This window comes from Capra hircus, chromosome 12, assembly GCF_001704415.2.
Source record: "Capra hircus breed San Clemente chromosome 12, ASM170441v1, whole genome shotgun sequence".
Lineage (NCBI taxonomy): Eukaryota > Metazoa > Chordata > Mammalia > Artiodactyla > Bovidae > Capra > Capra hircus.
The window spans coordinates 74078775-74150863 of NC_030819.1; the positions used below are offsets into that span (position 1 = coordinate 74078775).

At 39.9% G+C, this 72089-nt stretch overlaps 1 protein-coding gene across 6 annotated transcripts; it reads right to left on the reverse strand.

The window, feature by feature from the left end:
* On the reverse strand, positions 9325-58652 carry AKAP11 (A-kinase anchoring protein 11). Of its 6 annotated transcripts, none has more exons than XM_018056787.1 (12): positions 58451-58652; positions 47060-47169; positions 41281-41397; positions 38451-38498; positions 36807-36941; positions 31750-32014; positions 26318-30821; positions 23262-23417; positions 20035-20118; positions 19202-19248; positions 15783-15943; positions 9325-13195 (listed from the first exon to the last, which is right to left on the reverse strand). In XM_018056787.1, the coding sequence occupies exons 2-12, from the start codon at positions 47117-47119 to the stop codon at positions 13055-13057; spliced, it is 5718 nt and encodes a 1905-aa protein (XP_017912276.1). In that variant the 5' UTR covers positions 47120-47169; positions 58451-58652; the 3' UTR covers positions 9325-13054. The 6 variants fall into 6 exon arrangements, with proteins under 6 accessions (XP_017912276.1, XP_017912274.1, XP_017912275.1 ...); XM_018056785.1 differs by lacking the exon at positions 58451-58652 and adding an exon at positions 57928-58035; XM_018056786.1 differs by lacking the exon at positions 58451-58652 and adding an exon at positions 57898-58034.

Below are 72089 nucleotides of genomic sequence, written 5' to 3' on the forward strand. Positions count from 1 at the left end.
TCGCAAAGAGTCGGATACGACTTAGTGACTGAACAACAAAGCGTTGTGCAAAGCTGTATTAATTCTTTTTGTTAAGCCGTAGGCTGGGCTGCTGTACCACCTAGCGGCTCAAAGTGAGACTGCAGCTTTAGGACAGCAGCCTCCCCGATGTCTCTCAGCTGGGCTTCTGCGGCCCCTTCCCAGAGACGGCCTCTTGTAATAAAGTGCCCTATGCCCCCGGGCTGGCTATGGGGTTTCCCTGCTGTGAACCCCGTGGGAGAGGCTGCAGGATACCTGCAGAAGGGCAGGGCCTCCAGCCCGCCTGTTCTATGGCGGGTCCAGCCTGGCTGCGGCGTGCAGAGTACCACTGTGGAGAGCAAGCTGCCAAAATGATCGCCTCAGCCCGGAGCTCAGGCATCTCAGGCTCCTGTTTCTGCAGGCTGGATCACGAGGCAGCTTCCCGGGCCGGGGGAGGCGGGGGTTGTTCAGCATTTCCCCACTCTTGGCCGGGGCGCTGCGCCCTTCTTCAACATCCCCTGGCTGAATGGTGTCCTTTCATCCGGCACTGCCGCCTGTTGACGGTGCTAGCTCTGGCTTAAAGCCTCCCCGTGTCCTTCCCTGCCTGACCCCACCGCCCTCCATCCTCTCCCTCAGATCTAGTCCCTTTGCAGGGCCACAGGCACTTCTTGCTACAACCTCAGAGGAAGAGTGGATAGGGCTTCCCGGGAGGCACAGTGGTGAAGAATCCACCCGCCAATGCAGGAGACACAGGTTTGATCCCTGGGTCAGGAAGATCCCCTGGAGGAGGCAAGGGCAACCCACTCCAGTATTCTTGCCCGGGGAATCCCATCGACAGAGGAGCCTGGTGGGCTACAGTCTCTGCTCAGTCCCTCAGACGTCCGACTATTTGTGACTTCATGGACTGTAGCCCAAGAATACAGGAGGGGGGTGCCATTGCCTCCTCCAGGGGATCTTCCTGACCCACGGATGGAACCCGCGTCATCTGCCTCTCCTGCATTGCAGGCGGCCACAAGGTAGTAAAAGAGTCGGACACAACTTAGTGGCTAAACAACAAGAGTGGATAAACCCAGCTTGTGTCAGGAGCTGGGGTGGAGTCCAGGTGTGGAATACAGACCAGGAAATGCAGGACAGACATAGAGAGGAGGCAGCCCCGGCTTCACTCCCATCCTCCCTCACTGCCACCCACTCCAACTCGAAGAGGCTGACAAGCAGAAAGCCTTGGTAATGTGTACCTTTTCAGGGCACAACTTGGGAAACAGAGAAGGTTTCAGCTTTTTTCCCTTAATCTTCAGTTGTGCTTAAAAAATGAATTTTTCTTCAAAGTTGTTTTTAGAAACATTTGAGAAAACGCCTAATTAATATGCCCCACAACCTCTTTGAACAAATTCTGTTGAGTAATCTGTTTTGAATGAATATTTTGGGTGTGAAATTTTAAGAGTGTTATATAAAGAATGTGTATAATTTGAAGAAAAATAATAAAGTGAACATCCAGGGATCTACCTCTCATAAACAGAACATCACTGGTACCTCAGAACTCTCTGTTACATCCTCTCCCTATCCGTCTCCCATCTCCACGGTAATTCACTACCCTAAGCTTTGTATTAATTATTCCCTTACAGTTTTGCACACATACACACATTTGACTATTAAGTGGTTGTATGGGACTTCCCTAGGAGTCCCTGGACTTCCCTGAACCCACCAATGCATCGAACACGGGTTCAGTCCCAGGTCTGGAAGATGCCACGTGTTGTGGAGCAACTAAGGCCTTGCACAGCTACTGAGTCCAAGAGCCTGAGAGCCGTGCTTAATGAGAGAAGCCGCTGCAGTGAGAAGCCTGCACCTCAACAGGGGAGTAGCCTCTACTAACCACAGAGAAAGCCGGCTTGCAGCGACGAAGACCCAGCATAGCTGAAAAGACAGTGAAATTTCTAATGAATGCATAGTATATATACATACATGTGTGCACGCATGCTCAGTTGCCATGTCAGACTCTTTGTGACAGGCTCCTCTGACCATGGGATTTCCCACGCAAAAATACCGGAGTGGGTTGCCATTTCCTCCTCCAGGGGATCTTCCTAACCCAGGGACCGAACCCATATGTCCTGCACCTCCCACATTGGCAGGTGGGTTCTACACCACTGAGCCACCTGGGAAGCCCATACATGTATGTGTAGATGTATATATTACAACATAATTCAGTCATCACAGAGGACTGATTCCATAACTCCCTTGTATGCCAAAATCTGCAGATGCTAACAGCCCTTATATAAAGTAGTGTAGCCTAATATTTGCACTTATCTATGCATGCCTTCCTGTATACTTTAAATCAACTCTAGATCACTTATAATACCTAATACAATATAAATACAAAGCAAATTGCTGTAAACACAATGTAAATACTATGTAAATTGTTGTAGACGTGCAGCAAATTTAAGTTTTGCTTTGGGGAACTTTTTGGGTTTTTGAAACGGTATTTTCAGTCTACAGTTGGTTGGAATCCAGGGGCACATAACCCACAGATATAGAGGGTCAACTGAACATAGTTTTGCCTGTTTTTGAGCCTTATCTAGATGGACTCACTCTTTTATATTCTTCTGTGACTTGCTTCTTTGGCTGTTTTTGCAGCGTGTCTATGTTGAAGCATGTATCTGTCATCCTTCTTTACCACTGTTGGCTACTCCATTGGATGAACATATCATAACTTACGCTATTGATAAACACTGTACACATCTCCTGGTCTTCATAAGCAAGATTTTCTCTAGAGTTTCCATCTAAGGGTAGACATGTCACAGGGCACACACGAGTCCACCTTAACTAAGTAATCATCCTTTTCCAGGGATTCCCTGGTAGCTCAGATGGTAAAGTGTCTGCCTGCAATGCGGGAGACCCAGGTTTGATCCCTGGGTCGGGAAGATCGATCCCCGGGTCGGGAAGATTCCCTGGAGAAGGAAATGGCAACCCACACCGGTACTCTTGCCTAGAAAATTCCATGGATAGAGGAGCCTGGTGGGCTACAGTCCATGGGGTCGCAGAGTCGAACACGACTGAGCGACTTCACTCACTCCCTCACCCTTTTCCAAAGCAGTTGTCCTCATTTCACAGATGAGGTTGCCCGGCAAACAGACCAGGATGTTCCTGGAAGGAAGTTTATTGGGAGGGGGTGCTCTCAGGAACATCTGCGAGGATGAGGGAAGTGAGATTTAGATCTGCCATCTTACTTTGTGCTTTTCACTTTTTGCCCCAGTTGTTTTTCTATTTTTTCTTGGCTTCTAATCTTTTTTCTCCACTAGTTTTAAATATATATAAAATTTATATTCTTTTACTGGCAAGCCTAGAAATTTTAGCTTGCTTATTGAATAATCTGAAAAAGTAGATAAGTATGTGTATAGCTTTTCCCGGGAAATCTAATATGTATATTGTTTTTACTTAAGAATTGTTAGGTTTTTTGAAGCTGTAAGTGGTTCATCCATCATTTCTAGGAAATTCCCAACAATCATCTTTTCAGCTATTGATCTTGTTCATGCCCTATTCTCCTTTTATTAGTTCTCCTTTCCCTCAAGTTCACCTAAACTTTAATATATCACATCTTTGTCTTTCTACATTGCATTCTGGATATTTTTTTTCAACTCAATATTCTAAGCCATAACTAATCTGCTATTAAACTCTTGTTTTTTGGCTCCATTATATTTTTTAATTTTAGAAGTTTTTACTTGTTTTTTAAAACTATTTCCTTGCTTTCTGCTGTTTTAAATTCAATTTACTGATATATAACTTTTATCACACAAAATTCATCCTTTTAAATATAAAATTCTTTATTCAGAGTGGTATAACCACTTATTATGGTTTTTCAGTTGCTAAGACCTGTCAGACTTTCAGTCACTAAGTCGCAAAAGTCCAACTCTTTGCGACCCCATGGACTGCAGCACACCAGGCTTCTCTGTCCTTCACTATCTCCCTGAGTTTTCACGAACTCATGTCCATTGAGCTGGTGATGCCATCCAACCATCTCATCCTCTGTTGTCCCCTTCTCCTCCTACCTTCAATCTTTCCAGCATCATGGTCTTTTCAAATGAGTCAGCTCTTCACATCAGGGGTCCAAACAAAGTATTGGACCTTCAGCTTCAACATCAGTCCTTCCAATGAATATTGATGATTGATTTCTTCAATCACTGCTGCTGCTGCTGCTGCTAAGTCGCTTCAGTCATGTCCAACTCTGTGCGACCCCATAGACAGCAGCCCACCAGGCTCCTCTATCCCTGGGATTCTCCAGGCAAGAACACTGGAGTGGGTCACCATTTCCTTCTCCAATGCATGGAAGTGAAAAGTGAAAGTGAAATCGCTCAGTCATGTCTCTTTGACTGCAGCCTACCAGGCTCCTCTGTTTGTGGGATTTTCCAGGCAAGAGTACTGGAGTGGGGTGCCATCGCCTTCTCAATCTATATAATTCCAGAACATTTTCATCACCCAAAGGAAACCCTGTACCCATTAACAGTCGTTCTACATTCCCTTCTTTCTCCAGACCCTGGAAACAATTAACTGTCACTATGGATTTGCTTATTCTGGACATTATATATAAATTGCATCACCCAACATGTGGCCACTTGTCTGCCTTCTTAGCATAGCATTTTTAAGCTTCATCCATGTTGTGATGTGTATCACTATTTTATTCCTTTTAATGACCGAATATTTTATGGATAAACACTTTGTTTATCTATTCATCAACTGATTGACAGTTAAGTTGTTTCTACTTTGGGACTGTTATGAATAGTTCTATAAATATTCATGCACAAGTTTTTATAGAAACCTGTATTTTCACTTCCCTTGAGAATCTCCTTAGGAATAGAATTGTTGAATTATATAACTTTTACTTTTTGAGGAACTGCTCACATGAGAGTTAGCCTATCAAGTCTCACGAAAGATTTTTAACTTGAGTCACTGCCAAAGTTTGAGAGAAGTTTTCTTCCAAGCCTCAGAGTGCGAAAGCTGTTCCCCCAACCCCAACTTCACTTTGATACTGTGGGTGTAGTCATCTGAGGTCTTCACTCTGGTCATGCCCCAAAGTTTGGTGTGATGGTTACGGAAAAATGCTTCAGTTTGGCTAGGCCACAGGGCCAGATACTTGGTCACACACATCTGGAGTGCAGATATATTTACCTGAAAAGGAATTCTTTTTAATGAGATGAACATTCAAATCAGTAGATTCTGAGTAAAGCAGATGACACTACATTGCGTGGGTGGGCTTCATCCAGCCAGTTGATCTTACAAGAAAACAGACTGAAGTCCCCTCCCCCTAAAAGAAGGAATTCTTCCAGCAGGCTGCCTCTGGACTAGGGCTACATCATCAACTCTTCCCTGGGTCTCCAGCCTGCTGCCTGCTCAGATTTTGGCCTTGCCAGCCTTCACAATCATGTGAATTAATGCTTTAAAATAAATCTTTCTCAATAGAAGATAAATAGGTATCGATAGATATCGACAAGTATCAATAGATATCAATAGATAATATGAGTTCAGTTCAGTTGCTCAGTCGTGTCCGACTCTTTGAGATCCCATGAATCACAGCACGCCAGGCCTCCCTGTCCAGCACCAACTCCTGGAGTTCACCCAAACTCATGTCCATCGAGTCAGTGATGCCATCCAGCCATCTCATCCTCTGTCGTCCCCTTCTCCTCCTGCCCCCAATCCCTCCCAGCATCAGGGTCTTTTCCAGTGAGTTAACTCTTCGCATGAGGTGGCCAAAGTACTGGAGTTTCAGCTTCAGCATCAGTCCTTCCAATGAACACCCAGGACTGGTCTCCTTTAGGATGGACTGGTTGGATCTCCTTGCAGTCCAAGGGACTCTCAAGTCTTCCCAAACACCACAGTTCAAAAGCATCAATTCTTCGGCACTCAGCTTTCGTCACAGTCCAACTCTCACATCCATACATGACCACAGGAAAAACCATAGCCTTGACTAGACGGACCTTTGTTGGCAAAGTAATATCTCTGCTTTTGAATATGCTGTCTAGGTTGGTCATAACTTTTCTTCCAAGGAGTAGCGTCTTTTAATTTCATGGCTGCAATCACCATCTGATTTTGGAGCCCTAAAAGATAAAGTCTGACACTGTTTCCACTGTTTCCCCATCTATTTCCCATAAAGTGATGGGACCGGATGCCATGATCTTAGTTTTCTGAATGTTGAGCTTTAAGCCAACTTTTTCACTCTCCTCTTGCACTTTCATCAAGAGGCTCTTTAGTTCCTCTTCACTTTCTGCCTTAAGGGTGGTGTCATCTGCATATCTGAGGTTATTGATATTTCTCCCGGCAATCTTGATTCCAGCTTGTGCTTCTTCCAGCCCAGCATTTCTCATGATGTACCCTGCATAGAAGTTAAATAAGCAGGGTGACAATATACAGCCTTGACGTACTCCTTTTCCGATTTGGAACCAGTCTGTTGTTCCATGTCCAGTTCTAACTGTTGCTTCCTGACCTGCATATAGGTTTTTCAAGAGGCAGGTCAGGTGGTCTGGTATTCCCATCTCTTTCAGAATTCTCCACAGTTTATTGTGATCCACACAAAGGCTTTGGCATAGTCAATGAAGCAGAAATAGATGTTTTTCCGGAACTAGATGTAAATGCACCTCATAGACAGAGAAGCCTGGTGAGCTAGTCTATGAGGTCGCAAAGGAGTCAGAGACAATTTAGCAACATGTATTCTTGCAGGTGGTTTCACCATGTTTTTGTATTTTGGGTTTTAGTTATGGTGAAACAATGTAGGGTGATGAGCAGAACTTAGGCTCTGGAGCCTGGGAGATCACGGCATCACCACTATGCCTGCTGTAAAAAATTTCAACCTGAGCCTGAGTTTTCTCACAGGAAAAATAGGAATCATAACAAGATTGATGTCTGGATTCAATAACATGGAATGCTTGCCATAATGGTAAATAGGATTATTGTGTGAACAAGTGTTGCATTTGGGTGGCTCCTTTCATTTTCTATCTTATTTTTTTTTTAATGCTGCTAATAACCCTGTGCCTTTAGAGTTCAATTTCCTTCTTAGAAAAATAGTATCCACTTCAGTAGTTTTTCTTCTCAGCAGAGGTAAACATAAACTCTTTCAGTCTATCAGAAATTACCTTAATTTTTATGATCACTCTTGAAAAATAGCTTAGAAAAATATGAATTTCTAGATTTGATAGTTAACCAGCACTTTGAAGCTATTCTCTTTCAGCACACTGTTGAGCAGACTGCTAATCGAACTGTTGTGCCTTCTCAAAAAGTCAGGAAGCCACAATTTGTCATTCCTTTATCCATATAAAATGCCTCATTAAAATAGATACTATATCTCTGGTATTCCTTCATGCCCGCTGGGTAGTTCTGTTGAAAAAGGAAATGTAAATTGAAGCTGCTCTTGGTAAACCCAGGCTGGCTTTCCCTTCTTTCATTTCTATATTGCTCTTTATAATTAGTATCTGTTCCCTGTTCAAGAGCAATAAACTCACCAAGTCTGTAATTTCTAGACTCTCCTTCCCAACTCTGCATAATCCTAGAGAAGCGAAGAGCTGCTAGAGAATCATTCAGATTTCCTAAACACATCATGTAACTCATCTGCTTTAAGTCAGTTTGCATCTCAAACACCTATAGGGCCCCAGCAGGCAACACAAGCGAGCAAAGTGAAGCATGTCAGGCCACGGGCCAAGAGAAACACAAGGCTGGACTACAGGAGCAACCATTATGCAGCTCCTGTCAAACTGCCGCTACATGGGAGTCCAATCAGTGCGTGTGTGCATGCAAAGTTGCTTCAGTCGACTGTTCCACCTCTCTGCGAGCCAATGGACTGCAGCCCACCAGATTCCTCTGTCCATGCAATTCTCCAGGCAGGAATACTGGAGTGGGTTGCCAAGCCCTCCTCCAGGGGACCTTCCTGACCCAGGGATCAAACCAGTGTTTCTCATGTCTTGTGCACTGGCAGGCGGGTTTCTTTACCACTAGCACCACCTGGGAAGCCCCCAATCAGTACTCCATGGCATCCAACGCTTCAAGAGATGCTGAAACACAAAACCTATTTAAATGTGAAATCTCCTCATATTTAAGTGTTGGCAATTATTTTAAAAATCAGATCTCACATTGGACCAAAGCAGAAGTTTAACAGTGGGCTGAATCCAGCACACAGGAGTCCAGTTTTAATCCCTTGCTCTAAACTAAAGAATTGAAGTGTCTGTTTAAAAGATGACATGGGGTGGGGGATGGGGAAAGGCAGGGAGGGAAAGACCTAAAATGTCAAATTTGAAGCTTCAATCCTCTTGAAATGTCTCTTTTCATCTCTTTCCAATCTAAAATATTACCCTTCTTGCTCCAGAGCACAAAAGTAAAATGAGGGTGAGGTGATTACAAAACTACAAAGGACAGAGAAAAAAACAACCACCACTCCACTCCCAAGGGGCAGCCTTCCTGAACTCGTTTCTGCTGTAAATGCTGCTGCTAAAGGTTCTGAGGTTTTCACTCCTACCCTTTGCATAATAGCACCAAGAGTATATTTACCCTGGGATATGTGGCTCTTCCATCTTTCACACTTAAAATGTGTGGTAATTCTTCAAGACTTGTCTCTCATCCTCCCTCCTTATCCCAGATGAAACACAGATCTCAAACGATAAGAGGAAAAAATGCAACCACCACTGCACTCCCAAAATGCAACTTCCTAAACTCTGCTTCTGCTGTAAATAAATGATGCTGCAAAGTTATTCCAATGTCATTTGTCACAAGGTCCCATTCCTTTTGAAATGTTTTTCCTCTTTGGAATTACAGTCAAAAGAATCTTATGGTTTCAGAGCATTTTGTTTTCTTGGTTCCTGAGATGTACTCATACCCAAGCCATTATATGTGATCATTATTTCCTAACATTTTGAAACATCCATGAAAAGCTAGAAAATCACTAATTCCAAGGCTGAAGACACTTAAAGTCAAATTCCATTAGTAATAAATAATCAAGCACCTAGCTTTGAAGTGCCTGATGCTATACAGCATGACAAAGGTCTGATCTGTATATCCTATGGAAGAAGTGCTCAGTCCAGGCTGGAGAATTCCCTAACACACTTATATTCAAAGGCAATCACAATATTCCACTTTGCACTAAAATCCAAAAGGCAAACAGCCTGTCAAGTCATCCTGTCAGCATTCAGAGGCACTCGAATAAGAACTTAGGATTCAGTGTCCAATTAAAATATTCTAGCTTCCGTTCTTCTTTAAAATAATGTGAGAAACATACAGGTTGTTTTATGTGCCTTCTATGCGTTTGTTTTAGTTCAATATTGAGTGTGTTAACAAGATACTACAGATTGAAAACCGAAGTCAGGCATCTCTTAAGTTTATTGGGAAATTCTTAATTGGGAGAGAAAGATCACAGACTTAAACAATTGGAAAAAATAAAAGAACAACTGATTGCAAATTATTACAAAAGTAATTTCTGAAATGTTTATTTTTGAGCCACTGCAAAAACAAAATTTTAGTGCATCCTGAAGTTCATATTTTGGTAAATGAACATATTAAATTACTGAAAAAGCAAAAGAAAAAAGTTACTGTTATACAAGATCTTAACGGAATAATTCAGCACAGTCAAATAAACAGCTATAATTATTCAAAGCTGCTTTTGCTCTACAGCTGGTATATTAAACAAGAATGTGAATTATTACTATTAACACTGCACAAGTAACAAAAGGTAGCAAATCCAGCAATATTAAAACCTGTATTAAATAGTGTTCAAACATTACAATAAAAAACAAAACAATGAACTTCTAGACCTATGATTCTACCCCTGTGAAAGGAATGTACACGGATGGTAGAAAAAAAATAAATAAATAAAGTGACAAGTGTGACCAACACTGCGTCTGCATCTCCAGAGCAGGAATACGGTGAGTGAGTCAACGTGTGCAGGGCCTCAAACAAGAGTGAGAAAAAAAGCATTTCACTTGAGCACAGCTTCATAATTCCCACGGAAGCTCTACTTTTCTTGTGCTGGTGACAGGTGGACAGAGTTCGAAATGGAAAGGATTTTCCCTACACCCTGAATATGGATGCATTATTATTTTTCTTAATTCTATGGAAAGTTTCTCTTGAAAAAACAAAATTTAAAGCTACAGACTGATGGGAAATTGACCATTTTAATTGTGAGAGAGTAGTATTTACTACTCTGAGTCTAGACCCTAGTGATGAGTTAAGGTTAAACACTGCATCTGGGGAATGTGCATCATATCAAAACCACATGGGTAAACCATCTTTTACCTTATAACTGGTGCATTTAATAAGTAACTAATTTCTCCTACCAGCAAAATAAAACCTTTAATTAAGCAAAATGAAAGTATTATGAGTTGAATTAATTCATATCAAATATCTAAAAGGATAAATAGAATGGTTGTCAAACTATGAAGATGTTATCACATATATTCACTGAGTAAATGTTCTCAAAGATTTTAAAACTCCATTAAACCATTAAACTGTGTTAAACCATCCCAGACATACTGTAATTTTCTTCTGTGATTTATAAATGAATCATTCCTTTTGTGAAAATCAGGAAATAAATCAAAATCAAAATGAGTTAATACCCCAAATATAAATGGAATTTTAAACTTGGCTTGGAAAAAGAAGTTCCGTCTGAAACAATGTTCTAAAAACCCCATCCAAGGCCTCCTTCACTTTTTTTTCACAGTTCTCCAATGGTTCTGAAACTGATAAAACAGAAAATTCAACCCAAAGCACATCACAACTTTAACAGTTCTGAATAAGACATGATATTTCATAAGGGCCAAAGTATGCAGAATAGCAATATTACAGTATCATAATAAAATTACATCAAATAGATTTTTAACAAAATAAGACAGAGTCTTCCTCAACAAACAGATCTGTTCTGAAGGCTAAGCAACCAAATAGATTCTACATCTTTGGAAAAATCACAAAGTGCCTTTAAACAAAGTAAGTTTAGACTGTTCTTGATTAAAAGATACTGTTCTAAACTCCAATGTTCTCTCTCTATATAAGGAAGCTTAACTCCCACTTCTTTTCACATTTGCCAACGTTTAACATTTTCTCTACATCCCTGCACTGAACCGCTGTGTGTGGAGCTCCACTGTGATCAGTACTATACATGCTAGTGTCCAAGGACTGGTCTGCTGGGCCACAGTGGCTGAATAGGGAACTCGGAATCCAGCACAGCTCCAGAAAACGAACAAAAACAAAGACAGGAGGAAAACCTTACCATACAGGAAATCAACATTTTCAAGTACAGAGTTTTACAGAACTAACATATTGTCACTTTAGCTTAAAAGAAATTCAGAACTCAGTTTTGCTGTTAATAACACCCGTACATACACTGAAAATACCAAATACAATTTGATAGCTATACACTTGTAAAAATTCAACCTAAGCTTAATAATCAATTAATCTATGTTAAACAACCTGCTTCCTAACAATTAAGAACCTAGTCCAGTGCTGCTGCAGATCAAATTCTAAGAAGCTAAAGACAGAATCAATTCCGCTTACATACATTTCCTACATCTCTCCAACCTTAAAAAACACCCGAAGAAACTTTCGCAAAATTTATCTTTAAGGCCTGCTCAATTTCTTCATCTTAAATTGGGAAAAATAGAAGCTTCTGTAAGTGTAACCTCAAAACATTTAAATAGATTTTGGCATTTTTCTTAAGAAGCAATGATTTCCCTGCCATAACTGTAATTCAAATCAATGCAAGTGCCCTGTTCCTTGTCCCCGGCAGATGCTACTATCCTCGATACTTTGTGCAGCTTCCAGAAGAGTCAGTTCTCAGGAAGAAAAGTGAGAGCAAAACCAAAACCCTCCAACAAAAAATGATTTCCTCATTTAAAAATCTGCTAATGGAAGAATCAAAAATTCACACGCATATACCCTCATACAAAACACAATCCTGGTCCTCTATTCAAGTCAACTCGCAGTTACTAAAGACGAGTGGAACAAAATGCAGAGCCCAGAAAGACTGTATCAGAGGACTTTACAAAACAGTACTGGGGAAGGTCCCGATTTTTCTAGAAAAAGCTAAAGTGGAGTTTTAATTTAAAAATCCTTGCTAAAGGATTTTTTCAAAATCCCAACAGAGAAAACAATTATTCGGCTTCTCTAAATACATTTCCAAATGAACATTAAGTTTTAAAATTTCAATATGTTTTGCACCTTTATTTTCATTTAAAGAATAAGTTGGGGACTCAAAATAGTCAAAAAAGAAAAATTCTTACTGCACAATCTTTATAGACATTTTATTTTAAAGCACCTTTTTAATGTTAACAGTGGGTTTGTAACCAGAAAAGAGTAAAATAAAAGAGGGTACCCACCACTAGCAAGGTTAAAGTTCTCCTTTACATACACACACACACACACACTCTCTCACTCACTCACTCACTCTCATGCCAGAACAATTGGAAACATTAGCAAATAAGATCATTTAATGAAAGGCTGGGGAAACTATCATTTATAGTATTTATAGAAACCTAAACTACTGTTTATAAGAAATTAAATAACTTGGGGGATTCAAAAAAATACCAATAGCTGAACCATGAAAATAAAACTGACCCTTAAAAATAGAAAAAGATGTCAGAAAAATAAATTAGCCTCAATGCTGTTTTTTTGATGTCAGATTTGTTATTAACAGGAAACCGTTTGCTTGAAAAGGAGCAAAATTATAACTCTTTATCCCTGGAACCCCCCTTCAGCCACCTCAGTGCAATTTCTAGCAGCACTATTTGGATGCGAAAAGAACGCCATCAGTCAATGTTCCTGAAAGCCTCATAGTCAGACCTTTCTTCAAATACATGTTCTTAGGGTCTTACGTAACACACTGCACATGTATACAGAAGAATAAGTAAAGCTAATATTTGACAGATGACGAAAGTATGAACTATATACACCATATGATGACACAACACATTAATAGCTATTTACTTTCCCCCCAATTCACTTTAAATGTTAATATTCACTACTCAAATTTTACCCTATGCATCTTTATCTGTTTCTTCCTCTCCCAAAACAAATAATAAAATACACTGGTTTGGAGTTTGTTCTATGCATTTTCCAAGAGCCAGTCAAACAGGGACTTGCATCTCTCCTCACTGGACGTCTTCTCCATCACCTCATAGTATTTAAGCACAGCCTGCAGGAGGTCTCCCACTTTCCAGCCTTTTTCCTGTAGCCGTTTTGAAAGCTAGTAAAAAAGGAAAATAAGCCAAACATTAACCGAAAGCAATTTTTTAACAATAAAGTTTTCATTTTTATTTATAACCCTGGATGAAACTGCTGTTTGCAGCAAAATACTGTTTCCCAGTTATAACAAGGTATTCTCCCCTAAACCACCACTCTTTACACAAATTAAACATTTTTCCTTCCTGGCTTTTATAAATACTCTCCTCCACAGAGTGACACTTTGGGATTGCGGGAGCCAGAACCCCACAAACCTCGCCCAGCATAGTGTCTGTGTGGGCGTGGAGAGACTCCATCTCTACAGGAAACTCTGAACTGAACTAAATACATCTGCCACACCCTCAACCGGGAACATAAAATAATAAAGACAATGTCAAGCTTAATAAAAGGATGTGGATTTTCCTTCTACAACGTACAGTGTGGCTTTCTCCCCTGGAATACGCACTCCAGGCTCAACAAAAACATACAAGAAATGTTCATATTTCAGAAAAAAGTAAATAAATATTAAACACTGTGGCAATCATTTTGTAGTATGTACAAATATCATTATGTTGTTCACCTGAAACTAATATGGTATTATGTATCAATTATACCTTTTTTTAAGTATAAAAATACAGGTTTAAGTAAACTATCATCACCAATCTGAACATGTCTTCAACTCAGACTTTTTCCTATTTAGTTCTATAAAAACTGTTTGTAATATAAATATACTTAACCTTTTCAAAAATAGTTTTACTGTGATATAATTCACATACCACACAATTCACCCATTTAAAATAGACCAGCCAATGGTTTTTAGTGTATTCAGAGAGTTGAATGCAACATCACCACAAACAACATTAGGATACCTTTATTACCAAAGAAAAGTCTACCTGTTAATCACTGCCCATTCCTCCCAACCCCGTCAACTCGAGGCAATCACTAAGCTACTTTCAGTTTACAGATCTGCCTATTTTGGCCATTTCATTTTAATGGAATCACAAAATATATGGCCTTCTGTGACCTGGCTCCTTTCACTTAGCATAATGACTTCAAGGGTCCTCCACCTCCAGGGTGTAGCATGTCTACTTCATTCCTTTTTACTGACAGCCAATATTCCACTGCATGGACAGACCACGTTTTATTCATCAGTTAATGGACATTTAGGATGTTTCCACTTTTGGCCTATTATGAATAACACTGCCTTGGACATATGTTTTCACTCCTCTTGGGTACAGACCTAGGTGGAGAATTGCTGGGTTATATAATAATGCTGTGTTTGACTTTTTGAGGAACTGCAAGAATGTTTTCTTAGGTTATGTGGGGATGCGGTTCCCTTACCTCAGCACCGTTACACTCAGCTCTGCCTAAGGCCTTCCTTAGCCCTCAATTTATCCAAGACTAAATGACTTGAAAACGCTTGCTTCCATAGTCAGTTCTAATACTTTCCCTACCCATTCTTTCCCCTTGACAATTCATTTCCTGAACATCCCCTTTCTGTCTTATTTCCTCCCTCTGCCTCTAAACAGAAATCTATGCTGGAAAAATTCAAGAAGTCTAAATAAAAACAACAAAATACAAAAAACAATTGTTTTATATCTTTTTCACATACTTCTTTCAATAATATTTTTGTAAATTCTGAACCAGAAATCAAGACAATTCCTTTTTTGTCATTATTAATCATTTTATACTGGTTATTCTTTGAACTATTCTACATTATACAGTAAGATTAAATGAAAGTTCTGATAAACAAACGTCCTAGGCAAAAACCTTAAGGCTGCAATCTAAAAATTCTGATAATATAACTGGCTAATAACATAACTGGTACACAGTAAATTATCAATAAAAATATTTTATTAATGCACCTAAACTGAATGCTTTAGTATTAGAACCCTACTAAATGCTCAAAGTGAATTACTGTCCCTTATTAAATGTTTATAAACTTTTACTGGCTTTTGCTTATGCTAGCTTCTCATACTAATGACACTGGATTAACAGAAGAGACATACTCATTACTAGGCATAATTATGCATCAATTAAGGACAAAGAATGGACTTCCCTGGTGGCTCAGACGGTAAAGCGTCTGTCTACAATGCGGGAGACCCAGGTTCGAGCACTGGGTTGGGAAGATCTCCTAGAGAAGGAAATGGCAATCCACTCCAGTACTACTGCCTGGAAAATCCCATGGACAGAGGAGCCTGGTAGGCTACAGTCTATGGGGTCGCAAAGAGTTGGACACGACTGACTTCACTTCCCAAGTACAGAGAATAACTCGATCTTTTTGCTTATTAAAGACACCCAGCTTTGAGAATTTAGGATGTGCCAGGCACTGAATTAAGCAACTTTTAACAGTGTTATAGTTAATCCTCACAAATCTCTGCCAGGTAAATTCTATGCTCATTTCCACAGCCCAGATAAAAAGCCTGCGACTAGTGAACCTGCCCAAGGTCACACTGCAAGAGTGCAGCAGAGCTGATATCTGAGCCCAAGCACTGGACTCTAACGCCCGGGCATCTGCCCATTTGCTATCAGTGGGCATCTTATCAGATCAACTGTGACACAGAGCAGCACACACTGTGCCCTCACACCCACCCTACAAGGCAGGTACTTACTTGCATAAACTCCTTCTTTGCAGAGTCATGAAAATAAAGTTCTGCAACTTCTGCCTCAGAAGCAACAAGCCACTGAAGAATAATTCTTAGCTGGGGGTCTACTGTGCATGGCTCCATGTCAATATTTGTAATTAGCAGAGTCTTTCCATCTTGCTCCAAACCTAAAATTTAAATTTTTAAGCAATATGCAAAGAAATCCATCAATTCAATTCTCAGTACTCTGGTTTCTAAGGATATATAAGCATTTTCCATTTCTTAAGATTCCAAGGAATTTTCCAAAAAATAATCTTTTCTTAACTGCACCATAACACCAACTAAAGCATTACTTTGAAAGAGCAAAATAATGCTAAAATAAAAAAATAGTTTGATCATCTGTGACAACACAATGCAAAACTCTATTCTGAGGCACTGAATTCAACTGGCAATTCACAAATGCCATACTTTATGTCAAAGTATAATCCACAGGTATAGCAAATAAAACTAAAATGCTACAATTACAATCAAAACACAAATAAATATATTAAATGGACTTTCAGAAAGCTTTCTGAACTAAGAGAAACAGCAGCAGGAGTGAATACTTGGATCACACATATTATAGCCTAAGTGCTGATCTAAGCTCTTTAGACACACTAACTCCCTCACCCCTCACAAACACCCTAGGAGGAGGGAACCACGACCATCCCATTTTACAGGTTAGGGATCAGGGGTAGAGACAGACCAAGAGTCTCACAGCTGGGACACAGCTGAGTCAGGATATTAACATTGGCAATCTGGTTCCATGCTCTTAATCACTTCACTTTTCAGGCAAAATATGGGGGGGGGGGAGTCATATACAACCACTTACATCCACAAAACCAAACCAGGGACAGTGGTAGAAGACACTGTTCTCAAGTTTTGTTTTGTTTTTAATAAAAACTATGTTTTCAACATTAAAAAAGATGAATCTCTGTTGACTATAAAACTAAACCAATATCCTGTGTTGAATACCGCTGCTTAGTGGTGGCTGAGCAACCAGTAGTGCTGAGGCCCGGGCCTCCCCCACAAGACGCAGGCAGGGGGGCATGCAGGCATACACTGCACCAATTTGCACCAGTAATGGACATTTGCTGGTGAATGTCCCTATTTTTTTTTTTTTACAGTTGGCAGGGCATTTTAGACCACTACTAATTTTTAGGGTTCCTACTGACCTGTAAGATCTTTCATTTAAAAAAATTGGTTCCTGCTATTCTCTTAAAATAAATGTATTATCATTTCCTTCCTTTCCGCACTCTGATTCTCAATCAAAAATGGGTCTGGCACCCAACAGTATCACAGTCTTTGGACCATTCTATAAACTCTGCAGAGGTCATGGAGTTGAAAGGTTCTCTGTACCACTTGATTTTCCAGTTCAGGGTGTCTGGCTGCCTAAGAGTGATCTCTAAGAGAGGTCATTCAACTCTAGTGAAAAGAGAGAGAACTGACATCCTGCAACTACAAACAAAAACAAATAAATAAAGCAAGCTTGCTGCCTTAGGCTTTCCATAATTCTGAACTATTTTCACTCAGCAAAAATAAAGCAAATATTCTTCCCTGGCTGGTTCAGATGGTAAAGGATCTGCCTGCAATGTGGGAAACTCGGGTTCGATCCCTGGGTTGAGAAGATCCCCAGAGGAGGGCATGGAACCCACTCCACTATTGTTGCCTGGAGAACCCCACGGACAGAGGAGCCTAGTGTGCAACAGTTCATGGGGTCGCAAAGAGCTGGGCATGACTGAGCAACTAAGTATAAACAAACAAATACTCTAACAAAAACTAAAAATACTGCCCAATCCCCCTGGAGAAGAAAGGCTACCCACTTCAGTATTCGAGCCTGGAGAATTCCGTGGACTGTATAATCCATGCGGTCTCAAACAGTCGGACTCGACTGAGTGACTTTCACTGTTACTTTCCCTTTGCACACCTACTTTTTATCAGAAGTAAAACTCATCAGAAAAAAAAAAAACTTACTTCCAGAAACCCTGTATGAAAAATGGCTACTAAGGAGTGGTTTTAGAACTAAAATAATAATAATCTTAGGTTTGAGGATTTGGACTCAAAATTGATACATGACCTTTCTAAATTAAAAAAATACAATTGGTAATAAAACTTACTGGAAACCCAGGTGGAAAGTACATTTTAAGAAATTTGTTCCTACAATTTTCTGTTTGCCTATTTCTGAAGAGATGATTAAAGAATCACTGGTTCAAAAACTAATGTCTAAACATGAATATTCTTACATGCCACTCTATAGAAGACATTATTGGTATTTTCAGAAATAAAGGAAAATTAAGATTTTTGGAAAAAAACTCAACACCCATCTAAATATAATGAAAAAATTTCAACGTGAGAAGTTTTTGAGATTCGCTTAAGACATTCTAATATATTTAATTAAGAATTACAAATCACATTCCAGAACTCTAGTATTTACACATTTGGAACCATGATCATCAAAGGAAGGAATGAGTATTTTCTTCAAATATATGTGTGAGTGTAAGACTGGAATTAATGAAATGGAGAACTGGTTTAAAAATTTCTATTTATTGATTTTTATAAGACTGACATCAAGCACTAATTCTAGAAATAACTAGTTTGAAAGGAAAACAAACTGACGTGATAATTATAATTATATCTCATAACATTAAGAATTTTATATTTTAAACAAAATAATTATATGAAGAGACTATTATAAATTTTTCCCTCAAATAACTGAATACTTCTTTTAAAGTAGTTTGGTCTTTATACTGATGAGTACCCTTCCTTTTAGTTTAACAATCAAATAACACAAGCTGCTCAGCAAAAGATCTGACACTGGATAGATTAGTTCAAGAATACTCTGATTTGGAATATTTCTTCAGTTCCTTTATTATCCATGTAATAAGAAATGTAGACAAGAACTTCTCCTGGGTCTACTCTAATTGCAAACTTCTGTAATTTTAATAGAAAACAATTTAAAAATAAATCAACGTTTGTCCTAATAAATAATTTCAAGTTACACTGAATAGTTTAAATGAGTAATAATGTGTTGAAGGGATCTCAAAAGACATTAATAACCAAAAGGGAAGGGGAAAAAACACCATTATGGAATTATAAAATGATTTTTTTCTGTTATTATTAACAGTCTTCAGTTAGTATTTCCTATCTGATAGGGCTCCATAAAGATTCCTATAAATGTCTTTTTTTTGGTATGTTTGTATTGTTTGAATGTTCCAAGTCTAGTAAAATGGCAAATAAATTAATGAATTTAAACAAAAAAGAATGTTTTGTAATGTAAAACCCTGATAACTCAGCAATAATACAGTGCCTATTTGATGAAAATGCACAAACATTAAAGACTTTCCTAAAGAACTTTATACCTTATACAAAAAACAGGCAAACACTTTAAAAAACAAACAGCCAGTTACCTTCTTCATCAGTCTGATGCTCCTCTTCTTCATCATCTGGCCCATCACTTACCAAATGAAGCAAAAGCAGTTAAAAAAAAAAAAAAGCTTTAATTAATAATGGTATTAAAGCCAATTTTTAAAATGTGACCAAAAAAATGAATGTTACAATATGACATATGACATTTAAAAGGGGGAGAAATGACAAAAAAAAAAAGGAAGCTTTGCTTCTCACACCATTTCATGTTAAAATCTCAAGTGCCAATGATGCCTAAAAGGAAGTTATCAGTAACAGAATTTCCACCTGACCATGATATACAGAGTGTCAAGTAATTACATAATAAAATTTAAAATAATTTAAAGCCAAAATATGCTAATTTGGTTTTAGATAACACAGCATTTGAATATCACAGAATGCCATGAATAATTATTTATTAGTACTTCAGTTGATGCCATTTGTATATTTTTAACAGTTAAAAACACATTTTTTCCTATACTTTTCTTATAAATGGAATGAAACTATATACAGAAACAAACAAACAAAAAAAACAAAGCAACAGAAATCCTGTAGGAAGCAAGCTCTTTTTAATGAAACAGTAATTGGCAGAATGAAAAATAGCAAGCAGTGCACCACATGCATAAAAGTAACACATTTTGCAATTAGGTGTCAGTCGTATCTTAGCAGAGTTGAATTTTTTCATTAGATGTAAATTTATCAAGCAGAATCATGTCAAATACAGGAGAAAAGCAGGTTGATACATGTTGGCACTTTAACCCACATTCTTTTAAGAATATGATATCATGCATTAGTGGTGAAAGACTCATCAGTGTTTAGATTTCTGGACTGGACCAACCTGTCTGATGTTGGAAAGGATAAATTGTCCTCACACAAATCTCCTTCTAAACCAAGACTGCTCCAGCTACTGCTGTTACCATTACTGCCAGAGGAAGAAAAGAACAGAGCTGAACTAGAAAATGAATGGTAAAAACAACCCTGGTTTTCTTTGGAACGGCGTCTATCACTGATAACTGAGGATGTTCTGAAGCTGCCTCAGTGGGCACAGCATCCGTGGAGTTATGTGAAGACCATCGTTGCTACTACATGAGGTGTTCGACAGCTTCAGAGATTAGGGAGTTTTCTTACTTGTCCTCAGCAGTTCATGAAAATTATCCTAAATTTATATTTATTTTACAGATTCAGACAGTGACTTTTAGGACAGTAAATGAATGGAAGAACAAAAAAGTTTCACAATGAAATTAATGTCTATGGCAAAACTTAGGACATAATTTGTAAAAATCCAATGGTATCCAGTTTGGATAAAGTTTATACAGGTTAACATTCTCCCGAGTCTTTTTCCCTGAGTGTTTAGAGACTGCACACAGTTGACAGCCAGGGCAGGGAAGGAGGATGGGGAAAGGATGAGAAGGAAAACACTGAAACATAGTCCCAAAAGACCTCGTCTAACTACGGGGAGAAAACACATCTTCTGATTTTAAGATACTCACTATTATGTCAATTATCTTTATTTCATACATTATGTATAATTCAGCAGGTGGCAAATAATATACATTTTCTTCAGAATATTGCATAGCCAAGGTCTAATCAAGCATTACACTTGACAGATCAGCCGGTCACTAACACCTCACCGATACCTTCTTACACTGCCTAATCAAAAGAAGAAAGCAACTACGTTCTACAAGTGCAGCAAAGCGACACGACACAAAAAGCAACTGTGTTCGGAAACAAAACTAAATTCAGTTTTTCAGATTAAAATCTAAACATGCAATTTTTAAAAATTCTATCATTAAAATAATTAGTAAGCACATTAGTTTGCAGTGATAAGCAGCTGTATTTTCCCATAGTAGGCTAGACAATTATAAAAATATTTACACAATATAAAATTTGGGTTCTAAAAATGAATGAACATAAAATCATCTTTTATGCATCAGTAAATGTTGATATGGTTATCGAAAAGGGGCTGATTATTTAAAAGTTCTAAAGAGTTTCCAGGCTATTTCAATAATTAACAGGTACATATTAGCACTATTCAACTGTCACAAACCGTAATGCATTACATAAAAATTAAACTGATCAGTGTCTTTTCAACATTACATTCAAACAAATATAGCCCTAGTGTAAAGCCATGAAACCAGCCAGTTTTGCCTACATAGTCTGGTGACAGACAAACCAAAAACGAGAAAATATGGAAATACAGAATGGTTAGACAGCTGTGAGCCAAAGAGAGAGAAAATAAATGATCTCAAACACCATAATTTACTTCTATTAATAGAATGGTTAACTAAGCACAGAAAAAAATTACAAAATTAAAAGTTTTACCCATTTCTACACTAAAGTCATGTATCTTAAGTGTGGTCTCTGATACACCTGCTTTAAAATCATCTGAGGCACTTATCAAGCATGCAGCATCTTGGGACTGCCAATGACCCAGCAAATCTTAATCTCTAGGAGGCAAGCACACCACCAACCCTGGATGAGCCCCACTAAGTTGTTCTTTGTGCTGGAAACTTAAATTCACACAGTACTGTTAGTTCTTATTAATTCTATGGTCAATTAAACCACAGGTGTTTTTTTTTTTCCCCCCTGGACAAAATGCTATCAGGTCAGGTTTTTCCCATTCAAGTAATTAATTTTCTGAACCTAAAGATATTTACTCATGTTAAACACAACTGGTTTAGCCTCAGCCTGATTTGGTCTTTCTGAACTCTGGTTCTGTTAACAGGATTACCTTTTGATCTCTGTTTTGAGTCACTCACAAATAATGAGTGTTCTACACCACTGATAAAATAATGCTAAAGAGGAAGAACCAACGGCTGACCCTGGTAGGCACTTCCCTTCTTTTCATCATACTGGACAGCATTCCATATTGAGTCATTCAACCAGCTACAGCCCTTTTATGGCCACTAGCCTCTAAGTTCTCCCATTTTAACACCAGGATTTCATAAGCAACAATGTTAACTCCACTGAAATTCTAGAAGCCTGTTTCTCAAAGTGAGACAAGAATTTAAGTGTAAACATTCTAAAGGTATGGAGAGGGGCAAATGATAATCTGTGATATTACCCCACTTCCTACTACTAGTTTTAAAGACTGCCTTTTCTGGATTCAAATTTTGTAAAATATTGGTGGCTTGTGTCACGTTTTAAAACTATGACAATAAAAATATAAAAATATTAACACTCACTGGTTAATCCAACCATCAAACCAAGTACTTTGAGATGATGTGTTCTAACAGTTGAAAAGCCATTTCCTTTCCTTCTGCTTCGTCATCCCTTCTTCCCTCCTTCTCCTGGTAAGTCCATTCCAAGGGCCTGTTCTGCAGAAGCTTCACAGGGTCCTTTCTACAAGTGCCCAAAACCCCTTCCTCTCCCTAGGCTCAGCTATGGTCAGTGTTTACTATTTCCAAGTATCACTTAATGTGAATAAAGATTTTGTAACATTTTATAGGTTACTCAGGAAGGCCTGTACAGCATTAGGAATAAAAGAAATAATTCTATTATAATTAATAAAATATTCTAAAACTGGTTTTAGGAACAAGGTTAACTGAGAGAATGATACACGAAGTGCCTTCTGTTTTATCATACTGTATTTTTGTAATGAGTTTACATATTTTCAGTCATTCAAGTATAACTGCTCAAGTTACAGTGATCCTGAATGGACAAATAAGGAATCCCTCCCCTAGAAAAATACTACTATAATATCAAAAAAATTACAGGACCATTTTGATGCCTTTTACAGATAATTATTCTTTTTCCTGTCCTTTAAAGTAAGAAAGAAAATTTTTTTCTCAAAGTTCATGAGAAAGTCAAGTACAGCATGAAGCATGTAAAATCAAATGTATGACATATTTTTCAATTATTGGCACAAAGAAATTAGTCCAGCTAATTACTGTATTTAATAAATGTCAAACCATTAGAAATAATGTTGGAACAAAATACACTTTGATAATAATGGTTAGGTTTACAAATTCAGAATTTTAAAATCAAATTCAGTATAAATTTGGAACTTATTTCTGAGGAGTCTGAGTACCTAAACTATGCAATTACATTCAAAATCACAGTTACCTTTCACTTAGATGGTGAAAACTACTGCTTTCATCCTGGTGTTCATCTTCAAAACTTAAGTTGGACCAGCTTCCAGTACTGTCCTCACCAATACTGAGATGCATCTGCTGGCTACCAAGAGACTCAGCCGACTGAAAGTCTTCTGTTTCTTTTGGACTAGAAAAAAGAAAGAAAATAAGTCCAAAAGCATCAGGTTCTGAATTGTATTATTAATAGGAATATCCATTTGATGATAACGATGACAAAAACAAGAAATGGGACCTTCAGAGTTAGACCAGTGGTCGATCTAACCCTTTGTTTGGGTCTGCTAATAAAGAGACTTGGCAGGAGAGCTTATTAATTTCAAAATTAACTGAGATACCCACTGATATCCCTAACCTACTCTGTTCATCTATTATGGGGCCATCCCAAGCACAGCACTTATTTAGATTCTCTTCAAAGCAGTTCATATTTTCAGCTGGGACACTATGACAGAGCACAAGTTCCTAAGTCTGCCACATCTGCTTTGTAAACAGTATTTTTATTTGTACCAAAAATTACCCCTTTTCTGGCTTTAAGAACAACAACAAAAAAGTAGTTCAAGGAATTCTGGACTATCAATCGAGGCTACAGTCAGACTAGCCAAATCTCTTCAAGATTCTGAGCACGGATCATAATCCCTCTCATTTTTTTTCCTCAATGAAAAAACACTTAAAGTTTTATTCTATCTTCACAAGAAATTCCATTTTCTGTTCAATTACTGTGTATGCCCCTTCTACATTTTATTCTTGACTCACAGTTTAAAGTGATGTTTTAACTTTTTGTTGAAGTACAGTTGATTTACAGAAATGCAGATAACACCACCCTTATGGCAGAAAGTGAAGAACTAAAAAGCCTCTTGATGAAAGTGAGAGAGTGAAAAAGTTGGCTTAAAGCTCAACATTCAGAAAACAAAGATCATGGCATCTGGTCCCATGACTTCATGGCAAATAGATGGGGAAACAGTGGAAACAGTGTCAGACTTTATTTTGGGGGGCTCCAAAATCACTGCAGATGGTAACTGCAGCCATGAAATTAAAAGATGCTTACTCCTTGGAAGGAAAGTTATGACCAACCTAGACAGCATATTCAAAAGAAGAGATATTTCTTTGCCAACAAAGGTCCGTCTAGTCAAGGCTATGGTTTTTCCAGTGGTCATGTAATGGCTGTGAGAGTTGGACTGTGAAGAAAGCTGAGTGCCGAAGAATTGATGCTTTTGAAGTGTGGTGTTGGAGAAGACTCTTGAGAGTCCCTTGGACTGCAAGGAGATCCAACCAGTCCATCCTCAAGGAGACCAGCCCTGGGTGTTCATTGGAAGGAATGATGCTAAAGTTGAAACCCCAGTACTTTGGCCACCTGATGTGAAGAGGTGACTCATTGGAAAAGACTCTGATGCTGGGAAGGATTGGGGGCAGAAGGAGAAGGGGACGACAGAGGATGAGATGGCTGGATGGTATCACCAATTCAATGGACGTGAGTTTGAGTGAACTCCAGGAGTTGGTGATGGACAGGGAGGCCTGGCGTGCTGCAATTCATGAGTTGAGCAACTGAACTGAACTGATTTACATTACTTTATTAGTTTCAGGTGTACAACACAGTAAGTATGTTTAAGGATTATATTCCATTTAAAGTTACTAAAAAATAATGGCTTATATTTATTTCCCAATGCTATAAAATTTACCCTTGTTGCTTATTTTACACATAGTAGTTTGTGCCTCTTAACCCTATACCCCAATCTTGCCCCATATTTTCAAACATGAAGAGGGGAAGTGTTAGTCTTCGAATCAAAACCTTCCAGTGGCTTCTCATCAATCAGAATAAGAGTCCAAACCCTTTTAACATGCATCTGGTATGATGACCTCTCATGACCTCCACCGGGCTCCTGCTCTCCCTGGCTCACCCACCTTAGCCACACAAGCCTCTCTGCTGTTTCCCCAATACACAGTCCCACTAACCTTGGCTGGGAACTCCATTTCCCTGATTTCCACTTAGCTATTGTCTCTTCACCTTTGGCTCGCTGCTCCAATGTCACTTTGTCAGAGTTGCTTCCTGCTACCTCCTCGAAACTGCACACCACCCCCAGCACTAGCTCCCTGCATATCCCTATCTTAAGATGGCCAAGAAAAGAGGCAGCACATGTCACGGCACTGACAAAAGATACTAAAATATCCTGGGTTACCACGTGGCTCAATGAAATTCCTCCTCAACTCAAGAAATTTTCTCTTTCCATGAGACTAACAAAAATAATCCTACAAACTAATAACACCAGTCAGTCCTGATGTTTTCCCAGGGAGAGAGAAGGCTAAAAGTGAACATCTGAACTAAGCTGTTAGGACCACTGAGCACAAGTCACAGCCTCTAAAACACAGAACACTGTAGGACTATCACAGAGAGCTGTCCCTTAGACGGCGGCTTATCCAGAGGAGTGGTGGCAGGAGGGGGCTAGTTAGAGAATGCTTGCTTTCTTCACGGGGCTTCCTTGGTGGCTCAACTGGTCAAGAATCCACCTGCAACACAGAACCCTAGGTGGGTAAGACCCTCTGGAGAAAAAAATGGCAACCCACTTCAGTATTCTTACCTGGGACATCCCACGGACAGAGATGCCTGGCACGTTCAATTATGCTCTTTGTAAGGAAACTTACCTTTGTGAACAGAAGTAAAAACATAATCTCAGAGTGGTACATTAATATGGTGGTACTCAGTATTTGCTGTATGAACTTCTCCAGCTGTTTCCTTGATTCAACCTTACCTACTCTACAGCTGTGTAAACTTGGGCAAGGTGACTATCTACTCTAAGCCTCACCTTCCAATTGAGGAAATGGCTCATACCTTCCTTCCCCCAAAGGGCTGCTGGGGGATAATGAGACAGTGTCTATGAAAAGTAACAGGAAGGATAGCAACGATATGCAAATATAATAGGGAGTATTTCTTTTTGTTCATTTAGGATTAAAAAGAATCACATCTTTCTGAACATCTTTCTAAGACATAAATAATCAAGTTAACTCTACTGCAAAACCCAAAAGAAATCAGAAGCTTACCTGCTGACGGCCTGTCCAGCACTGACCACTGCTGACGCCAGTATCTCTGTGCTGAGGCTCTCGGCAAAGCTGGCGCCTTCCTGTCCGATCCCACTGTCGGCCGCCTGGCTGGTACTACTCAGCTCTCTCTCTGCCTTTTCAATCGCTTCAGCAACTATCTTCTCAGCAAGCACTGTCTTCTTATCGAGATTAACGTGAATTTGAGGGACATCAAGATGAAAAATCCTAGATTTCTGATAGAAGCTGCTAAGCTGTGAATGAGAAACTGGCTTACTACCAGCAAGTGAATCCGGTCTGGGAAAGCAAGGAGACGAATTTCCAGTGCAGTCATGGAGCTCTTTACGGTCACAGTATCGGCAAGCCTGACCCACCAGATGCGACAGCTTTTCTGTGTAAGTGATCCTATCAACTGCTTTTGTGGCTTCAGACACATGGAGGACGGCAGATCCTAAACCCACCTCTAAAGTGTCTCCCACGACTTTGTTAGCATACTGCTCTATAGCTTGAACGACAGTCTCTCCATAGCCACACCCACTCAAGCTGCCTGTACTCTGAGAAAATCTGTGATTCTGTGAAGAAGGCTGAAGAGACTTGGGAAACTCTGGCCCGACATGAGTCTCAGTATCTTCATCACATGCATTTTTTCCATAAAGGCAAGAATCTGTTAACGATTTTGGCAAGCCACCTGTTGATGCCATCAGCTCTTTTGTAACATCTCTTGTGATGCTGTGAGCAAGACAGGTTGAAAAACTATGTAGTTCTGAGCACTCATTTCTGCACGTGTCCCGTGTCCACTCACAAGTCTGGTTTTTATGAAGGTAACTTCCACCACCTCTGCTTTGTCTTTTTTTATCTGCTTCTTGCTGGTGTTCTTTATTTAAAAACAGTAACAGCTCATCATTGGTTTTCATCTGTGAGCTCTGCACAGGGAATATTTTGGAGCTGCACTTCACTTTGGCTGTTTTAGCTGCTTCTTGCAATCCTGACTTAACGGACCGATAGGCAAGTCTGTTGGCGTACTGGTCCATTATTAAGTCACTATTACCACCTTCCTGTTTTAGTATTTGGATAATGTGACCTGCATACTCATCTGTCACACTTTCACAGCTGGGATACTTGTACGTTAGACCTGACAGACAAGAACTTGGTGGTAAAGGAAGAACAGACGGATCTACTCCTCCCAGGTGTGCCACAGCCTCTACATCCAACTTCTCTTCTGATCTATAATCTTGGTCACCATCAACACAACTGTTCCTCTTCCTCCTGAAAAACATACAGCTCCTAACTTTTGCTATTTTTTCAGCTTCCGTAATGACTTCTGCTGCCATATCCCCTGCAAAACTACATAATGCTTGTAAGCTTTCATCTGAGCAATTTAAAAGAGCAGGTGACAGGCTTCTTTGACTCTGCACATTTAAGCAAGGGCTTTTCACCCTGGCTTCTTGAATCACTTTATTATCCAAATGGGAAGCCGCCATTTCGGTTGCAAGAGAAACGATGTGTGTCGCTAACGTGTCTGCAAACTGAACTTTCTTCCCTGCTGGCTCCAACTTCACGTCCACCTCTGGCTGCTCTTCGCCTTCACTACTTTCAACTTCTTCTGAGAGAGACCGCATGAGCTTCAACATGAACTCTTCTTTTTCTATTGCATTTTGTTCATTTTCAGACAAACTGCTTACAGACGAGTTGTGAGGTGTGGACGGTGGTGTGGCCGGTGCAAACTCTTTTGCTAACTCCCCCTTAAGCTTTTTGGTTAACTTCTTGATATCCCACTCAGGAGGAGCCTGGGATGGAACCAGAGGAGTTGATGGAGGGGTGTCAGGTATTACGTTCCCATCTCTCATTTTCTGTTTCTCTTCCACGTGCAAACCATCTGCACAGGTGAGCACTGTGGATGAGAAAGCATGTGAATGGGGAAAAGAGTTTTCCTGCCCAAAAGCCAAGGGTTCAAGGGCTGAATTATGCAAATTCTGCTTTTTCACAGATCTGTCCTTAGCAATTTCCTTCAGGTTGGCTTTCTGGCCTGCTGCTGCTAGACAAGGTGGTAGTGTCTCCAAAGAAAATCCAGGAGCCACAGAACCTTTACCTTCTGGAACACAATCCTTTCCTTCTGAAAGTGAACAGTGAGTTAAATGATCTTGAGCTTCAAGAAACTTGGGGAACTCTTCCAAGGTCTGTGACTCGTCTCCAGGAACAGGCAAGTCTTTCTTGTGGAGGACATTTTTATCTACATTTAGGATCACTAACTTGCTTTCATCTATGGAATGTTTGATAATAGATTTAGATAACTGATCGGCAAACATGTCCTTGCTAGCCTCACTCTGTGGCAGTGTTGCTTGATCCCAGTTGGGGATCGAAGAAGGGGTTTTTCCCTTTCCTGTCTGAGTTAAACAATCTGTGTGTTCTTCTGTTTTTGCAACTTTGGAAGATGTCACTGAATCTATAGTTTCATTTACTATCGTATGCACCATTGCAGCAGAAAAATCGCTAATAATGACAGGATCATTTGTTAACTTTGAAGAGCTTTTTGTTTCAACAACATCACTAGTTGGTTTCACCTCATTCTGGCTACCGGAGTTGTGGTCTGAAGGTAAACAAATATTCCTGAGACAAGCTAGCTCCTCTTCTTTGCTTTTTGTGGCAACACCTGCTAGGGTAGGATCACCATTCAAATGACTATCATCACATGATGGATAAGACTTTGTCTGATACCTATTAGAAGAAATACGGTATGGGAGAAGGGCACTTCCTGCCAAGGGCACTGGGATTGAAGTAACAATTCCTGAAGTACAGAACAAGGCCTGCTGCACCGTGTATTCCTTTTTATACTCCTGCACTGGTTTTGTTACCACAACTGTTTGACTGTTAGAAGTAGGGGAACACACAGAAGTCTGTGTCGCCGACACTACATCTTCTGTGCTCACGAACTTGATGTTTTCTGGGGAAACGCTAACTGCTGCCTTTGTGGTGAAGGTAACATCAACCTGAGACAGCTCAATGAACGCTTCCTGTATTACAGATTCAGACAGATCTCTTGCATAGGACTTCACCACTCTGTCTTCATAGTGAAACGACCGACCCTGCAGAGATGCAGGTGTTGGAGGATAGGAGAACTGACACACTTCCATGATGCCTTCAAAAATAAGCTCTTCGGCGAGATCTGCAGCAAATCTAGTGACGGTGTTAGTGAAGATCTGTTTCTTTACATATTGTAGATCTTTTAAAGCATTTGAGAATGCCTCACTCACCAAAAAACTAGCCAGGCCACCAATGGCTTGTTCTTTCAGTGAAAAAGCACGCTGCCTTCTCAGTTCGTTAAATGCCATTTGAAAAACGGATGACGTCAACTTGATGGCTAACTGGCATAAGGCATTGGTACATGAAGAGACCCCCTTCTCTAAGTCTTTAAATGCACTGCCAAAACTTCTTTCCACGAGATCTGCTGCAAACTTCTGAATGCTATCAATCATTAAGGGTTTATTTTTAGATTTACTTTTTTGATCAAGGCTTCCATGCTGAAGAGCTACCATTTTATTTTCTCCCTTTTTAATACTATTAGTGTTGGATGTTGCATTTGTATGTTGGCTATGGAGAACTGAGCCCAGAACTTCACAGGAAATGCTATTTGCATAATCTTCATAGGTGTAATAAAGAGAATCAGGATTTTCATGACTCCTATCTCCACCAGTATCTGTTTGGCAAACGCATTCAGCTGGAGTACAGCCTCCAAGAGGACTGAAAGCAGAGGATCGAATAGGACTAAACAAACCACTGTCTTCCCCTGAGGCCTTCACCGGGCGGGGGGAATCTGGGGTGTCACACAGGTTACTATAAGGGGATTCTGGTTTACGAGGTGTTGGCTTCCTAATGTTAGCTGGGAGAGCTGGCCGATCAAACTTGAATTTTTGAGGATTCATAGTAGTGGTTACAGAGCACAATTTTTCATGTTTGTGCCCTTTCTTTTGCGATGACTTCCCTATAGCAAGATCTTTCAGAAACGGACAAGCAGTCTCTAAAGTTTGTTCTAGTTCATCAAACTGATCAAAACTATCAAAAAATTCACTCACTTCTGAGTCTGAATCCTCAATATCATCTTTCGTCACAGGAATTTTAGGTAACTCAAGTTTTGCTTTCAAACTTTTTTGATAACCTTCTTCATCCAAGAAAATAACAGGACTTGGACTTGAGCACTCTGATTCAGACGAGTAGGCAGGAGAAGAGGAGAACAACGGTTTCTGGGCATCACTACCTTTCTCTGAAGCAGCAAAGGACCTATAGAAACTCCTCTGGACCCACGGTTCAGAGACTGATGTCGTGACAGAAGTTCTCACTGGAGGCAGTTTTTTATGTCCCAGAATGTTTATTAAAGAAGCTGAAGGTTTAGCCAATGACTTCTGCTGCTCAGAGCCAACCAGAACCCTGAAATCATGGGTATCCAAATGGTGACCAGAAATAGTCTGTGAAGCAGCATCACACTGGCTCCTTGGTGCAATTATGTTTAATCCTAGAGGAAAAGAAAACAATTATTCTTGAAAAGAATTTTTTAATTGATTTAAATAAATGGGAATAAGTAGACTTGAAGCATGAAATACTCATTTGTATTATAAGTATCGTCTATACTATTTCGTTTTAACACAGGGATCCCCAACCTCCTGGATGTGATGCCTGATGACCTGAGGTGGAGCTGATGTAATACTACTAGAAATAATGTGTATAATAAATATAATGCACTTGAATCATCCCGAAACCATCCCCTTCCTGCCCTAGTTCCATGGGAAAATTATTTTTCATGAAACCAGCCCCTGGTGCCAAAAAGGATGGGGACCACTGAATTAACAGATTTATCTCAAGTTGTACTTAAGAACAAGTATTCAGTTCAAGTCAGTCACTCAGTCGTGTCTAACTTTTTGTGACCCCATGAACCGTAGCATGCCAGGCCTCCCTGTTCATCACCAACTCCCAGAGTCCTCCCAAACCCATGTCCATTGCGTCGGTGATGCCATCTAACCATCTCATCCTCTGTCGTCCCCTTCTCCTCCTGCCCTCAACCTTTCCCAGCATCAGGGTCTTTTCTAATGAGTCAACTCTTTGCATCCGGTGGCCAAAGTATTGGAGTTTACCCATTACTAAAATATTCTCATTCTACCCCACATCTAGAAATACCTGGTCTAAGGAATATCTAGCATGCTGCCACATGTTAGAAACACTAATATTTAGGTGACCCTGCCAGCTAGCAATAGATGTGGGTAACAATGATCTTAAAAGACATGAGAAAGTTAATTCCTCAATCAGAAAAAAAAAGGTATCAATACTTAAATTTGATCAAATTTCAAAATAAATTTCAACTGAACAAGTCTGTCTTAAAACTTTTAAAACTGAACTTTAAACGTTAATTCTCTATTTCAAGAAAAAAAATCTAGTGAAGAACAAACCATCATTATATGGCTTTGAAGTCTCTTCCTCCTCTAAGTGCTCAAAAGCAGTGACAAAGTCATCTTCGATGGAAGATACAGACTGGTTAGTATCATCATCATCTTCATTGGTGGCCTCAAGTTGGTGCTTGTGATGCAAATATGTGTCCAGGGTGTACCTTATGCCAGTAGCGTATTTACTTAGGAGACTAAAGATAAAATCAATTTTAAGTCTTGGTAATGTAGGTGACACTCTCATGACACAGAGCATTCCAGGATGTTGACTCTGGGAAAAGATAAAAGATGGTAACAATTTTAATTTCAAAATATACTACACTTACAAGACATATTACCTGGAAATGAAGTCCAGAAATAACACGATGCCATTTTAAAGGAAGAAAAAGAAACACATGCATCCTAAAAGGCTGCCTGATTTTGTAATGTTTAATTATTTTCTTCATTCTTTCTCCACAACACTTCTCACTTTCCAGTATCTTCTCTCACCTTTCTCTTATCCAGGTATTCAAATTCTACCTATTACGTCTCCTTAAATGTCAAAAGAACTTGCCATCCATTTCTGTGGCAATGATGCTTTCCTGTATTACTATACAGCCCTGTGCTTTTTCTTAATCATTCACCTGGTTCACCAACTATATTATTAACTGCTTAAGGACAGGAACCAGGTCTTAGTCTTCCTGTATCCCATTTTCCTGCAGCTTTCAGCATAATACATTCTCTTCTATTATAAAAGAACTGTCCCTTCCTTTCTCCTAAATTCTCCTAGTATTTCAATTTCCAAGATTTATAGCTTTGATTAAAAATAAAAAGTCAACTGAATTTTCCCATACATATTATTTTAAAAGACAAATGTTGACAAATGACTTGTTCAAAAGACTAGAAATGAGATAAAATAGCTGATCACTTCTTCTAGTAAATAAAACAAAGTAAATATAAATGAACAATCTAAAGAAGGAAATGAGTACAGTTCTACTTTTATCTGTAAAGCTCATAAAAAACACAGTAGTCTATAACACTTGAAGGAATAAGTAACCTAAATTTAAACCTACTGATTCAAGTTTTAGGAGGGAAAATACGCAATGCATTTTTGTTTGATGCATTATCAAGAAATTAACACTTAGTAAAGAACTAAATGTTCAATGTTAATGAAACTAATGACCTCACTGAAATGGTGACACTTTTGCTTATAAATAAATAAAGAACACATCTTCAGGTATTGATTTAACATGAAATTTTTTAAACCAGAAAATGAGTTAAAGTATATTCTTTAAAAGATACAGCTCAATGTTTACATAAATTTGGAGGTGGAAAGAAAAGGGAAAATTTTGTATGACTTACACATAGGTAAAAATTCAAGAAATCCAGAAATAATCAATTTTCAGAAAAAAATTAATATGTCTTACATACCATTTATGGAGCTTCACACATGGAAAATCTAATTTAAAGCTACGACCAAAATTATTTTATCCTTCAGTGAGTTCAAGGATTTATGAGTTAGATTTCTTATGAACTATATTTCCTTGAGATGGTATTAAACAAAAAGAAACTTTACCCAAGCATTTAAAGTTTAATGCTCTAAATTAATCTCTTCATGGACTGCAGCCTGTTGTGGCAAAGTGGCTTATGTAACTCAATGAAGCTATGAGCCATGCCATGCTGGGCCACCCAAGACAGGTCATAGTTGAAAGTTCTGACAAAACGTGGTCCACTGGAGGAGGGAATGGCAAGCTACTCCAATAATCTTGCCTAGAGAACCCAGCAACACTATAAAAAAGGAAAAAGTTATGACACCAGAAGATGAGCTTGCCCAGGTCGGAAGGTGTCCAATATGTTACTGGGGTACAGGAGCAGGCAATTACAAATAGCTCCAGAAAGAATGAAGACCAGGGGCCAAAGTGGAAACGTGCTCAGTTTTGGATGTGTCTAGTGGTGAAAGTGAAGTCAGATATATAAAGAACAATACTGCATAGGAACCTGAAATGTAGGTGTATGAATCAAGGTAAATTGGATGTGGTCAAACAGGAGATGGCAAGATTGAACATCAACATCTTAGGAATCAGTGAACTGAAATAGCAATTGGCGAATTTAATTCAGATGACCACTGTATCTACTACTATGGGAAAGAATTCCTTAAAAGAAATGGAGTAACCCTCATAGTCAATGAAAGAGTTCAAAACACAGTAACTGGGTGCAACTTCAAAGATGATCGAATGACTCTGGTTCGCTTCCAAGGCAAACCATTCAACATCACAGTAATCCAAGTCTATGCCCCAACCATTAATGCCAAAGAAGCTGAAATTCACTGGTTCTATGAAGACCTACAAGACCTTCTAGAACTATCACCAAAAAAGAGATGTCCTTTTCATCATAGGGGTTGGAATACAGAAGTAGGAAGTCAAGAGATAACCAGAGTAGAGTAACAGGCAAGTTTGGCCTTGGGAGTACAAAACGAAGCAGGGCAAAGGTTAACAGAGCTCTGTTCAGAGAACATGCTGGTCACAGCAAGCACCCTTTTCCAACAACCCAAGAGAGAACTCTACACATGGACATCACCAAATGGTCAATACCGAAATTAGACTGCTTATGTTCTCTGCAGCCAAAGATGGAGAAGCTCTATAGTCAGCAAAAGCAAAACATGGAGCTGACTGTGGCTCAATCATCAGCTCCTTACTGAAAAATTCAGGCTTAAACTGAAGAAAATAAGGAAAACCACTAGACCATTAAGGTATGACCTGAATCGAATCCCTTATGATTAAACAGTAGAGGTGATCAATAGATTCAAGGGATTAGCTCTGGTAGAGAAAGTGCCTGAAGAACTATAGAAGGAGGTTTTTAACACTCTATACAGGAGGCAGTAACAAAAACCATCCCAAAGAAAAAGAAATGCAAGAAGGCACAGTGGTTGTCTGATGAGGCTTTACAAATAGTTGAGCAAGGAAGAGAAGCAAAAAGCAAAGAAGAAAGGGAAATACATACCCAACTGAAACCAGAGTTCCAGAGCATAGCAAGAGAGATAAGAAGGCCTTAAATGAACAATGCAAAGAAACAGAGGAAAATAACAGAACCGGAAAGATTAAAGATCTCTTCAAGAAAATTGAAGATACTAAGCAAACATTTCAAAAGCGCACAAAAAAGGACAGAAATGGTATGGACTTAATAGCAGCAGAAGATATTAAGAGGTGGCAAGAACACACAGAAGAACTATACAAAAGAGATCTTAATGACCGAGATAACCACAATGGTGTGATCACTCACCTAGAGTCAGATATCCTGGAGTGTGAAGTCAAGTGGGCCTTAGGTAGCATTTCTATGAATAAAACTGGTGGAAGTGATGGAATTCCAGCTGAACTGTTTCAAATCTGAAAGATGATGCTATAGAAGTGCTATACTCAATATGCCAGCAAATTTGGAAAATGCAGCAGTGGCCGTAAGACTGGAAAAGGTCAGTTTTCATTCCAATTCCAAAGAAGGGCAATGCCAAAGAATGTTCAAACACCAGATAATTGTACTAATTTCACATGCTAGTAAGGTTATGCTCAAAGTCCTTCAAGCTAGGCCTCAGCAACACATGAACTGAGAATTTCCAGATGTACAAGCTGGATTTAGAAAAGGCAGAGGAACATGAGATCAAACTGCCAACATTTGTTGGATCATGGAAAAAACCAAGGAAATTCCAGAAAAATATCTACTTCTGCTTCACTGACTACGCTAAAGCCTTTGACTGTGTGGATCACAACAAACTGTGGAAAGTTCTTAAAGAGATGGGAGCACCAGACCACCTTACTTGTCTCCTGAGAAACCTGTATGCAGGTCAAGAAGCAAAAGAACCAGATAAGGAATAAGTGATTGGTTCAAAACTGAGAAAGGAATACATCAAGGCTGCACATTGACACCCTGCTTATTTAACTTATATGCATAGTACATTATGCCAAATTCCAGGCTGGATGAACCACAAGCTGGAATTAAGATTGTTAGGAGAAATAGCAACAACCTCAATGTGCAGATGATACCACTTAAATGGCAGAAAGTGAAGAGCACCTAAAGAAAAGCGTCTCTTGCGTGGGTGCTAAGTCTCAGTTGTATCCAACTCTTTGCAACTATGGACTGTAGCCCGCCAGGCTCCTCTGTCCATGGGATTCTCCAGGCAAGAACATTGGAGTGGACTGCTATGCCCTCCTCCACGGGAGCTTCCCATCCGGGGTTGAACCGGAGTCTCTTGCCTCTTGTGTTGACAGGAGGGTTCTTTACCACTATCACCACCTGGCAAACCCAGAAGATGGTCAAAGTAGAGAGTGAAAAAGCTGGCTTAAAACTCAACAATGGAAAAAGAAACTCATGGCATCTGGTCCCATCACTTGATGGCAAATAGAAAGGGAAAAGGTGGAAGTAGTGACAGATTTTATTTTCTTGGGTCCAAAATCACTGTAGACAGTGACTGCAGGCATCAAACTAAAAGACGCTTGCTCCTTGGAAGGAAAGCAATGACCAACCTAAACAGCATATTAAAAAGCAGAGATAGTACTTGGCTGACAAAGGCCTATATAGTTAAAGCTATGGTTTTTCCAGTAGTCATATACAGGTGTGACAGCTGGACCAAAAAGAAAGCTGAGCACCAAAGAACTGATGCTTTCTAATTTGGCGCTGGAGTAGATTCTTAAGAGTCTCTCACACAGCAAGGAGATCAAACCAGTCAGTCCTAAAGGAAATCAACCCTGAATATTCACTGGAAGGACTGATGCTAAGGCTGAAGCTCTAATACTCTGGCCACGTGATGTGAAGAGCGGACTCACTGGAAAAGACCCTGATGCTGGGAAAGACTTGAGGCAAAAGGAGAAGTGGGAGGCAGAGGACTAGATGGTTAGATGGCATCACCAACTCAATGGACATGAATATGAGCAAACTCCAGGAGATCATGCAGGACAGGGGAGTCTGACATGCTGCAATCCATGGGGTTGCAAAGATTCAGACAGGACTGAGTGAGTGAACTACAACAACGCTCAATTAAGTCGTTTATAAAATGTGCCAACAAAAACTCATTAGAAATAATATATAAAAGTTACCTGGTTTAGAGGATCACTGTTTATATCTGATGATTTATTTATATCCTTCATACAAATAATTTCATTTTCATTTAGACTGCAGAAGTGCAGTGAATTCAGAAGATCTGGGAGTTCCAAAGAAACTGCAGCCAAATCCTAATGTAAAGCAATAACACAATAAATAACACTGTAGCATAACACTTTAAGTCCCTTATATTGTGGCCCTGAACTAAAATCATAAAGTCTACTTGTCATTGTTGTTCACTGCTCAATCACGTCCGACCCTTTGCAGCCCCGTGGACTGCAGCACACTAAAGTCTACTAGTTAGTAAACTTTCCAGTTCATAACAGCTAACACTTGCAGTTTACTGACCACCATCGATTGTTTGGAAACTCAAAAATAAAACGTACTAAAATATTTTAAAATTGACAATTTTTGTAGCATTTTAAACATAATGATACCAACTGTAACAAGATTTTACATGGTACCTAACACATCAACAACAACGAGGCATTTAATAGTTTTCAGCAGCAAATGTCAAACCTGGAGTCCTCAAGTTTAACCATGAAATTTCTCAAATGGGATTCTTGCTTTTACACTTCTTTGATGGTTAAGCTACATGTTTGTATAATCCAAGTCTATTTTTCTGCCTTTCCTCCCTTTAGTGAAAATTTTATGAAGATGTAAAGAAAAATGCCTGTTTTTCTTTCCATTTGCCCCTTTTATGCAACTGTTTTGCTCAGTGCAAGAATTATTACCATCTCTGACCATTCATACAGTACTTTCCTTCGTAAACTTGGTTTTATCAGTCATCCTTAAAGAGGAAGTGGAGTATGAAAGAAATAACTTTGGATACGTCTTTTCAGCCTTACGTTCTCGCAACTATCTCTTCTCCTGTGCCCTTTGTCTAGACTATTTCCTGCAGGCAAGGGCACGATCAAGACACACAGCAAAGTTTTCTTTTCTCATCACCAGACACGCATTATCTTTACAAACAATGCAGTGCTAGTGCTGCTGCTTCTGCTAGATGTTTTACTGACACAAAAGGAAACAAGACAAGCACCAGTTTTAAGAAGCAGTACAAGGTGAAAAAAAGTACCCCTATCACATCTACCCGAGCTTCAACTCCTCTTCACGTAAGTGTGCAGCTTTCCTTTGCTGATCCTAATCTCAACTGTCAGTCCCTCTATAAATACCTGCCTAAATCAAACAGGCTAAAATTTTTACATTGGTTCTTCATTATTTTTTACAAATTTATTCTTACTTTAACAATTTTAACTCTTTTCTCAATTAAAAACATAATATGACTGCTGAAGTTAGATTATAAAAACCATCGAAATAAAAAATAAATCTTCCATTCTACATTATGACAGATGCAGAAAAAGTTAGCCTGTGGTTTGCAACTTTCTCAGATAAATGACTTTTGTGGTCCCCTAACCTAAAACTGCTTTCCATAACAGAAACACTCAGTGAAAACACTAAAAGTGAAAATGTCGAGGACACACTCAAAATGACCTCAAAATGTCATCTTTTAACTTTAAATAGGAATGATAACAGAAGAGTTTAATGTAACTTTGGGGCTAATGAGGCAAATTTTCCATGCTCTCAAAATTTGTTTCAAATAATCTCTCATGTCCCTTTCCAGCTCAATAAGTCGACCATACCTGTATATGAGCAGCATCTGTTTCTTCATTAAAACCTAGAAATGTGACCTGAATAAAAAAGGAATAAAGGTCCATTAAAATTTTTAAGTCTTATCTCAATTAGATTGTTGACAGAGCTGAGAAACAGAAAGCAAAGCACACAATGCATTAAAATGCTGCTGCAAGATGATTAATTTTTTCAAAGATGATCACAAAGGTTTTTCACCAAAGGTCTGGCTCCATAATTGGGGTTCCCGAACCTCTCCCACACCCACTCATTATCAAGTTCAATCCTCACCCTCAAACATAAAGCACACGACTCCTCTCCACAGCCTCTGCAGCCACTTCTCCCCCACACGACCCCAGTCCTCTCCTACCTACCTCGGGAATCATCCTGTCATTTCCCTGTCAAAACTTTTCCAAGCTTCTCAATGCAGAGTCCTAATGGAGGTCCCAAGGCTCTGGCTTAGCTGGTGGCTTCAACTTTCCCTCACCTTCATTCAAACACATGGGCCCCCTCTCTGGGTCCAGGAAACTCCTGATTGTTCCTGCCTAAGGGCTTCAGAGTGGTGCCTTCAACCTGGACCCCTATTCCTTGCCATGTTTACCTGTCTAGCTGCTTTGTGTTCTTCTAGTTCCAACCTAAACGTCACCTCCTCAGAGAGGCTTTCCCTGGGAACCTCTCAAGCTACCTCCTGACTGACTCTCTGTGGTATCACATTTATTTCCTTCAATACCTTTACCTGGAGATTTCTCTACAAAAGTTTATAGAAATTAAATTTTTAAAGACAATCTAATGGTCTGAGGAAATGTCACATTATTAAGCAAAAAGGACAAGTTACAGAAAAATGATATAGACTCATACACACCATTTCAACCTTATTTTTAAAAATATACACCAGGAAAATAATTCTGGAAGTTAATATACCAAATTATAAGGAGGGATTAACTTTCAATGATGGAATTATAAGTGATCTTATTTTTCTCTACTTTTATCCCCCCTATGGTTTTTTCTTTCCTCACTTATAGGATTAATGACTTTTTAAAAAAATACTTTCAGTATTTTTTATTTTGCTATATGGAATATGTAGTTTTATAACCTGAATAGTATTAATTAAAAATTTTGTATTTCCTTGTCTTTGACATCATAACAAGAAATTGTGACTGCTTGAAAAGAGACTAGTAAACTGTCTACCAAGTAAGTTTTGTGACTAAAAATATGAAATAAGTGGCAACAATATAGATAATCAATTCTCAAGAATTAATAGAAAACAGCATAGTTAAAATACAAAGCAACATTCAATATACTTTTGACATCTTTCTGATGACTCACAAGCAAGTCAGAATCTTAAGGTTGTTGTAGAATCTTTACTCTCGTTAATTATGAGTACTACCTTCACAGAAATGTTACAGTAAACTTCGAGGTGTCCAGGTAAGTCATTAACCTGTAGGAACCTGTCTCCCTACATATAAATCTTAAGGCAACACAACTCCTCTCCCACAGTTGTGAGGATTAATATGAGAATGTGGAGGAAAGTGCCCAGCATATCACAGGCACTCAATAACAAAGAGATACTCAAATAACAAGCTTCCTTTCTTCAACAAAGATACCCGGGAAATATATACGCCCTAACATGAGACAGAAATTCCTTCTTTCAAGCTTCCTTGTACTGAATACAAGAGAGAAGGTGAGCTGGCATGGAGGTCTGAAGTTGCCAGCAGAGTACTGCGTTTCACAGTGCCTAAGGAATGTGGGCTCAGAGGGCACTGCGTAAACGGGACACCGGCTGGGGGCAGAGGACACAGAAGCCCTACCATGCCTGGCAGCAGCCGAGATCAGGAGTGGCTCAGCTCGACTAAAGCAGAAAGGGATAACAAACAGGAAAGCAGCCCAGAGCCAGACAACCGAGCTCACACAAAAAGAAGAGGCTCAGGTCGGAAGCCACTGCAGGCCTGAAAGCTGTGCTCGCCATCCTATGCAGCTACTTCAAAAACAGTTCCTCAAGGAATACGAAAGAAAACCATATACAAAATAACCCATATTTTTATTAGAACCCTGATTTCAAAAAAGAATCTTTAATCAACATATTTATCAGTTTTGAGCTTCAATGACCCCAATACCCTGTCTCTCTTCTTTGGTAAATAAATGTATAGATGGACTATGGTTATATATTGTAGGAAAAAACTTTACCCCTTTTTTATAGTAATAAATTCAAACAAAGATTGGAAACACTGATGCAACAGAGAAAAAGGTGAGCAAGTAGTATATCATATCCTTAAGCGGCAAATATCTTACTTCAAAATAAATACATCACTACTATTTCATTTTTGAATCAAAGCACTGAATTTAAACAACCAATAAATGAGTATTAGAAATAAGAATATATTTTGTTTCAGAGTAGAAAATTTCAGAAGTCCCAATTACTGAATATAGTAGAAATCATCTAATACAGAGCTGTGTGTCTGATGAGTGGTCAGTAATGACTATTGCTGTGTGTGGTGCTAAATTGCTTCAGGTGTGTGGGATTCTTTGCGACCCCATGGACTATAGCCCGCCAGGCTCCTCTGGGATTTTCCAGGCAAGAATACTGGAGTGGGTTGCCAAGCCCTCCTCCAGAGATCTTCCTGACCCAGGGACTGAACTCACATCTCTTACGTCTCTTGAATTGGCAGGCAGGTTCTTTACCACTAGTGCCACCATATTAGCAGGTACTTAAAACAGGTACTGCTCACACATGAATTAATGTGCAGAGATTTTAGGCATTTACAAACAGACCACGCAGTTCTACAAAGATACTTGAAAATACACTGTGCTGTATTAGGAAAGGGTACACAGAGTAATCCGTCAAACCTCAGTCAAATTGGCATGTTCATCCTGCTTCAAACAGTCCTCGGCTGATACACTGCACAGTTCCTTCTCGCTCTGCAATAAAGACTTCACAGACTGGAACACGTCTTCATTGAAGCTCTGAAAACACAAGATATTCTTAATTTACTTAATTCTAAGACAATGTAAAAGATCCTGATGATGGATTAAAAGGAGAGTCAAACTTTCCAAAGAGTATTCACTGGGCACCTTTTGAGGTAACAGAACTCAATCAACTGAGAGAAAGAAAGAACAAAAGGCTGAAGCAGAACTCCACATGCTCAACACTCAATAACCCCAGGCTCTCAACCTGGAGAGACGTGAGGCCCTCAGCCAGGTCCTCTCCCTTTCACCCTGCACTGACACCTAGCAGATCGCACACCTGATTTCCAAGCCACTGGCAGAACAGAAGCAACAATTCATAAGATGATGATGGGGAGCTTACAATAAGGTATGCTAACAATGTGATTAATTTCATAGCAAAGTTGGAGATGGAAAAATCAAAGCGGTAATAACCCAAAATAAGGCTTTTCAGGGTTCTTAAAGCAGCAATATGATGAAAGAGGGAAGGCACTCCAGAGTTGAAAGAAAAAGATGTCATAAGTGCAAAGAAACAGAGGAGGAGGAAAATTTCATAAAGAAATGAGTATTATAGTTAAATATAAAGAGAACATTAATCTCTCTCTACCTTATTCCCCCCTTCTGATTTGATCGTTATTCTAGCAAAAATGTCCTTATTCCCTAATGTTCCCCTGTAGAAATCCTACATATTCCAAGACCTGTGAAGATTTCCCATCCCTTAGTCGTAATACAGGTCTCCCAAACTTCCTACTGTATTGTTTGCACATTAAGATCATTTAATCTAAACCACAATGTATTATAATTACTGCTTTTGTATGTATGTCTTTCCTACCTGTTAACCCAAATTACTGAGGTAATTGTCATTTACTCAATCTATTACCCCAGATTTCAGTACCTCACATACAATATGAACTCAACAAAGAGAAAAGATGCAAATATGAAATCAAGGCAATTTTTAAAAAATATAATGTTAAATCTGAACTTTCAATATGAACTCAGGACTCTTTAAACGTATGTACTACATTTTTTCCATTGATAGATCATAGAATCAATGACCCTTAAGAGCAATGAGCATATCCAGCACACAAATTTTGGTTTCTAAATACCATTCACCAATTAAAAGAACTAGAAGTTCCCTGAGTGGAGGAATTCCAGGTCTGAGGCAGAAACTTATGAAGTGCAGCTGAACATCTTACTGTGACACAACGAAAGAAAGTGTCTCAAAAGAACACAGAAGCTTGAACAACACTTGAAGGAATTCCAATTGGCCAAATATGGGATGATCTAAGCATCAGAAGAATACAGATGGTAATGGAGTACAACAGCTGAGTTTTAAAAGAAACTACAAGTCCATTAAGAGAGACAGATAAAAGGGTAAGGGTTGGAGGACTGTGCTACCTTACCTTAGAACACTGGCTAACAAATATGAACAGAATGACAAAATTTAAAAATTCATTTGTAACTCCCAATATAACTACTGATTCAGGAAAGGACTATCAATGTATCCTCATCCACCAGATTAAAAGCTACTGGGGAACAAGATACAGTGTTTTGCCACATCATCCTATGGATTACTTATTAACAGTATTAATTATAAAGGGGTTATGTGTCTTTATGCTGGAGATAACTGGTGGTTTATCAGAGTTAAGGTAGTTAAGGGAAACTAACTATCCAGTCAAGCCTGGCCTTAACAAGATGCACCTTTTAATCCGACACACGAGAATGAGCACGACATCATCCTGAGGTGTGCCCCCTGAACCTAACCCCAGGGAAAAACAAGTGAACTAGGAATATGAAGATGTTCTACAAGATAAGTGGTACAAACTCTTCCAAAGATTTGCCATCAGGAGAAAAGAATTTAGACCAGAGATGGAGCCGACGGGGGTGGGGAGATCAAAAAGATACAATACCCAAGTAGACAATGTCAACCTTGCTTGACTCCTAGATGAGAGGCAAGGGGAAAATCATCACAAGGACACTGAGACAACTGGGGAAATTTATGCATGGATTACACGTTAAGACTGTGCTACTGAATTAATGATTTTCTAAAGGACGGTAATAATGCTGATGTTCCTAAGAGAAGCATGCTATCATATGAAGACAAGAAGTAAAATAATGTCTGTAGCCTACTCTCATTTGGTTTCAAAAGGGAAGTGTGTATGTACGTATATACACACAGAATGGGTTTGGTAAAATGTTAACAGGGTGAATCTAAGTGAAGAGTGTATGCGGTGTTCATTGTACTGCTTTTCCCCCCCATATTTGAATATTCGAAATTTTAAATGATTCTCTTCACTAATGAGTGGAAATTTTCAGGCTAAATTATGAACACGAACTTAAAATAGAGAAAAATATGAAATGTGGTATCTGAACGTAAGCAATCAACATAAACTCATGACAGTAAAAGAGCAAGAGTCACAGTTAGTGCCCAGATCTTGATTTCTAAATCAAAGGTTCTGTGGAGAAAGAGTCCATTCCAGGTCTGAGGACGGTAAAGCAGAAACAGGGTCAGTCTTATACTAGAAAGCAAGGAAGCAATTAAAGAATTATAAGCCTGAGAAAAGGACTTTGGCATTGCCTGAAAAGGCTTATAGGGACCAAGTCTGGGGCAATCTGAGCAACTTAAATAAACGAGTGAATAAATAAATAAATGACTGCAAATAAATAAAAGATGATTTTAAAATCAATGCTTCCAGAGCAACACAAATAAATTTAAACCACTTGCATCCATTTAAGGTGACTATTCCACCAAGTCATTCATCTGAAAATTGATAATCACCATTTTGCAACTTTCAAGAATTAGCTGCAGGAAAGGACCATCAAGGCATGCCAAAAGTGTTAATGAAAGTTGAAAAAACAAGATGCTTGCACACCACCAAGTGTCATCCCATAGATTATTTGCTAACTAAAAAACAGAATATACACTTTTAAAATGGACAAGTTACTACCCTAATCAACTGATCGATTCTAGCATCACTAATCATTAGGAAAACCTGCAATTTTGTCTTCTCACTATCCTTTAGTATCCTGGCTAAAAATTTTTAACTTGAATCTAAGTTAAGCCTTTACACCTAACTTCTAGTTTATATGAAACATATAGAGAGGGGAGAAGAATAAAGTTAAACAGCACTGTGAGAAAACCACCAGACAAATGCAGAATGTGGAACACTATACAAGGGCCTGGCCCATTCAACCAGTCAGTCTTGAATTTAAAAACAAAGCAAAAGAGGAGAAGCTCTTTCAGAACCACTCCTCAAAAATATGAGTCATGACCATCAAATGCAATTAGCTCAAAAGCAATAGGAGCCTACACTGAACCCAAAATGGAAGTGGGGTGGATGAGGGCCTATAAAATCATTTTCAGAGTAATAAGGGAATCTGAGTATGGCTGCGTGTTAGATACAAGGGGATGTATTTAATTTTCTTGAATGTGATCATGTCTGAAGTGAAAAGACATCAAGAATGTTAACTTTTACAAGGATTTACTGTATAGCATAAGGAACTATATTCAACATCTTGTGATAACCTATAATGAAAAAGATTCTGAATCTCTACACCTCAAATTAACACAATATTATAAATTAATTATAGTTAAAAAAAATAAAGACCATTAATTTTCAAATGGTTCTGCCAAAAATTAAATACACACACAGAAATAAAACAAAAATATTAACTGCTGAATAGGGGTGGTTGGTATGTAGGTGTACATGTGGGTGTACTATAGTTTCTCTATAGGCTTGATATTGTCATAATAAAATGTTAGAAAAAATTAATGGAATAGAAAGTACAATTCTTTATGGTTCTCATAGTCCCTGATTCCCAATAATATTCAAAGTATCTCTTTATCTTTAATGCAAAGTAAGGTGAAATCTATAAAATCTGAGTATACATTTCCAATCTCCACATTAGCCAACAGGGAAGTTTTTGTCAGCTAATATGTATAAATATATATATATACACACACACACACACCTTTTGAAATAAAGATGTCAAAGTTGTACTGTGCATGCAAAACACACATACATACAAAGAGTATATAATATTTAGATTCATATACTTCTATCTAAAAGGGTTTCCAAATAGTCAAGAGAATTCAAACCAGAACTTTATCATGTGCCTAATATAAACAATGGGCTAAATAACAATATTAAATTAACAGTATGACGTTTCGGCTGTGGCTGAATACACTGGTGAATTCAAATTAAACAGGTAGGTAGTACAATGCCTGGAGTACAGGGTCACTAGCTCACTATTATATTTTCTGTATATGTGCATTTTCTTAGTTCTAATATTAATTTAAAGCAATCAGTACAGTTTAATTACTAATTTAAAGCTATGGATCCAATGGCTAATCTGAAAAAACTATAATATACCTATAGTTTACAAAAAGTAAAAACACAGAGAAAATAGTTTTTACTGTGAAGTGAAGTGAAGTGAAGTCGCTCAGTTGTGTCCAAACCTTTGCGACCCCATGAACTGTAGCCCACCACCCTCCTCCATCCATGGAATTTTCCAGGCAAGAGTACTGGAGTGAGTTTGCCATTTCCTTCTCCAGGGGATCTTCCTGACCCAGGGATCGAACCCAGGTCTCTTTCTTCAAATTAAAAAGGGGACCTACCAAGGTTAAAGGTCCCTGAAAACACAAAGGGCATATTACTTAAAAATATAATTACTACAGAAACTAGCACAATATTATAAAGCAATTATCTTCCAATTAAAAAATATAAAATAAGTAAGTTTACTTTCTGTTTTCCAACTTTGCAGGCACCTTTTTCGACAACCACTCTATTCCAGTTATAGTCAAACCCAAACGTTTCTTAGATCTCTGAAGAAATGAATAGCTAAATGAAAAAGCAGGCCTAGCAGCTTTTAAGAACACTAACGATGAGAAGCTGGAAAGAAGATCTGCAGAGAAGACAAGAGCTACCATAAGAGAGCAGCGAGGAAAAGCTACAATGCAAGAAGTCAAAGACCATTTGTCAAGCAAGGACTTGTCAACAGTGTCATATAATGCAGGAGATGAAGCTAAAAAAAGGTTTGACAAAGACTGCTAACCATCCTCCAGAGTTCATTCTCCCTTTCGTCAAGTGACACCCCCACAGCGTTAGTCAAGAAAAATGTCAAGAATGAAAGGGTAACAGAATCATCACAAGAGAGGAATAGAGAGAGGGTTTCTCCTCAGACTAGAAACCCGAAAGCATCAGGAATCACATTTCATTTGCTCGCTCTTTATTTTCCACCTGCTACCTAGCCCAGGGCCAGGCATACTAGCAGCACTCAGGTTTATATCTGCTGAGTAAATCAGTGAACAGTAATATTTTGAGGTAAAGCTAACGCTTATGTAAGAAAAGTCACACCTGATGCTTATATTGTGAAGAAGAAGAAAGAAAACTACTGAGAAGAAACAGGGAGAGATTTTGGTCTTTGGGAAATAAATTTATTGTCTCCATGATTTCATATCACTGTTTTCATATATCCCAATCTCTGCATTTTATCATTATTGATTTCAATAAATAAGCTTCATTTAAAAACAGTAATATCAATTCCTTCTTGGCCTTTTGGCTAAGATCAAGTGTAAAAACAGTAATACCATAACACAGCTGCTTAAAGACTCTGACTTCAGAAAAAGATTAACATTTTTACTAAAACTGTCACTAAAAGGAATCTAATATAGTGAACTTACTTTTCTGACAGATGCTCTAGTTTTCATGTGATTGTTCCTGAAGGACTGGAAGGTCGCCATAACTATACTGCTGTTGTATGTAATCAATGAAGAGTTAATCCACTAAAGACCTAAAGAAAAAATAGTAAAAGAAACTAATTTATTGATCTGAGTAATTCAGGCAAGCATTTTGTCCTAAAATAACTTCTTCAAATTCAGCCACTTATAAAAATGAAAACATAAAACGAAGATTCTCAGACATAAAAATGTGCTCAGTAGTCTAACATGAATATTTGAATATTCATGAAAGCTATGAATACTGGCACCTTAATGAGATCAAATCATTACAAAATGTTTTTAGGTTCAAAATTATTATTTATTAAAAATTACCCATATTTAGTCAGTCTTAGCCCTTTTTAATTACAAACAATATCCGAAAGCCTTAATGAGAAATATTTCAAAAACTTTTAATAAACCTAAAACATAGAATTTCACAGAAAGAACGTCAACCTTCTTGTCTCCTTAAAGTGACTCTATTCCTAGAGCAACCATGAATGCTCTAGACATTCTTATTTCTTGGGGAGAAAGGTTTAATAATATACAAATGAAAATATGAAATCTGTACATATCAGATAAAAACAAATCCCTTCTACAGGACTCTTAGGAGCATACCAATGACAAAAACATCCAATTCAAATGATTAATACCATAGTATTTAAAACACACACACACACCCTCCTTGGTAGAAAACACTAGAGCTATGTCACTTTTGATCAATGCTTTAATGTAATACATTTGAGAGCTTAAATCAACTTGGGTATTAACCACTGAATACCCACATTTGACCACAGTTAACTTGTCCCTTCATTCAAAATCTATGGCACCAGATGCTATGGATACAGGTATAGAACGGGGCATATACAGCCCTTCTGGGTCAAAGCCTTACAAGGAAAATGCTTTATTACTGTAAAGGGCAGGAGTGAGAACTGAATTCTAAATCCTTAATACTAAAAAATATCTGAACAGAGATTGAAGACATGCCTAATCAGTTTCAGTCAAATTGGTCTTATCAAGAATTACCTAGTTGAGGTTTTCAAGACATTTGGTTGATATTATACTATGAAGAGATTTATACACAAAACCAAACTTCAAACTAGTCCCCCACAGAACTGCAAAAAAAAAAAAAAAAAGGAAAGAAAATCTAAATTATATAGTGGAGTTCTAATTTTATATTCTTTTGCTACAAAGATAAAACTTAAGTATCAGTGCCTGCACACACATGCACCTCACTTTAGGGGTTCCTAGATTCTAATTTTTCACAAAGAATTATATTTTTTATTTCTTGGGGGGCCACACTTTTGGGGAGGCTATCAGCTCCCCAAATAGGGATCAAACCTGTGCCCTCTGCAGTAGTACCGCAATCTTAACCACCGGACTGCAAGGGAAGTCCCAGAATTTAATATTTTTAGACAAAGAATTTCTATTCTGAATTAAAATAAATTTCTATTCTATTCTGGTCTAACAGTAAAACGTGATTAATGACTGGAATTGAAGCAGAGTTGTCAGAAAGACAAGCAATGTCTAGACAGCATAAGATAAAAGAGCAATACACTGGGATGCAGAAAAGCAGCATTTATCCCCCTTGTGACTCTCATTAGCTCTGTTCCCTCTAGGCAAACTGCATTTTCTCTGGATCTGTTTCCTCTATGTATATATCTGTGTGTATATGATGCATGTTAACCTCGATGTATACTACCCTACTTACTGGACAAGTGTATTGTAAGAACCAAACAGAAATTTATAAGAGGCACTTTAAAAACTATAAAACATAGGTAAAAGGAGAACTAAAATATTTACTTACCTACCAAAATGATTAAGAGGACCAAAATTCTCAAAACAAGGTATAAAGGTTTATGTAACCAAAGCAAACAAATAATCCTTTTCTTCGTCCCAGTCCAAGACACTCTCCCTTCCTCCTCTCCCCACCCCAAGTTCTCTACAGCTACCAAAACCCCTCAGAGACAAGTGGACTTGCCTCAAACTTCACATAAAACATATAAAATTAAGAGGCCAACACAAGGATGCCACAGCAGTGAAACTCTAACTCAGTTCCTGAGTCAACTAGCACCTTTCTGGAGCACAATTTTGTAATGCATGCCAAAACCCTGAAAACACCCCTACACTCTGACACAGCCACTCCACTTCTGGGAATTCATCAAAGGAAAGAATGCCCCTGGAACAGCCAGGGTTCTCAGGAGAGCTTAAAACACACCAACAGCTGTGCTAAAAGACTTCCTTGCACGTATCATTCAATCCCTGGGACCGGCAGAATCCAGTTCTACAGTGAGAAAAACAGAGGTGAGCAAAGTTAACCACTCACCAGGCCCACACAGTGAGCAGTAGAGAGCTGAGACGCAAATCCAGATCTTCAAACTCTAGCACCCACTCGCTTACCCTCCTCTCTACAGTGCACAGAGGCCTGAAAAGCTGTTCATCGCACTTTGTAGTAGCAATAAGGACCATGCCAGACGTCAGAAAGAGAGCCCGAGAGGGCCTTCCCACCATGGCATGATGTCGGCCATGGTGCACAATGAGCAAGGACAGACAACCAGTGTGCAAAGCATCTTTACTTTCTCTGACCCCTAATCTTCCCCAAGAGATGGAGTTGCTAAAAGAGATGGGAGACAGCAATTACCTTTGCAGCTGCTGAATAAAGGCAACAGGAGCAAAGATTAAACTTGAACTCAATGGCGGCGTCACCAAACGTGAAACTGACCCACTACCTCACCAGAAGGTGGATGCTGCAACAGGCCAAGCCCCCGAGGCAAGAAGCAGTCACAAGGCCTTCGGGGAAGGCCAGGGCCTCTGACACAACAACCATATCTGACACCATGTGCTACCCCAGCTCACTACCTGAAATATTCCTGAATGGCAGACCTAAACAGGACACCCTTTTCAAAGCTGAGAACTAAACAATCCAGTATGAACCTACAAAGAATCATTAAAACACACACACACACACACACACACACACACACACGAGATACACTGAAGAAAGGAAAAAAAAAAACTCCAAACACACTCATGCCACCCAAAACTCACATTATCTATTTTTAGAATTTAAGAAACTAGTTTTAATCCCACATTTACACTCTGCTTCACTCACTGAAGAAAAATAGTTACTGAATCCTACTGCATTACTTCTGTGTTTCACTTAAAACATAAGCAAAATATTAACCTAGCAGAGAAAAGAAATCTATCAAAGAATATCTATGAAACAGTCCATAAAAGTGAATCCAGCAAGAGATGGTATGACTCATACTTCTGATAAAGCAAAGAAACAAAAATCTCTTTAGAAAAGACACAAAAGCATATAGAGGGAGACAGGGTTCCTCACTCTTTCATAATTACAGAAGATTACTTTTAAACAGATGTCACAAAAGGTGCCAAAAATACAGCATTTTTCCCTGGAGCATCTTTATGTTAGGAACTTTTCCCTTAATGCTGTTTTGTTTTGTGTTCCATTCTGGGTGAATAATAAACAAGAGTCCTAAACAGGAAATCACTAAGGGTTTTTCTCTAGAGTCAAATATTAGAGTGAACCTGGATAATGTTTTACGAAGCAGCTCAAAGAAAAGAAAGTACATATGGACAAGGCAAACAACTGAAAAGTAAGCTGTTAGAGCTCAGGAAAGCCATAGGATATAAAACACCACGAAATCAATGAAATCTTCTGAGAAGCAGCAAAAAAGCAGAATAGATATTGCTGAAACGGAAACAACCAAGAAAGTTTTAAGAACTATCGCAACGGAAAAGTAAATACCACAGAATGTAAAAGAAAACAAATGAAAAGCAGAAAAACAATTATAAAGAGCACAGAAAACAGGTATCAGACACTTTGAATAAACTGTACCTATCCTTGATCCTGCGATTTCACTTCTTAAAATTTATCCTATATACATACTCACACAAAATTCACGAGGAGATATGTGAAAGAATATTCACTAAGACAAAAAGGATGAAAACTAAAAATAACCTAGAAGCCCAACAAGTCAAATAAATTATAATAAATTCATATGACTGTGTTGGAAAGAAAGCAATATATACTGACGATAGTCCAGAATGTTCACAATATATTAAGGAAAAAAGAAAGCTACAGAAGAACGTAAATAGTGTGCTCTCGGTGATTTTTTAAAGAATTATATACATACAAAACTGACACTGCATGCTTCCCTCTTTCTGAGTTTTGAAGACAAAAGTGTTTTATTGTATTTGTATTCAAGCACAGTAAGCATTCAAACATCTGCTGAAAAAATAAAAAATTATTTTTAAAGTACAAAGTAGATCTTTAAATGTTTAAATGGATACCTCTACATTTAAAGAATTATTTCTAAAAATATAACTCTCCAATAATTTCTAATTTTATAATATTTCTGAACAATTTATAATAAATACTCCAAATATATATTTTGGCCAAATCTGAAATATCCAGTGTTAAAAGTAAATATTCTATTGAATATGAATCCAACTAAATAGGACAAAATATGTGAAACATTAGTTTCAGACACTATCAGACAAGAGACAACACAAGACTGGATCTATGCAAGACTATGATCCAAGAGAAACACTTCCAGGTCCCAACACAAGGAGACGCATGCCAAGCAGTCTGGCAGTCTCACCGAATCAAAGAAACAGGGGCCAGAGTTTGGGAAGGCCAAGGTGCTTAGAATTTGCAGGGCAGAGTACTGGAGGAAGAGCTCAGAAAGAGTCAGAACTTTACAGATCTGCAAGGTGGGTTTCCTAGGGTCCTTGGTCTACTGCTGATATGTGCCGAGTAGCTGAGTATGGGGAAATAATTTCCAGAGAGCAGTAGGCCAAATAGTACCTTAAGCCACACAGGACTTTTGGAATAAGTCCCACCAACCAGAGTGGGAAAACTCTGTAACATACCAAGAAATGGATGGACTCCTCAGAAGGAAATTTGCCTCAGTTGAGGAACTAATTCAGCACTAAAGTCTGTTCTGGACTTACCCTAACAAAGATAAAAGTCAAACCTCAAAACACCCAACAGACTACAAAAAATCTAGCTGTATACTCCAACTAACTCCAACACTTAAGGAATACAATGAAACTGAGCAAGTAACAACATAAAATTTAATGGCTGGCACACAGTCAAAAACTATCAGATATACAGAGGAGAAAAATAAGACCCATAAGCAGGAAGATAAAAGTCACTAAGTGCAGATCCAGAAATGACCGAGATAATGGAATGCACAGAAAAGATATTAAAACTATGTTACAAATGCGTTCCATATAGTCAAGAAGGGAGAGAAAACAGGATTATGATAAGAAGAGAACAGAAGATGCAAGAGATTCAAACTGAAATTCTAGAGATAAAAATAAAGTACATCCCAGATGCAATTAACAGCAGATTAGACACTGCAAGAGAGAAGCTCAGTTAGTTTAAAGACATAGCAATAGAAACTGCTCAAAATGCTGTACAGAGAACTTAAATGACTCACTGTAAAAGATGAATAACTGGAATCCCAAAAAGTGTGGGAACAAGGAGCAACATATGAAGACAAAATGGCTCAGAATGTCCCAAAGTTGATGGAAACCATAAACTGACAGATGTAAGGTTAGCAAACCCTAAGGAAACAAACATGAGGAGGACTTCACCAATACATTCTACAACCAAATTTCTGAAAATGTGTGATAAAGAGGAAACTCTTGGAAGCAACCAGAGAGAAAACTACACATTACATACAGAGGAACAAAGGCAACAAATTTCTTATTAGAAACTATGCCAAACCGTAAAATAAAACAATGGGCAAACATCTAAAGAGTGTCAACCCAGATACGCATTCCCAAATATCTTTCAAAAATTAAGAGAAAATAAATTTACTTGAACTAAAAATAGCTACGAGAATTCATCACCAACCAACCATCATTATAATCAATGTTAAAAAAAATTTTTTTCTACAGGCGAAAGAAAAACAATATCACATGCAAATCTGGATCTAAACTAAGCATAATATCTCAAAGGGTCAATATAAGGGTAATATAAAAAATATTTTCTGCTTTTTTAATTCCTTAAAAAACAACTTTTAAACTGAAAATAACAATGAATTATGGGGTTTACAACATACATATAAATATGATGTGTGACAAAACACATCGTGTGTTAAGAACTGAAAAAAATCCTGTCCTACACTATACAAGAAGCAATATTGATGAGTTATCTTGTTAACCCCAGAGCAACCATCAAATACAAAGTGGTGTGAAAGGGTGCTATTCTTTTTGCAGATAAGGAACCCAAGGCTTCATCTTCACAGGATGGTTATAAGGATACAATTAAGTAATACATTTAAAAACAATACCTGATGTACAAAGAACTGAAAAATGCTAGCTTTTTCCTTGGGTACAGTCCTGCAGTTTGATTTATAAAATCTAAAAATATCACACTATCAGTTACTACTTTGTCTTTCAACACAATAATCATTCATGTAAAAAGTGTGAATGTAATCTATCTACTAAGATATCTGCTTCTCTATAATTTCCTGTATATGAACAACAAACACAGCTTAAAAACAATACCCTAAAATACTGAGGCTGCGCATTCAATGTGAATACGCTTCCTAGAAAGTAGGGTAATAATGTTCTTAACCTTCTGCATAATCCCCACCTACAAGATTATTTTTAACAAAAAAGTATGCTCAAAATTTTAATTCAGGAACACATTTCTCCATGTCAGTGGCATCTGTGATTTCACAGCTCTAAGAACATATTCCTGAAAAGGCACTTAAGCAGCTCATGCAAATAATAATAATGTTCTACCCTCAACTGCCAGCAGCAAGAATGAGTGAACAGATCTCCTTTGCAGATGAGCCCAGTGCTTGGCACATGTGAAGCATTCTAAAATTCTGTGCAGAGCCTATTAACCAACAGAATACACAAGGCACAAAAGAGCGTGAAAGGTAACTTTAAGGTTTCAAGGTTGGGGAGCTGTAAGTGAAGCCAAATAGAGGGTGTGGAAGATAGTGTTATTTTATGTCAAGATAATATCCAAAGAGCACCTAAAAAATACATTTAGCTGTGGTAGTCAGAGCTAGAGACGCTACTCTAGGAATTATCTGCATAGAGAGAGCTTGAAAGCTGACCCTAGAGACTCTGACAAGACAAGAAGACAATCACGCCGAACAGTCCCCAGGCAGGTAAACGAAGAACCCCAAATCAGTGGCAGTCAAAGCAGGTAGCGATTTAGGAGAATTTAGGTGTCACTCAAGTCAAGAAACAGTTTTAAGTATGCAGTGGTCAGCACTAGACTTAGCTAGGAATGAGTTTCTTCTTCAAATGCTGCAGGAGCCACACCGCAGTACCCACAGCCCTCAGTCACAGTCACACCACATCCCTTACACTCTGCCAGGCAGGCACTGCTGAATTGCTGATAAACAGAATTCATATTTTTCACAGCAGAAATTGCTGTTTTATACCCATTTTTACATAAGAAAACTGAGACACAAAACATTTACTTCAGTGGTCCTCTAACCATTCTGACACCAGGGTCCAGTCTTGTGGAAGACAATTTTTCCTCCAACTGGCAGGGCTGGGGGGGGGGGGGGAATGTTTTCAGGATGATTCGAGCACATTGTATTTATTGTTCACTTTATTTCTATTATTATTACATCAGCTTCTCAGATCATCAGGCATTAGATCCTAGCGGTTGGGGACACCTGATTTACATACACATTTGGCCCTCATACACCTAGAACCTGTCCTGAAGGAGATCATTGCTGAGAACAAGTTCAGAGGATTACTAAGGGGAAAATTCTAACTGTAGGAGGTCAGAGTACACCGGAAGTATCCACCTTTTCCTGCCTGTTCACACCCCCTTTATTAGAGAACTTGTAGTACCCAGCCTGAAAAAATACAAACTGTGGGACTTTTTTGGGACTTTTATGTAGGGCACACCTACATCTTCTCCATCTTTCCCCACCCTCAGCCAACAGGACTACAAGTAGGTACCTGACCAACTGGACTCTCTCTCTCTCCAGAAATTCGGAATTAAGACATGAAGATATCTCTAGAGAACCATACTGCAAAATCAAAACATCTTGTGTCGGCACTAAAGCAAACCAAAGTCTCATGCAAACCAAAGGTACGGGGAAACAGAAACCAAGAACTTGAAAGAGAGAGTCAGTCTGAAAGAAGTCGAAACAGACATCACAGAGTAAGAGACACAAGACCCATGTCATGGCTTCCCAGAGGAAAACTGGCTGCTTAACTGCCTGTTCTGGTTTCCAAACGCTGAGCTGGACTTCAGACACTTCTGTCTGACAAACGCCCTTTTTAAGTAAGTTAATTCAAATGGTTTCTGTTTCTTGCAGGCAAATAATCCTCAAGACATTAAAAGAGGTCAAAAAAAAAACACTGGGTAAGCAGTTACTATGTGCTTCACAGTAACTAAGGTTTTAAAAACTCTCCTGTCGGGGATGAAGAAAAGGAGGCTTTGTAATATCAACGAACAGATCTGCTGGACTCCCAAACACAAACTCTTTTCTTTTTACTTTTTTCTTTTACACTGTACCTCTTTTTCACTCAAGTAATATCTAATCTGTTCCAATCCTCTATGCCATTTATCTATTTTTTCCCATGAAACATTCTCTGATTAGTCCAAAAATGTTTTCTTTTCTCCTGTCCAGTCTCTAACCTATACATTTCAAATGCCTTGATGCTAATATTTTATAATAAACTTTAATATACGAAGATGAGTGACAGAATAAAGCCACTTGGAGCTGTCTGATTTGTTTCTAAATTGATGAAGTATGTTTCTTTCCTTACTTTAGCAGTTTATATACTAACCCTTAACTCAAGCCCAGGCCAGCTTAGATCTTTTCCTGACCTGTCCCATTCCTCATTTCCTCTAAATCATTGATTTTACTACTAAAATGCAGGCCAGAAAAAGAACAGTTTAGCTTATCAAATAATCACCCTACCCAAAGTGACTTCATTAACAAGTATCTACATCCTAAACCTGAAAATATTGCCAACAAGTGATAAAAACCAGCAAAAAAAAAAAATTTTTTTCTATCCCTGAAAATCAGCTTCCCAAGATGAAATGGCAGAGAACTTCTTAAATCTATAAAAGTCTCTTTTGCCCATTCTCAGAAAGATACTGCTGAAGTTTTTCATGTTTTCTCCAAGTTACAAATAACAGCATAGCCTACTCACTAGTGGAAATTTCCCTAAGAATAACCTGAAATTTATCATCTGATTTGGTTTGATTTACTTTTCCAGACAGTTAAGTTCCTGGAATTTTTCATTAAAAAAAAAAAAAAAGAAAAACAAATGTACTATCCTTCTTCCAGCCTTGAAAGGCAAAGGAAGACTTCTTCAGCTTCTAGACTTCTCTGAAGAGTTGAAAAGCTAGAGAATTTCTTACTGTGGTTCAGGGTCTTCCGCAGGTCCCATCTCCTCAATAACTGGGAAATATCATCAGCCTGGTAAACCACTAGGCCTTTATTAACAGAGCAGCTAAGTGGGTACAGATATTCATCACTAGGCACCAGTTCAATTTGGGCAATTTGTTCTGACTGCCCTTTACATTCTCAGATTTCTCATAAACTTGTGTGACAGCCGAGAGTGAAATTCACTGTCAACCTTTGGGTCAGTTCTGCCACAAGAGCCATAAAGAAGTATGCATAATCAGGGTACTTCTTCAAAAATATAACTGTGAATTTAAAGAGCTTCATTAAAATGGTAGTATCTAAACTGACAGTGATTGTGCTGGGCACTGGGATGCCATTTCCTCTAAAACCATAAATAAGACAATAATAAGACATTAAAATAACTGCTGAGAACCCTAAATTTTCTGAGTACATTTCCTATTTCCAGACATACCAAAATCAGTATCAATCAATATATCATCCCTAACAAGGTGGAAAACAGCTAAGGAAAGCTTATGAGTTTTGCAAGGGACTGAGGAATTACAAGGCTGAAAAGCGAACCAGAATGTTTAACGCCAGGCTGCAAAAAGGCCATCAGATATGTCTCAGCAGTATTTCTCACCCTGAAATTTCCTTAGCATCTTAAGCTAAACTACCTCCAGTTTACCAGGGGTTTCAGTGGAAAGAAACCAGAAAGGCTGTCCCCACGTCATACACTGCGGTTCAGATTCTACTCCCATTGTTATTCTGCCAACGTTTTTAACACTTTGGTCACACCCACGTATTTTTTTAATAAGGCAGTTTAAGTGCCTGGAATAAAAGAGTAAGTCTACCCAGTCCATTCAGATGAGGGGTGGTGGCCTGCATTTGAGCCGTTTAACAGCGCTGAAGGAAATCTGAGAGCGGATAAATCCAAGTAGCACGCCGAGGAGCTGCTTGACGCTTTCCGTTTGTCACAATATTTGGGCTGTGCCCGATTCCAGGGCTCAAAGGGGTCTGACAGAGGATGGCTGTTGGTTCGGGGGACAAAGTGCATCCTCCTATTCCTCCCGCAAAGGTTTCGGTGCGTGCAGCACGCACACCAACGAGGCACACGCAGCAGCACGCACGGCGGGGCCCCGGCTCTTAAGACCACCTTAGGGGACGGAAACTAGGCCTGTCACCCAAAGAGCTGCCGCCCCGCCGCCGCCCTCAGACCCCAGGAAGCCCGAGGTCGCCCGTCCCCGTTTCCTCAGGCCCAGAGCCTCGGGCTTCCTCTCCTCTCCTCTCCCCGCCCCGCTCCTCCCTCCGCCGTGCGAAGGCGCAGCTCCGGGCAGCCCCGAAGTCAGAGCCTGGGCTGCGGGCCGCTCCCGGCCGCTCCATCCAGCGAGGCCCCGCGCCCCGCCGCCGCCCCAGCCAACGGGCGCCGCTCACCTCAGCAGGCGGACCCGCGCCAAGGCTCACCTGGGGGGCCGCAGCCTCCGCAGCTCACAAGCATGACACCCGCCCGCAACGACCAGCGGCGCGAGCGGCCAAGGAGGCGGGCGCCCCCCTCCCGCAGCGGCCCCCAGCCCTCCCCCCCTCCCCGCCCCGCGGCCGGCCCGCCCGCCCCCGGCTTCCGCCACCGCAGCTCCAGCCCGCAACACCTCCGAGAGTCCTCACGCCTCCCACTCGCTCTCGCGAGAGGACTCCCCGCCTCTCGCGAGAAGAACTCCGCGACCAAGCCCGCGCAAAAAGTGGGTGGGCTTTTTAGACGGGAGAGAAGGAACAGGAAAAAGCCTTCCCACGTGCTCCGGGGCTGCCAGCCGGATGGCCGCGCGCGTCACGTGACCATGCCCAGCGGCATTCCCATTGGTCAGAGTCCGTTTGGCCCACGGGAGCTTTAAACTCGAGGCTGACCTACGAACCTCCCGCAGACGTGTTGCGCGCTTCCTGGTCCGTTACCTGGGGAACCGTTTAACCCTTTCCTCTGGCAAAATATCCAAACCTTGGCTTGCTCTGCGGTTCGGGTGTAAGGCCCTGCTTCCTTTCCTTCGTCCCCTAGGTTCTACCGCCGGAGGTCAGCTGGGCTCCTTCTTCGCCCCAGAGTAGCTTGTGCTTGCTTCTGATTCCGGGGGCCCCTTCCCATAGCGGCAGCCCCTCGAGATCCGATGGCTCTAGAAGGGCTCATCCTCTGACACAGCTCCGCCCCTTCCCCCCTGCATTTCCCGGAGGACCACTCACAGCGCTCCAGGCCCACGGCCCCGTGCAGACCTCAACAACTGGCATCAAGGGATCTCCAGGCCCTAATGCTCACCTTTCCGTCGTGAGGCGATGTCAGAATCGGGAAGTAAAGCTTTGATCACCGAGAAACCAAGACGGAGATGAAAAGCTAATATGTTTAGAATCAAGGTAGAATCGGAAGGCTAGTCCAGTGAAGTTGCAGTCTCCTCGAAGACATCTTTTCCTCAAGAGTGGAGATACCTGATAGATGAGAAGGACATTTTTAACTGTATCGTCATTATGAGTTTTGCCTTGGTTGGAAGAGAGGAGGGCAAGGAAGAAAGGGCATATTCATATGTTCGTTTCTTCACTTAACAAATTTTTGTTGAGCTTCTATGTTAGGGACTATTCAGACTCTCGATTGAGCATCCTCAAAAACACGTAAATCTAGGTTCTAGGGAGTTTATGGGCAGGGGAGAAAAATATCTCGGTGTTAAGCTCCACGCAAAAATGCAGGGAATGATGTGATGACGATTGCAATGGAGTGGCCCTTTTGAGGAGGAATCATTTAAGAAGCGGTTTGCATAACAGACATGCAAATATCACAGAAGCATTTGGGGCAAAGGAAACTGCTAATTCTAAGGCCCTGAATTGGGTTTGAGGGGGAAGGTATGAGAAAGTAAAAGGAAAGTAAGCTTGGAAACACGCTTGGAGAAGTAAACAAGCACAGGTTATATCCTGTAGGGTTTTGTAAGCCAATATAGGAATTAGTTTATTCTGAATGCAGTGGAAAGCACTGGAGAGTTTTAAATAGGGAAGAGACATCTATGGTTTAATAATTTTAAGCTCTTGGCTGCAGAGCACGGATCTTAAGGCCACAGAGGAAGATGGGAGATTAGAGGATTATAATCTATGTAAGAAGGAGCCCGGAAGTTTTTAATTTCCGGTTGACATTGACATTCTTGTTCTAAAATCTGTTAGGTCAGAGTCCTGGTTCTGTTTGCCATATTTTGTTTAAAAAAAATCTAGATATTCTTCAGTTACTGCTGTTTAATTAAAATTGGAGAAATAAATGGGAAATTTTGTTACAGGGGAAAACGAATGGCCCCCCAAAAATCGTTACCTTTGATTTTTTCCCCCTCCATTTACAACTCCTAGATTACCACCTCTTCTGTACAAAGGTCTGTTCTAAGAATAGCCAACATAAAATGATGTTCAATGTAGATATTTATTCATGAGTATAAGATTTGAAAAGATAGAGGTCTAGGGCTAGAAAATGGAGATGTTTCCCTAACAAGAAACAGAAATCTGGAGACCTGAGTTCCAACTAGAAGAACTCATCAACTGGTGACTCAACCAAATCAAGCAAGGTACCTTATTATCTGTGAGTCTCAGCTTCCTCATGCATAAAACAAGACAATGAAGTAGCCTGCACGTAAAGTGGTTAAGCCTGAATTATATTTTGGCATGCACACACCCGCAAGAGGGAAGCTGGGAAGGGAAATGAAATGAATTTTAATAAAAACCTAACAGAGTCAGCAGCATAAGTGAAGTGAAATTGGAAGCTCGTACACACACACACACACACAACGTATGCACGCACACACAGCAGCTGAGAAACTATCACACACACACGTATGCACGCACACACAGCAGCTGAGAAACTATCAAACTGATTAATACAGATACCAGGAATGCTTCCCTAAGAAACCTTGTCCTTCTCAGAGTGTGAAAATGGAAGCATCCCACCACCTCAACCTCATATTCCCTTTCTCTGTAGCTATTTTGAACCTATGCAGTGTGTAATAATGACTCACATATTCCTAATCAGAATTTAAGAACTAGAAAAGAAATGTTTTAAAGATCTGGAGCAATATTTTAAAGTTAAGCCAACACCTTGATTTTAATGAAAATAAGATTTCAACACTACAGGGTTTTTTTTGAAAGGAAAAATACTGAACGAGAATAAGTATTATTTTAACATATTAAGAGCATTCATTTAAAATGCTGAAGGAACCAAGTAAGTACTCTTTGAATGCTGTTTGCAGTCCTTATAATGATTAACTGAAACAGCTGCTCCATACTGCTAGCTTAATGCACAATGGGCACAACTCTCTCATTCTAACCTAAACTAAAACAGCAATAAATGCTCCCAACTCAAGCTAGCAGACAGTCACTGTTGTCTCTTGCGATCTACAATTATTTCTAGGCCAACAAATATAAAATGAGAAGAAATTAGGATTGAAATCTATTTCTACAGGTGTCCCTAGTTTCTAGATAATTTTTTATTTTCTTTTTTAACAGCTTGATTGATATATAATCCGCTTATCATACAGTGTTCAAATGTACAATTCAGTGGTTTGGGTATACTCCCAGAGTTGCCCAATCATTAGCAAAATCTAACTTTGGAACAATTTTTTTTTCCCCAAAAGAAACCCCTTATCTGTTAGCAGTCAATCCTCCACCCTGTCCCCAGCCCTATACAACAGCTTTTTTTATTAAAAAAAATTTTTTTATAGACTTTCCTATTCTGGAAATTTTGTTTAACAAATTTATCCAATATGTGGTCATTTGTCTCACTCAAGTCATTTAATGTTTTCAAGGGCCATCCATGTATCATGTAGCATGTATCAGTACTTCATTTTTTTATTACCCAATAATGATTCCATTGTATGGATATAGCACATTTTATTTATCAATTTGTCAATTAATAGACATTTGTTTTATTTCCAGTTTGGAGCTGTTTGTGTGGATGTTGCTTATTCTTTTTTAATACTTTAAAAAATAATATATATCCAGTTTACAAGTCCATTTTTTTTTCTCCTAGCAGAGTTACTTTGTTCCTGTTGTTATTTACTCAACTGAGTCATGTCTGACTCTTCGGGACCTCATGGACTCTAGGCTGCCAGGCTTCTCTGTCCATGGGATTCTCCAGGCAAGAATATTGCAATAGGTTGCCATGCCCTTGTCCAGAGGATCTTCCCAGACCCAGGGATTGAACCTGTGTCTCCTGCCTTGGCAGGTGGATTCTTTCCCACTGGGCCACCAGGGAAGCCCCTAGCTTTGTCTTTTTTGCCTGCTGTTTGAAATCTGCACTCATCCCCAGAAGGCCGGCATTTCTATTTGGATATTTCACATCTGGCCATATCACTGCCCTGTTTAAAACCTTTCAGTGGCGTATGATTGGTCTACCCGTGATCTTCCTAACTTTCTTCCCTGCTCTGATGTCATTCTCTTTCTCAGATAGTCTTCGTTTCAGTTCCTGGACGTAGGGCCAGACCCTCCTTGCTTCAGAGCCTTCCCACGAGCTGTTCCTTCCTTAATAAATGTTCTTTCTCTCCCCATTCCCCTCAGCCTCTGAATGAATGCCCGTGAATCTGCCAAGCATCCTGCTCTGCTCTCAGTTCGTCAAGAACTCTTCCTAACTCCCCAGACTAAGCTCCTCCTTATCTAGTACTCTCTACTTTTTCATCAAAGCATTTATCAACTTGAAATGATTTCTATTTGAGTAATTGTTTGGTTACTGTCTGTCTCTTTCCCCTGCTAGACTGCAAGATCCCTGAGCAGGAACCACATCTGTTTTTACTTAAACATGCCTGGCACACAGCAGGTGTTAGTAGTTATTCAGTAACTATTCAGAGGAAGGAAGGGAGGGAGGGAGAGAAGGAGGGAAGGAAGGAGGGAAGAGGAAAGAGAAAGAAGGAGAAGGAGGGGTGGGGAGGAGGAGAGGGAGGAAAAGGAAGAGGAAGAAGAGAAAAATAAGAAGGAAAGCAGGGAGGAAGAGAAAGAGAGGGAGGAGAAGGAGGGGAGAGTGGGGAGGAGAAACAAAGGGAAGGAAAGGGGGGTTCTATTTTTCCCTCTTTTTCTAGACTTGAACTAAATTTTAGGCCCACCATGGAGACTCTTGGGCCTACAGTACTACCTCAGCAAACCAAAACTTACAGAACTTTTATGTTCCTGTAATTCATCCACTAGATCAGAAACACAGTATATTCAGTCAGACAAACCCCCCTGTTCTTGCCTGGGGAATCCCATGGACAGAGGAGCCTGGTGGGCTACAGTCCATGGATGGCAAAGAGTCGGACATGACTAAGCGACTAAACAAATCCCCAAATGGCAAGGCAACACTGAGTTTATTTCCTTGTTCCTTCTCACCCCAAGCAAGGTTGACAGTGTGGCCCCAGACAGTCAGATATTTTCTATTTTTGTTTTTCCCTGTTCTTTAACCTGCAAAAGCTTCCTGCCTTCCATTCCATTTTGCAGTCCTTGGAATGGAGGCTGTCTACTTCATGAAGAGTTAAAGTCCTGATAAATGTTGTGAGGCCTATCTGTGCTGTGGTAAAGGAAATGAATAGAAAGCCTGGGCCATGCTTGAGATGGTATAGCAAAGGATGCACATATCCCCTGCCCCATGCTTCTTACAGAGAGGGCAATATGCGGAGGGAAAGGCATTGCTGTACAGTGAAGCTGAGGCCTCAGTATGACAAATCAGAGAACACAGGGTGTGTCTAGTTTACCTAACATATGCCAAGGAAAGCCTCGGCAGTCCCCAATCCCCAGGACACATTTCAGTGGACTGATTCCCAGCAGTCAAGTTAGTGGCTGGTGGATCTCCTCCAAAGTAATTTTGCCATTTAATGAAACTGTTACTTCCATTTGTTCGCATAGCGTAATGGAGCCAAGACATTTGAGTTATAAGCGCATGAAAGAATCCTGGCCCAGCCCAGGTGAATGATTTGTTCTGATCACCTGGGGCATTAAGCGTCATGTTGTTGTGGCTGTTGTTTAGTGAGCTGTGTACAACTCTTTTGTAACCCTCTGGACTGTAGCCTCCAGGCATCTCTGTCTATGGGATTTTCCAGGCAAGAATACAGAGTAGGTTGCCATTTGCTCCTCCAGGGGATCTTCCCAACACAAGGATCAAACCCGCATCTTCTGCATTGGCAGGTAGATTCTTTATCACTGAGCCACCTGGGAAGCCCACTAAGTGTCACGGTTCTGACTAAAGTTAGCTCGTTCAGTCTGGTTCTGCCTTTCCACAGAACTAGGCATGCGACCCAAAGCTAGCTGTCAATGTAATCCTCCTAATGACCTTTTGACGACAAAGCAGGCATCATCTTTCCTCCGGACCTCTGGAGCTTTACACCAGCAACCTCTGACAGCCAGGAGTAGATTCCATGTCGCTTCCTGTTTGAAAACTTGAGTCTCCCTTTGGCCCACTTGCTGAATTCCTGTTTCCTGCCTGAGTGAGGGTGCCAGCTGGCTGTTCACTTGTGACAGAGAGATGTCAGTCCTTCTTCGTCACGCTGCTCTCTGGGGATTTGGGAGGTTTTAGTATAATAAATCAATACTCACGCGTATGCAGAATAATGGAAAACACAGGAAAAGAGAATAGAGCTGATTCCCTTTCTGGTGGTTGCTTTACATACATTACCGTTTCCCTGATGGCTTAGACTATAAAGAATCTGCCTGCAATGCTGGAGATCTGGGTTAGATCCCTGGATTGGGAATATCCCCTAGAGGAGGGCATGGCAACCCACTCCAGTATTCTTATCTGGAGAATTCCCATGGACAGAGGAGCCTGGTGGGCTACAGTCCAGGGGGTGGCAAAGAGTCGGCTGTGACTGAGCAAGTAACATTTTTACTTTATGTACATTATTTAGTAATATTTAATAAACCAACTTTGGAAGGTGGGAAAACATGAAAGTTATAATTTCATCAGCCAGTTAAAAACATAAAAATACTTTTTAAATTTAAAAGATGAAGTATCTCATTCATGACTTTGTCTTGCGTGAGTGATTACTCAGTCATGTCAGGCTCCTCCATCCATGGGATTTTCCAGGCAAGAGTACGGGAGTGGGGTGCCATTGCCTTCTCCATTAAAACGTCATAGTCATAGCTAAATTACTAACAAAACTTCCAATATGTAAAATACAGGTATACCGTCTTTTAAGAAAACATAATGTACAATTGTATGAAATTCAAAAACAATGTCTAAATGTAACTGCTTCATAAGACAGTTGTTAAAATATCAATGCCCTACTTATTTTGCATGGTTGGTATAGAGTTAATTGTGGGCTTTCCAGGTGGTGTGGTCATAAAGAATCTACCTGTCAGTGCAGGAGACACAGGGTTCAATCCCTGATCCGGGAAGAACCCACTTGCCAAGAATCAACTGAACTCATGCGCCAAACTATTGAGCCTGTTCTCTAGAACCGGGGAATCACAACTACCGAGCCCATGAGCCACAACTACTGAAGCGCCTGTCCTCCAGAGCCCGTACTCCACAACAAAAGAAGCTTCCACAATGAGAAGCCTGAGCGTGGCAGCTAGAGCGTAGCCCCCTCCAGCAGCAACAAGAGAAAAGCCTGCATGGCACAGCTCTGTGATCCAGTGGATGTTAGTAATTTGATCTCTGGTTCCTCTGCCTTTTCTAAATCCAGCTTGAACATCTGGAAGTTCTCGGTTCATGTATTGTTGAAGCCTGGCTTGGAGGATTTTGAGCGTCATCTTGCTAGCATGTGAGATGAGTGCAATTGTGCGGTCGTTTTAAACATTCTTTGGCATTGCCCTTCTTTGGAGTTGGAATGAACTCTGACCTTTTCCAGGAGCTTTTCTGGCGTGGGTAGCCATTCCCTTCTCCAGAGGATCTTCCTGACCCAGGCAGGGATGGAACCTAGGTCTCCTGCATTGCAAGTAGATTCTTTACCATCTGAGCCACCAGGGAAGCCCTGCCTTTTGAAAGCCTGTCCACCTCTCACATTTGATTGTACAGGTTGCTATCCTTATCAGCTGCTGTAATAAGATTCTCACAAGGATCTTGTTATCTTGAAACATCATGCTTAAAGGAAAGGTGTAATGGGCGTAACATGACTCCTAACAGTGCTCCCGTTTCACACTTTAATAGCCTGTAACTGTCTTTTTCAGGTGCATGCATGGGTGCCTAGCTGCTTCAGTTTTGCTGTTGTTATTTAGTCACTACTGCTACTACTACTGCTGCTGCTAAGTCGCTTCAGTCGTGTCCGACTCTGTGCGACCCCATAGACGGCAGCCCACCAGGCTCCGCCGTCCCTGAGATTCTCCAGGCAAGAACACTGGAGTGGGTTGCCATTGCCTTCTCCAATGCCTGAAAGTGAAACGTGAAAGTGAACTCGCTCAGTCATGTCTAATTCTTTGTGACACCATAGACTGTAGCCCACCAGGCTCCTCTGTCCTTGGGCTTTCCCAGGCAAGAATAGTGGAGTAGGTTGCCATGCCCTCCTCCCAGGGATCTTTCTGACCCAGGAATCAAACCCTCATCTCCTGCATTGGCAGGCAGGCTTTTTACCACTGACACCACCTGGGATGGTCAGTAGCTATTCTGAAATTCCTATATAAACATCTGATGAAAACAAGATGTTTAGTAAAATAGAATCAATAGAATACCACACTAACTTTTGTATATGGGTTGCAGAAATGTCATTCTTTTATGGAAAATAGAAGTCAAGACTTTACTAGGTTGGTGCAAAAGTAATTATGGTTTTACACTGTTGCACTTTGCCATTTGACATTGGAAAACAGTCTTAAATGAATGTGGTTATGTTATACATCATTTGATGCACATTTCTTGCTTTATGCTTTTTTGCTAATGACTTATTACTTGCTGTTTATTTTAGACTCTAGAAATGATGTTAGACAAAAAGCAAATTTGAGTGATTTTTTTTTCAAGTTCAAAATGGGTTGTAAAGCAGCAGAGACAACTCACAAGATCAGCAATGTGTTTGGCCCAGGAACTGCTAATGAATGTACAATGCAGTGGCGGTTCAAGAAGTTTTGCAAAGGAGACAAGAGCCCTGAAGGTGAGGAGCATAGAGGCCGGCCATAGGAACTTCACAACAGTCAAATGAGAGCCATCATCGAAACTGATCCTCTTAAACTACGTGAGAAGTTGCCAAAGAACTCAAAATCAACCATTCTACGGTCATTTGGTATTTGAAACAAATTGGAAAGCTGAAAAAGCTTGATAAGTGGGTGCTTCATGAGCTGACCACAAATTTTTAAAAAAATTGTTGTTTTGCAGTGTCATTGGACTGTGATGTCAAACAAGAAGTGGACTGTATACACCAACCAGAGACGACTAGCTCAGTGGCTGGCCCAAGAAAGAAGAGGCTCCAAAGCACTTCCCAAGGCCACACTGGCACCAAGAAAACATCATGGCCACTGTTCATTGGTGTGCTGGCCTGATCCACTACAGCTTTCTGAATCCCAGAGAAACCATTACATCTGAGAAGTGTACTCAGCAAATCGATGAGATGCACCAAAAACTGCCATGCCTGCAGCCGGCACTGCTCAACAGAAAGGACCCAATTCTTCTCCATGACAATGCCTGACCGCATGACAGGTCGCACAACCAGCGCTTCAAAAGTTAAATGAGTTGGGCTACTCTCGCCAACCAGCTACCACTTCTTCAAGTGTCTCCAGGAGTTTGTGCAGGGAAAACGCTTTCACGACCAGCAGGAGGCAAAAGGTGCCTTCCAAGAGTTCATCTAATCCCAAAGTATGGATTTTTGCACTGCAGGAATAAACAAACATTTCTCATTGGCAAAAAATGTATTGATTGTAATGGTTCCTATTTCAATGAATAAAGTTGTGTTCAAGCCTAGTTATAATGATTTAAAAGTCACAGTCCGAAACCACAATCACTTTTTCATCAACCCAATACTAGGTACTTCTTGGACTGCAGTGTCAAATCCTGTGCCCTGCCAACTTTAATATTAGTCTGAATGTTTTATGAATATTCTTATTATGAACATTCCTTGCTCACTGTACTCTTTATGTAATGCCAAGAATTCAGCTAAATTCCAGGAGGAACTAAAGCCCTCAGTGTATGTCTGCTGAAATGTATGGTATCCTATTCGATTCTGAATCATTATTACCTCCTCACACTGGCATCCTCCAAAGTGCCTGCGTTTCTACCTGGTCTCTACCAAAAAGGTCAGTGCAGCCTTCTGCTACAGCTGCTGCTGCTGCTGCTAAGTCACTTCAGTCGTGTCCGACTCTGTGACCCCAGAGGTGGCAGCCCACCAGGCTCCCCCGTCCCTGGGATTCTCCAGGCAAGAACACTGGAGTGGGTTGCCATTTCCTTCTCCAATTCATGAAAGCGAAAAGTGAAAGTGAAGTTGCTCAGTCGTGTCCGACCCTCAGCGACCAAATGGACTGCAGCCTACCAGGCTCCTCCATCCGTGGGATTTTCCAGGCAAGGGTACTGGAGTGGGATGCCATTGCCTTCTCCATCCTTCATTAAAGCAGAACTGGAGCTCTTTCTGAAGAAGTAATTGATTCTTAGATGCCATTTGGACTCTGTAGGACATGGTATGCAGGACATGGCACGTCCTTCTGCCAGGACATGGCAAATGCTTCCTCTTCTTGTTTTTAATGATGTGATTCACCACCTCCCCTGGAGACAGGGTTTTGTGACACCAAAATGTTCAATCCTCTGGTCCAGCCTGCATTCCACTCCTGTCCCTCATCCAGAAATGACAATAATATACGAAAAGTCTTAGTTGATCAGTCATGTCTGATTCTTTGCGACCCCATGGACTCTAGCTCACCAGGTTCCTCTGTCCATGGAATTCTCCAGGCAAGAATACTGGACTGGGTTGCCATTCCCTTCTCTACGGTATCATTCCAACCCAGGGATCGAACATGGGTCTCCTGCATTGCAGGCAGATTCTCTACCATCTGAAGCCCATAATATATGAAGAGACCCAGCAAATTCTCTGCCTTCCCTCAATCAGAAGTCTCTCTCACATTACCTACAAGTCAGAGAAGATTGTCATGGATTGCCATGAATCCTGACTGTTCATTTGTAAACTTTGGCCAACTTGGGTTCTACTTTTCATGACTCATGGCTTCTGATTCCTGCAGGTCAAAAGGTGAAAGTAATGAAACATAAGGATACACAAGTATACACAAGAACAAACACCTGCTGGGAGAAGCCAAAGGCTTTCTGTGTTCCCTGCCAAGAAATGAGTTTCCCTGTCCACCTTCATGATGGATTTCCTCACTAAGCTCCCTCCTTGTCAGTGATGTAACACCAACTTCATGGCTGTTCCACTAACAAGTGGTTCACTTCCACCTATGCCAGGAGCCACTGGGATATTCATATTGGTCATCTTCTACCTCCATAAAGGCATCAACAAAACTGCTGTAGTCTCAGGACCATGCTCTCACCCATGCCCCGATATTTATATTCAGGATCACTTTACATCCTGTTTTTGCCTACCATTCTGATTCAATCATGGTTCTTGGCTGTGATCAGTACCTCTTTTCTTTCTTAAAAAAATCTCAGTTTGTAAAATAAATTATAATGACATTGTATGTATGTCCTGCTAGACAGACCTTTTCTTTCCTGCCAAGTCAAAATGGACCTGTCCTGGGATACTTGCCAGAGAGAAATAACCGGCCAAATCCTAAAATTACAATCTTCAGTTCTTCTCTTCCCCCTACCCGGAAATCTAATTGATCATTTCTCCTTCCCACCGTCTAAATTGAAATATCATCCACCCTTACCTCAGAATATCAAAAGTGAATGAACTACATTTTCTAACTAGGGTACTTCCTGGACTTAATTCTCTTTGTCAGCGTTTGTAGCTGTAAAATATGGTGAGGAATTCTAAGTCACGAAGGCTAATTGACAAGCTTTCTCAAGGAAGCCAAAGTGACCTTCAAGTGATATGTCAGTAGTGGTACCCAGGGACAACCCTACCAGCGTGTTACTAATCTCAGTAGCATCCTGGTAATTTCTCTCTTTAAAACCTTTTGCAAAGCTGCATGACACCTGTCTCATCTTCTCAACATTAAGCCTGTCATATTGGTTTGACCTACAACTACATCTCCTAAGTGCTCTCAAATTCTACAGTTCTTAAATCTAGCAGCCTCTCCGTCATCCTGCCAAGCACAATCCCCACTGTTCCCACTAATAAAGGATATTTAGGAATATGTAGTTCATGTCATACCAGATTTTTTGGATGTCCTGGAAAAAATTCCAGTACTTTGATAAATGGAATACAAGCAGAAGACCAAGGCTGGGAGCCTGCCTTCTCATCTCTGCTTGCCATTTGCAGGCCTAGCCCATTGACCTTTGCAGATAATGCAGAGGCCCACAATTCTAAAGTGTCTATTGCCACTCCTGCCCTAGAAAACGATCTAGTCCACTTAGAGAAAATGGCATCACTACCTATCCACAAGGGTCTAACTCCCCCTGAGAATTTCTGAAAACTCATTTGGCAGGAAGCCGCCATGGGATAAATTTTCCTCCACTCTGATCCTGCCCTCTTCACCCGTTATGTTTGCTTCATTGCAACCTGTCTGATAGCTGTGCCACTTGAAGGCAGGCAGGGACTGTGTGTTGTTTATCGTTGACTCTCCCCATGTCACAAAATTAGGCAAGGAGCTTCCTAACCTAGTGGTGCAATGATAAAGTGCATTGCCTGCCAATGCAGGAGACGCAGGAGACACAGGTTCAATCCCTGAGTCAGGAAGATCCCCTGAAGGAGGAAATGGCACCCCACCCCAGTATTCTTGCCTGGAAAAAAATCCCATGGTCAAGGGAGCCTGGTGGGCTATAGGCCATGGAGTCGCAAGAGTCAGATACAAATGAGCGATTAAACAACAACAAAGAACTTGGCAATGAGCATCTTTTAGGCAGCAGACTCATCCCTGCTGTTTCACTATATCGTGCAGCTCTCTCTTTTTCATATGCTGGCCTCGAGGCTTGGTCTGAAGAATGGGAGCAAAAAGCACTGGAAAAAGAGGTGTATGTTTTCTATATATAAATGTTTTTCTACTGCTGGTTATTTTACAAATTGAATCAAAATCTGTACTCTAGCTTCTTGTTTTTCCTCTCACAACCATCCAGGGTTCTTTTCCTTCCTTCAATAACGCAATTATGTCAGGCCTAGAAATGTAATGACCCAATGAGACCAAATCACTATAGTCCTCCATCATCATATCGTGGTACACCTTCTTTGGAACAGGGTCAAGAAATTCCCACTCACGCTGAAAGAACTCTATGGCCACACCCTGAATGTTATTGATCCACAGGCTTTGGTTTTAGACCTGCAAGAGCTGATCAGTCCTCAGGGTTCCTTTACCAGAAAAAACTCAGAAAGATCACACATGTTGGTATTTGCCTTTCTCTGTCAGACTTCACTTAAAATGGGGCTTCCACTGGTCGCTCAGATGGTAAAGAATCCGCCTGCAATGCAGGAGACTCAGGTTCAATCCCCGGGTCAGGAAGATCCTCTGGAGAAGGGCATGGCTACCCATGCCAGTGTTTTGCCTGGAGAATTCTATGGATAGAAGAACCTGGTGGACATAGTCTACGGGGTCACAAAGAGTCTGACACAACTGAGCCACTAACACTTTTACTTATTTTCATTTTCTTCACTTAATATAATGTCTTCTAGATCCATCCATGTTGTGGCAAATGGCAGGATTTCCTTCTTTTCATGGCTGAATAACCTGCGATTGTATATATACCTCATTTAAAAAATCCATTCATCTCTTGATGATCTCTTGTTGTTTCCATCTCTTGGCTATTATAAACGGTGCTGCATTTAACACTGGGGTGCTGATATATTTTCAAGATGTGATTTTGTTTCCTTTGGATAAATATCAAGCGGTGGAACCGCTGGGCTGTATGGTAGTTCTAGTTTGGGTTTTGGGGGGACTCTCCATGCTGTTTTCCATGGTGGCTGCACCAGCTTACATTCCCTCCAGCAGTGCATAGGGGTTCCCTTTAGTCCACATCCTTGCCAACATTTGTTATTTCCTGTCTTTTTGGTAAATGGCTATTCTTGCAGGTGTGAGGTGCTATTTTATCGTAGTGTTGATTTGCATTTGCCTGATTACTGGTGATGTTGAACTCCTTTCCTTGTACTTATTGGCCATTATTGTATCTTCTTTGGAAAAATGTCTCTTCTGAGCCTCTCCCTGTTTTTCATTTTTGGGATGTTTGTTTGCTTTTCTATTAAGCTCTATAAGATTTTTTTAAAATATATTGTGAATTATAAATCAACTATATTCTAATATAAAATTAAAAAAAAATTTTTTTTAAGCAGTGGAGCTCTGGGATCAGAATTAGTAGCCCTGAAGATAGTGGGGCTTCAGTTTGGGTGTGACCCAGTTGCTAACAGATCTAAATCAGGCCTGAGCTGTAGTCATCTCTAAAAGGGCAATAAACAGAGGAGTCTTAGAAGAAGCAAGAAGACAAGCTAGTAGAGCCAGAGAGAAATGTTCAGAGAGCAGAAAGACCACACTGTTCAATGCAGAATTATTCAGGAGACCTTGGGCAAAGTGTTGCTGACAGATGTTGTGTTTCACAACAGAAGTAGCCTGGAAGCATGCCATCCCGGATACGTGCTTAAAGGACTCACGATACC

Coding starts and splice junctions, on each gene's coding strand:
- AKAP11 (XM_018056787.1), bottom strand. CDS start 47,119: ATGGCGACCTTCCAGTCCTTCAGGAACAATCACATGAAAACTAGAGCA. Junction 30,822..31,749: donor TTCAAAGCCATATAATGATG/GTTTGTTCTTCA, acceptor CTTTTCCTCTAG/GATTAAACATAATTGCACCA. Junction 13,196..15,782: donor CAAAGAAGGAGTTTATGCAA/GTAAGTACCTGC, acceptor CTTTTTTACTAG/CTTTCAAAACGGCTACAGGA.